The sequence below is a fragment of the Meles meles genome, chromosome X (genome assembly GCF_922984935.1).
Source record: "Meles meles chromosome X, mMelMel3.1 paternal haplotype, whole genome shotgun sequence".
NCBI lineage: Eukaryota > Metazoa > Chordata > Mammalia > Carnivora > Mustelidae > Meles > Meles meles.
In genome coordinates, this window is record NC_060087.1 from 42777984 (window position 1) to 42847110 (window position 69127).

At 51.3% G+C, this 69127-nt stretch overlaps 3 protein-coding genes across 7 annotated transcripts; 2 read left to right on the forward strand and 1 right to left on the reverse strand.

The window, feature by feature from the left end:
• Positions 1–1052: 1052 nt before the first annotated feature.
• Positions 1053–14923, reverse strand: SLC38A5 (solute carrier family 38 member 5). 2 transcript variants are annotated; one of them, XM_045994441.1, is made up of 16 exons: positions 14710–14923; positions 8764–8817; positions 8610–8685; positions 8097–8212; positions 7926–7999; positions 7237–7329; positions 7033–7111; positions 5109–5191; positions 4752–4810; positions 4516–4653; positions 4217–4296; positions 3493–3593; positions 3117–3232; positions 2167–2311; positions 1969–2072; positions 1053–1502 (listed from the first exon to the last, which is right to left on the reverse strand). In XM_045994441.1, exons 2-16 carry the CDS (start codon positions 8814–8816, stop codon positions 1401–1403), a joined length of 1419 nt encoding a protein of 472 aa, XP_045850397.1. In that variant the 5' UTR covers position 8817; positions 14710–14923; the 3' UTR covers positions 1053–1400. The 2 variants fall into 2 exon arrangements, with proteins under 2 accessions (XP_045850397.1, XP_045850396.1); XM_045994440.1 differs by lacking the exon at positions 14710–14923 and adding an exon at positions 10271–10355.
• A 1678-nt stretch (positions 14924–16601) lies between these two features.
• On the forward strand, positions 16602–26235 carry FTSJ1 (FtsJ RNA 2'-O-methyltransferase 1). Its single transcript, XM_045996176.1, is given in 14 exon segments — positions 16602–16870; positions 18447–18591; positions 18859–18928; positions 19028–19118; positions 19457–19535; positions 21185–21237; positions 21323–21376; positions 21463–21565; positions 21666–21749; positions 22405–22508; positions 22595–22762; positions 22764–22793; positions 23011–23052; positions 25699–26235. Coding segments are annotated over 13 exon segments (1152 nt in total). The 5' UTR covers positions 16602–16732; the 3' UTR covers positions 23044–23052; positions 25699–26235.
• A 31279-nt stretch (positions 26236–57514) lies between these two features.
• Positions 57515–68372, forward strand: PORCN (porcupine O-acyltransferase). 4 transcript variants are annotated; one of them, XM_045996447.1, is made up of 15 exons: positions 57515–57635; positions 58293–58465; positions 60069–60261; positions 60624–60667; positions 61091–61272; positions 61353–61483; positions 61599–61616; positions 62866–62880; positions 62979–63104; positions 63269–63369; positions 64482–64558; positions 64649–64712; positions 64821–64906; positions 65933–66043; positions 67944–68372. In XM_045996447.1, the coding sequence occupies exons 2-15, from the start codon at positions 58330–58332 to the stop codon at positions 68043–68045; spliced, it is 1386 nt and encodes a 461-aa protein (XP_045852403.1). In that variant the 5' UTR covers positions 57515–57635; positions 58293–58329; the 3' UTR covers positions 68046–68372. The 4 variants fall into 4 exon arrangements, with proteins under 4 accessions (XP_045852403.1, XP_045852406.1, XP_045852404.1 ...); XM_045996450.1 differs by lacking the exon at positions 65933–66043; XM_045996448.1 differs by lacking the exon at positions 62866–62880.
• The last annotated feature ends 755 nt before the right edge of the window (positions 68373–69127 follow it).

Sequence of the window (69127 nt, forward strand, 5' to 3'; positions counted from 1 at the left end):
CACTAAACATTACTTCTTTTCCCAACCGTGCATATCATTTTTTTAAAAGATTTTACTTTTAAGGGGCGCCTGGCTGGCTCAGTGGGTTAAGCCTCTGCCTTCGGCTCAGGTCATGATCTCAGGGTCCTGGGATCGAGCCCCGCATAGGGCTCTCTGCTCAGCAAAGAGCGTGCTTCCCCCTCTCTCTCTGCCTGCCTCTCTGCCTGCTTGTGATCTCTCTCTGTGTGTCAAATAAATAAATAAAATCTTAAAAAAAAAGATTTTACTTTTAAGTCATCTCTATACCCAAGAAGCTCAAGCTCACAACCCCAGGATTAAGAGTCCTGTGCTCCAGCTCCAACTGAGCCAGCCAGGAGCCCCTCATAGTGCTCATCTTTATTAGAAATGATTGATCTCTTTTCCTCTTTTCTGCTACATCAGAGATCAGCAAACTATTTTTCTGAAAAGGGCCAGATCATAAAGAGCTGAGGCTTGGTGGGCCACGTGGTCCCTGTTGCAATTCCTCAGCCCTGCTGTTCTAGCACAGAAGAACCATAAACAATATGTATATGTAAGTGAACAGGCATTACTGCATTCCCATAAAAGATCTGCAGATGCTACAAATTTAAATTTCGTCATTTTCAAGTGTCACAAATTATTCTTCTTCAGATTTTTTTCCCTAATCATTTAGAAGTGTGCAAGCTATTCTTGGCTCAGTGGCCCTACAAAGAGGCTGCTGCATTTGGCCTGGAGTCATGGTTTGCCTACTTTGGTGCTAGAACACCAACTACAGGGATTATGATCTGCTTGATGCACTATCGAAACCCCAGAACCCAAAACAATGCCTGGCACCTGGGGGCTCTCGGTAGAGGTTTCCAGATGAGAAAATGAACAAAAGTACGAGTTGGGTAGCAAGTTACCGAAGGAGTGGACAAGTGAGTGAATGTTCGAGAGCCAGTTCAATCCCACGCTCAGGGCTTGTTTACCCTCAGGGCTTGTCTGAACCAAGCCAGGGAACCAGGTGTCCCCAGGAAGACTTAGAAAGAGATCAGAAGGCGGAGGCGGAGTTGCAGTTCAGCATCTTTATTCTTCCCCTTTAGCTTGAGGGTGATCCTGACAAACAGCTTCTGCCAGGAGAGGCAGAAAGGACTGGGCAGGGTGGGGCAGGGATTCCCCCCAAGGACCCAGTCTCCTCCTCCCCCTGGGGTTGGGTTGGGCTTAGGGCCATGATCCAAGCTCAGCATCCCTGGGGAGGAAGGAAGCGGACCACTCTGCAACCTCCGTGGCCCCCACCACCTCCAAGAGCCTTGTTAATGGGAACCAGCCACCTCCATGAGCCAGACTTGAGGGACCCTGGAGAGCGGCCCCATCGTCCTCCACACACATGGGAGCATGCGCACAGGGGCCCAGGGTGGAGCAGGTCAGTGTCCAGACACATGGCTCTGGCCCGTGGCCCAGTTGGCAAACATAAAGCCTAGACTGATTGCCATGAAGAGGACCCCCAGGAGACCAAAACACAGAGCCTGTGAACGAGAGGGAGAGAAGATGGGGCTGCTTGGCCCTCCACACCAGAGCTCCTCCTGGAAATATTCCTCAAGCCCTCCATCCCCTCCAGAGTACCCCATTCATTCCTGACCCTCCTGCTTCCTCCCCTTCCTAACACCAGCCCCTTTCTAAGAATGCTCCATCTTTCCAGAACAACTTCAGAGAGCATTCTCCTTCATCTTCCCTGAAAGTGCTCCCAAACCTCTTCTAATGGCCCTCCTTCCATCCGTCTATGGAATGCCTCCCCTGTCTCGGCAGACCCTGCTGGTGCTCAGTCCGCTCAGCCCCTTCCCAAGACAACCTCCTTCCTTCTTCCAGACCATCTGCCCTCCTCTCCCCCAGCCCCCTCCTTTTGAAAATGTTCCTTTGCTCTCTGGCCATCCTGGGCAGCTCCCTCCTCAGAGTGCTCCCTCTTGCCCCCCGGCCCTCCGCTAGAATGGTCACCTGGATCTTGGGCCAGGAGCAGAGGGGCTCCACCTCAGATGGTACAATGCGGAGGTAGAAGATGCTAGGCAGGATGAAGATGAGGCTGGGGGCCGAGGTGGACCCTGGAGGCCAAGCAAGAGGAGCAGAAGTCAGTGGAGGTTTGGAGTATAAGGCCCATACGAGGTGGGGTCTGGGACTGGGGCTGCGGGTACTGACCAATAACCCCAAAGATATCCCGGATGGTCGGCACGCAAATGACAAGAACATTGACCAAGACAAGCAGGATCAGGGCTATGGCCACATGTCGCGGCCAGCTGAAGTCCCTGCTTGGGAAGAGCAGCTGCTGCAGGGCGCGGCGAATCTGCGGTCAGAGTGGGGGGGACATCAGTCAGGGCTCAAGTTCTGCTGCCCCCCTCCGTGGGGTCATCTGGATAGAACTCTACCCTCTGAGCATCTGTCTGTGCCTCCACCCTGTGTGAGGTCCCTGATCCCCCCTCCGTCTGACTATCTCCATGTCCACCTGGTCTGAGCATCCTTCCGATGGAGCATCCCGCCACCCTTCTGACAATCCATGCCTCTCCCTTCGGTCTGATCAGCCCTCGATGCCTGTACCCGCTCTCTAGAATCTCTGCCTCCCTCTGACCACCCTCCTGTCCTTCCACTCCATCTGAGATCCCTGCCTCTCTGTCCCTCTGACCACCTCTACCTCCTTCCTCTGTCTAGTCACCCCACCTTCCCATCTGAGAGCCTGGTTGCTCTCACCCCTTGCTACTTCTGCCTCTACCCTTCCTAAGGAATGCCGTCTATCCCTGTCTCTTTATTCTGACTGTCCATCTCTCTCTGCCTCTAGCCTGTCTGACCATTTCAGCCTCCCTCTTCTGTCTAGCTAGACATCTGGTGCCTCCTCCCTCTGACAGGCTACCCCTCCCCCACCCCTTGGTTCTCTCTGTCCTGCCACCAGTGTCCCCTCTCTGTCCGACCATCTATTTTTGCCTCCTCTGTCCATCCTACAACTCTGCCTTCCCTATCTGGCCACCCCTGTCTCCTCCATCCATCCATCCACTCCCATCTCCACCCCCCCCAAGCCAAACATCCATGCCTCCACCCTCCACCCAGCCACACACATAGCTCCGCTCCATGCACCCCTGCCCCTCGACCCCACGTACAGGGAACAGCACGACCGGCACAGTGAGAGTCACCGCAAGCAGTACCGCCAGGCGCACACAGAGGATGAGCAGGTCTTGCTGGCTGTACATGTGCAGCATCTCCGCCTCCACGCTATCTGGGCCATGGACATGGGGCACGGGATGCAGGATGTGGTGGGAGCACCAGGACCAGCGTCTCGGAAACACACACGCCCCCACACGCACACACGTCCCCATACGCACATGCACGGCAACGAAATCTACAATGTGTGACACGCACCCTCTCTTTGGAAACTGATGGGTTCAGGGCATGGACGCAAACCACCAGGGCTTCTGCCCCAGTGGTCTACCCAGTCCCTGCTCCAGCTCACCCCACCCTGGCCGCAGCCCCACTCACTGTAGAAGGTGAGGTATCCGAAGGTCGCCGTGAGCCCATACATGCAGAACATGGCCCCAATGGACACATTGGCCACCGCCTGCATTCTGTGCTTGGAGGGCCTGAGTCATAGAGGTTATGGAAGGGTCATGCCCAGACCCCTGGACTTGGTGGCCCTCAGAAGAAGCCCATACCCTCCAGAGTCCCCTTCTTCCAGAGCAGATGTTCGGCTGGTACACACTGGGAGGCCTGTCTCTACCTCGCCTGTGTGGCTAGCCAAGCCTCCCTCTGTCCATCCATCTCACCCCATGTGACCATCTTTGTCTATCCCCTCTGACCATCTCTGCCTCTCCCTCGTGTCTGACCTCCATGCTGTGCCCCCGCCATCTGATCATCCACACTTCCCTCCAACATATCCTCCCTGCCCCTCATTTTGTCCGCCCATACCCTACTCTCTCTGACGATCCCCACCTCCCCTTCCCCAACCACGCCTGCTACCCCCTTCATCAGAACATTTCTGCCTCCCCACTCTGCCCTTTCATGCTTGTACAGGATGTTAAAAGTAGAATCTTTAAGCCCTCATCAGTAGAAAGTCACTGCCCTGTACCACCCCCAAGGCCACCTCAAACGCTCCCCCCCGCCCCGCACAATCTAGCCCAATCAAGCTACAACACCAGGACTACCCTAGGGACTGTGGGACGTGAGGTCTACCGCACCACCTCTGCCCACTTGCCGGCCCACTCACCGGCAGAGCTCTGTGTAGATGGGGAGCACCTCGGGATGGCAGACGAAGGCAAAAGCCATGATGGGCACCGTGTAGAACATCTAGGGGAATGGCCCACACCAGAGATTAGAACCTCCAGGGGTCTCTCCCCCCCCACCCCCACCCCCACTCCCCTGGCCCCATCGTTGCCCGCTGTATCTGACACGTGGAAGCCCTGGATGGCCAATGCCTGGCCCCATTCTGAGCTGAGTGCACTGGAGGGCAGGACCAGAGCGCCTCGGTGTGTGGCGGAAGCTCCATACACAGGCCTGCGCCCCCACCTGGGAGTCAACAGTGAACATCTGGGCCTCACAGCTCCTGTTAAGACCCTGGATGGGAAGGCCTGGAGGGCTCTTGCTCTCCACTGCCGTGTCATTGAGACCTACAGCACAGCCAAGCTGGAACTTCTTGTAGATGACCTGGGGGAGGGTGGGGAAGCGAGGTCATGGGGAAGGCTGTGTCGCAACGTTCCAAATTCCTTCTTCACTTTTTGCGTGTCCTTCTCCCTTGGACTCACCGAAATGAGGAAAAACAGCATACAGGTCAAAGAGAGACCACTGGTATATCCCAGGTAGCCTGCAAGGGGTAACAAACGGAGCCTTAGAAATCAAGGGACACCCCCCCCACAGCAAATATCAAGCCCTAGCTTGGCCTTTCAGGCTATCTCCCCCTAATTAGGCCACCCTTTTGCACAAGCTTTTACTTCTATCTGGACCAGCCCGCCCTCCATAGCAAACTCCTAGTCATCTGTTAAAGCCCACCTCCCATAAGCTCTCCCCTGGTATTTCACAGCCCTGGAAAATGGGGATTTTTCTCCATCTGACTCCCCTTCTCTAACTCCGCCATCCAACGACCAACACAGAAAGCCTCTTACCCAAGTGTCTCATGAGGGCCAGTGGCAGGATGATTAACACACTGACAATGATGATGAGGAGGTTTCCCTTCAAGAACCAGCCCCTAGGGAGACAGGTGAACACAGTGACTAGTTGCCTGCCAAAGAAACTGTCAGGCAGACACTCATAGAAGATAGCCAAACAGACGGATTTCTGCCCGCAGTCAGGGGAGCTGAGCTGACACCTCAGCCGTGGGAAGTCATTCAGGCCGTCACGGTGACAAATGGTACAACGGGATCCACAGAAACAGGCAGACAGATAATCATACTCTTAGTCGAAACCTGTCAAAGGGACACAGCTAAGAACACACACGCACACACACACAGCCGGAAAAAACTGTGCCGCCGAGTGGACATAGAACCAGATGGGCAGACGGTACCCTAGACCAGCGAGACACCCGCAGTCCAACACACGGCACCACACACAGAGTGAGCTGTGACCCTGGTGCGTCTGATGGGTCGAACAACAGTCTGACGATCCGGCAATGGTGCAAAGTCAGACAAGAGGTCAGAAAGACACACAGGTGGTTGTTTGAACAGCTCGAGGTGTGTTGAGCCATAAGAGTTGCTGGGCCAACTTGACCACCCAGCCAAAGACCGAAATAGAGGCAAAACCAGCCAGATCTTGTTGGAACCAAGCTCAAAGAAAAAGTTGTGGGGGTGGCACCTGGGTGGCTCAGTCGTTAAGCCTCTGCCTTCAGTTCAGGTCATGATCTCAGAGTCCTGGGATCGAGCCCCACATCGGGCTCCCTGCTTCTCCCTCTCCCCACTCTCCCTGCTTGTATTCCCTCTCTCACTGTGTCTCTGTCAAATACATAAATGAAATCTTTAAAAAAAAAAAGAAAAAGAAAAAGTAGGATCTGTACAGATATTGGAGGGGGCTGCCTAGGCAAGACAGTTAATACAGAACTGGCTGAAAAACCACTCATTTGTTCACAAAGAATTGTACGAATTGCCTACTATGTTCCAGGCATTCACACACCATCTCATATACACAGTGACACAGAAATGAGCCGACAAAGCACCTCTGGCCATATAGCTGCTGGGAGCTAATTATAATAATCAGAAACACCTAGTCACACAGATTGTCAGCTACCTAAATGGTTTCAGAGTCAAACCGAAGATCTAAGAGGATACAGAGTCAGCCGTCATATACAAACAGCTCAACAGAGTCAGCCAGCAGATTGATCAAAAATCAAACATACCGTCAACTACATGAGTACTCAGAACAGTGGTCAAACACCCGTGGTTGGAACCATAATCCAGAGGACACACACACACACACACACACACACACAGAGCCAGAGGGAACTTGCCAGAAAAAAAAAAATGACTGCTAAATTAAACAGAGATGGGGCCTACTGGTGCATACAGTTGGAGTCAATCACATAGACAGAGTTGGCCCCATCGTACACCACATGCTCACACTTCCAGCCAGACAGATTTTGCCAGCCCGAGGGACCCGGGCACCAACAGAATCCACTGGACAGGGGAAAAGTCAGAGTAAGTGAATGTCAGACACCCGTGGTTGGAATCACAGCACACAGGACACAACTGTAGAGAATCTGCTGGTACAACAGTTCAGAACCAAACCCACAGAGCTTTGGTCTGCTTAATATGGATAGTCACATGGTCAGCCTTGGAGGCGACTGGACATACAGAGTTGGCTACCAGACAGAATCAGCCAGATCAACAGTCACCGAAATCCGCACCCCCACCCCGTTGTCCACTGGATGGTCAGAGCAATGGTCATGTGTGCTGTTGGCCTCACAAAATGGAAGAATCACACGGGCCTGCCCTGGGAGTCAGAAGCCTTGGGAGTCAGCTGGGCACAGAGGTGAAGACAGCAGCCAGACCACACAGGTAGGGTCAATGGCCTGCCGACCAAGGGGTGTTGCTCACTCACCCATCAGGGTCCATGTCCAAGAAGGTGCCAATAACCAGGGGGAGTTCGGATTTGATGATGAACAGGTAACTGGACATGGCTGGTGCAGGTGGGGGGAGGTATAAGCAGAAGGATTCCCCTCATCCCCCCCAGCCCAACCTGAGGAAGCCCACCCCACCCCACCCTCTTTCCCCGAGCTGATCCCCTACCTCCCAGAGTCCTCACCCCCAACATTGTGCAGACAGATGACCGCCGCTACCACTACCTTCCCCGCAGGCCCCAGCGCCCTCTGTCCCAGCTGCTCATAGGCTCGGATGCCTGGGGTAGGGAGGGAGACAGGAGGGAATGGGTTGTGGGTCCAGGAGGTGAGGCCAGGGTGAGGAGGTGTGGAGGGGGGTGGCCCGAGGCTCAGGGAGCTGAGGAGTTGGTGCTGGGGGTAATTGGGTCTGACTGATGGAAGCTGGAGTTGAGGGGTAAACAGTTTGGGGTGGGCTCTGTGACCAGGGAGAAGGTTGGGGGCTGGAGGTGGGTAGTAGGTAGTGGGTATCTTGGGGTCGTGGGGCTGGCTTCCACAGTTAGGGGGAGACTGGGGAGCGGGGCTTAGAAGCAAAGTGTAGTAATCTGGTTGTGGGGAGAGTCTGAGAAATGAGGTCTGGCGCCAGACTGAGGGGTAAGGATTGGGAGGTGGGAGATCTAGGAGCCCAGTTAAGTTCTGGGGGCTGACGTGCTGTTTGAGAGCTGGAGTCCAGGGAGTTGAGGATGGGGTCTGGGTTTCTGGGTCCAAGATCAGGGGTATGGTATGCTCAGTGGGGTATGTTCAAAATCTAGGGCTCAGGTTGAGGTCTAGGATCTCAGGTCAGAGGGGTAGGTCCAGAGTCTGGGGTCCAAGCCGCGGGTCGAGCTCCAGGCCTTACCTACAACACCAGCACAGGTCAGCAGGAGATGGATGGAGTATGAAGACAGAAGTGCGATGCATAACAGCAGGGCCCTATGACAGATAGCACAGCTCAGACTTGGCCCCCAGGCCTCCAGCTTGCCCCACACAGCACCCCTGCCCCGACCCCCACAGGCCGCCCAGGACTCACAAGAAGAAGAGGACCCCGGTGTGGGCCATGGCATAGGCCAGCCCCAGGATGCCACTGCCCATGATGGCGTTGCTGAGATTGAACACTGACATTCCAAACGAAGTCTTCCCCTCAAACTGTGGGGGAAGGGGCAAGGCCCAGGGGAACACGTGGGGAGGGAGACCGGGTAAGGAGACCAGGACTGGGGCCCAGGAAAGACCAGGGGAGAAGTGACTGGGGTGGGGAGAAGCCCAGGAAGGGCCACAGGACAGAGTCTAGGAAGGAAAAGGAGTTGAAGCCAGGGAGAAGCTGGAAAAGCAAGAGCTGGGAAGGAAGAGCTGGGAGAAACTTCGGAGGGGAGCAGCTGGAAGTGGAGAGGGGAGGGCAGAGCAGCCATCAGAGGCAAAACAGCTAGGGAGGGGAGCAGCTGGGGCAGGAAATTGCTAGGAAGGGAAGCCCAAGAAAAAGGGAACCGTAGGGGAAGAGATGAGTTGGGCAAGGTGAAGCTGGGGCAGATTGTGTGAGGTCACTCACATCCATGAACTCGACTGGCTTCCTCCCAGGAGCAGGAGGATGGCTGGGCAGGAAGCCTTCCCGTTCCTGCCTATAGCTGGACAGGGCAGAAATCGGGGCTGTTGAGAGGGTAATCCTGACCCCTGTCCTCGTCCCTCTTGGGCCCCGGACTCACCCCAGAGCATCCGCAGGGAGGGCTCCGTTCATCTTGGGATCCTGCAGTTCCATGCTGTGGGCAGAGAAAGGGGGGCGGGGATCAGAGATGGAGGGGGGCCTACAAAGTGGGGAGAGCTAGATGAAGAGGGTAGAGGATCAAAGAGAGACAGATGGAGAACCAGAGAAACGGAGATGAAGCACGGGGAACGGGAGCAGAGGGATGAAAGGGAGATAAATGGAGAGACGTGAAGACGACAGAGCGACAGAGGAAGAGATGGGAGGCAGAGAAGGGAATCGGAGGGGGAGAGATGCCAACAGTTACTCAGACAAGCAGAAAAAGAGGACAGCGAGAGACAAATAGAGGGGGAGGGGGGAGAGAGATTGAGAAAGAGAGAGAGAGAGAGAGAGAGAGACCCCACAGCAGAGGAGATGGCCATCTGAAGCTGGGATAGCCTCTCCTCCCAGACCCCACACTCACGCAGTCTCGTTGCCTCTTTCCTTGCTGCACCCCCCCCCCGCGCCCCCCCCCCCACTCCCTCCACCCTCACCGCTTGGCCAAGCCTCTCACTCCTTACAGGGACACGTGTCGGCTGGCTGCCCCACCCCTCCTAATGCCCCCTACCCCCCTCCTCCCAGCCCGGGCCCCCAGCCTGAGCCCGGAGCTGATGCAACCTGTTGAAGGAGCTGGAGGGGGGGCAGGGAGCCGGCTTGGAGACCCTAGCCGCACCCCCCCCCCCCAGGCTGCAAACTGCTCTCTGTCACAACTCTAAATATCCTCACTAGAGGCCAAAGACAATTCCCCAAATGGAGCCTCCTTCCAGGGATACAAGTGACCCAGGGATCCCCCATTTAATCCCCCGTTTATGAATTAGAGAAGTATTTTTCTGGGGCCCTCGTCAAGTCTCAAACACTCCTTCTCCTGGCAGAAGTAACTTAGAGACACTTGCAGACTGGAGACCCTTCCTGGTCTTGGGGTGTCTCAGGAAGCTGCCCTGAGCCCGAATTTCCCCTTCTGAGGATGTGCTGTCTCTGAGACCTTCATCAAAACCCCCTCCCAAAGCCGGATGCGTTTCTCGGGGGTGGGGGCGCTCCGCAATCCCCAAGCGAGCCTGGAGCCCCGTCTTCTGCATGGAGTGTCTCTGAGGAAACCCCCAGTCCAGAGCTCACTTCCTGGGAGTGCATTGTCTCAGAAACCCCCATGCAAGGTCCCCATCACAGCTAAAAGTTGCTCCGGGGAAAACCCCCTCCCCAAGCCCCGAATCCCCGTCCTGGGAAGGGGACGCCTCTCAAGGAGCCCCATCCTCAGTCGCGAGCACTCTCTGCAGACTCTCAACCACTTCTGAATTCACTTCCTGGGAGCAAGGCACCAAAAAGACCCCTGGCTTCCCATTCAATTCCCCGCTAGCGCTAAAAAGGTCTCCAGGGAACGCCTCCTCCCGGAGGTTCCCTCAGGAAACCTCTCCCGGGATCCCCTCTCGTGCCTCGGGGTCTCCGGAGCCCCACCCCGGCCAGAACCCCCTCCTCACCTCCCTGCTCCTCTCAGCTCCCGAAGCGGCAGTAACTCACTAGGACTCTGGGACCCCACGGCCGGCGCGGCTCCCCCGCCGCGGACCCTGCCCCCGCCCCGCCCTGCAGCCAATCAGCTCTGCCGCGCTTGCTAGGTGGCTAATCAGCGCAGCCCGAGCCGCATCTGGCCCGCGGATTATTTTTTTTTTTTCTGGGAAGAACTTTTAATTTTAATTCAGTTTCCCTCCCTCTGGCTCTGGGCGGAGGAAAGGGGGTGGGGGAGGCAAGCGCTTCTCTCCTTCACCTGGGCCCACGTGGAGAGAGACCCAGGTTTGGGGGGGGCGGCCTTGAGTGGGGGGAGAGGTGGACAGAAAAACTGACGGAATAGATCCACTCCTAGAGAGAAGGACAGGCAGGCAGAGGCCGCTGACGCAGAGATCGGACACCCAGCGGGGAGGGACAGATGGAGGGAAAAGATGCAGAGAGCGGAGACGGAGATCGGAAGAGAAAAAAAAATCACAAAATAGGGATAGGTGGGCAGGAGAAACAACACGAAGACAGACGACTGGAGGACTGAAAAGACAGCCGTGTGGCGCAGGAGCAGTAGAGAGGCAGAGGGGCAGTCGTAGGGAGAAAGAGAGGTACGAACAGACTCAGAGACAGGAGGTAGGTCCATGTAAGCATCTGGAGGAAGGCAACAGGCAGTCAGGCCCAGTAGTAAGCAGAAGAGACAACTGGCAGATAGGTGGACACAGCCAGACACATCCCCAGAGGCTGGGAACAGACACACCAGCCCGGAGAGACAAGGGGACAGAGGAAGAGGCTGAGGCAGGGAGACACCTAGAGGGACAGAGGACAATAGGCAGAGAGAGAGAGAGAGGAAGAGAGGCTGATTCAGGCAGAAGGATGGACAGGCCCAGGAGCAGCAGGGGACAGGTACAGGGATAGACACAACCAGGCCACTATAGACGGACCTCAGACAGATGGAAAGATAGCCTAGCCTAGCCAAAAAATGGACCCTAGATCTGGGGGGGGGGTCCCCAGAGAGCGGCAGGGGGGGCATCTGTGGTTGGGTGGGGAGTGTGTCGCAAACAGGGCACACCCTAAAGTCCTGGACCCCAGCCCAGGCATTGGGTGGGGCGTGTCCACACCCTAACTGAGGAGCCCCACTCTCTGTGTGTCTGCCTTATATGTGGGTCCGTCTGTTCACTCCCATCCAAGCATGTGACAGGCATGTCTGTCCGAGGCAAGCCATGTGTCTCCTGCAAAGTCAGGCGGACTGGACTTGAGGTCCAGGCCCAACTTCAACCAGGCTGCTGGAGGTCCTGGCGGACAAGAGGCCTCTCTGTCGGGGCCTCTTCACCCTCCTGCCCACCTCCCACAGCGAGCAGAGAATTCCCGGAAAGGCCAGGGGCTGGCTGGGGCTTCAAAGCTAGCCTAGATGCCCCCACCCTACCCGCAGTCTGTTGGAGGAGGGTAAGGGACGGGGCGTTAACTTCCCCACAGCAGGAGAGAGAGCCTCCCGCGCTCAGGGACCACAACCCCATCCAGGGCTCAGAATCCGGAGGCCTACTCACCGCCACCCACAGAAGTACGGACCTGCATCCAGACCCACCACATACTAGAGACTACGGCCGGACAGAGACTGCACCTGGAGGGCCCAGGCCTTGGTATATGTGGGTCCCCTACTCACAGCTGCACCAAATGACCTCCCACGACAAGGTATCATCGCCCACAGCCTGAGCCTTGCAGCCAGAGAACACAGACAGACGCAGGACAGGTCCACACCGATCTCCAGCCACTCCAGACTCACGGACTCAATGGCCCTACTCCGGGGAGCCAACAGGCACATCACGCACACGGAGCACACAGATAGGCTTTCATACAGCTGGCAACATCCGCGGGAGGAGTGGGGTGGCGGGGATGAGGGGCAGGGTCTCTCATACAGATGGTTCCCGCTTCAGACAATCCTGAAGACCATGTCCAGATTCAGGCTCCATAATGGTACCTCTGTTCCTGTGAACTCATGTGTGAACTTGTGACCCCAGGTGACCACATAGGGCTCTCCCGTCACAAAGAGGGACATTCACGGGCAGGCATGACTATCCAGAGAAGCTGCAGTCACAGACACACACGCCATCTCATCCATCCATGCAGCCACACGCAGCCGTGAATTCACAGAGCCATGGGCCAATCAAGTCAGAAGAAACGTGTAGGGAGCGTGTCCTAAACACACCAATAATGCAGGTGCATGGACAGGAAAAGCAGGCGTGCAGAGAGGACGTTTAACTATTGTGACAAAGAAAATATCCAGAAAATACATCTCAAAGGAACCATGATAGAACCATGCAGTGGCCCCAAGAGAAACACCCATACGCGCGCGCGCGCGCACACACACACACACACACACACACACACACACACACACACTTCCCTTGTCTATCCTGACCTGTTCTGATGTCTCTCTCCTCTCTGTAATGGCTCTGGGGGAGGAGGAATACCATCCCCCAGAGTCATTACACATCTGTGACCCAGGCCAGCCAGGGAAAGAGGCACCTGTCGCCTTGGCCTTCATGGCTATGGAATGTGGTTGGGCGGGGTGGCGAGGGGGAGAGGTGGCTAAGCAGGTGTCTAGATTTCAAGAAAAGTCAAAGCGTCCTGTCCAAAGATCTAGTGTACCTTGGACAAGAAAACAGATGCCCCCACCCACCCCATCCCAGCAGCAGCTTCCTGCTCCAATCATTGAGCTGCCTGCCCTCCCAGGGCCTTCTTAGGCCCTGCAACATTCCCCTTGGGCCAGGCCACCAGGCACACAGCAGGTGCTCAATAAATGCCCCTTATCCTGTGTCATATTATCATCATTTTTCTTTTTATTTCTGCCAAGTGACCTCTTTCAGGGGAGGGACGAACCTTCATCCAGCCCTGCGCCCCAGAGCTTCGCTAAGTTTCAGGGCAAATGGCAAGTGTTCAACAGACGCTGGTAAGAGGGAAAACAAAAGGAAAGTGAAATCTGGCGGCGGAGGGAGGGCAGCTTGCTTTAGAAGAACAGATGTCTTTAAGCTTGACCGAGGCCTTGAGTCTGTGCCAGGGATAAGAATGCTTTGTTAGTTCATCGAAGTAAGTTCTTTTGCGGGGTCATTTGAGGCTTTCGTGGGTTCGGTAAAGCAGACCCTTGTGTGACATTTGGGATTCCGATTGAGTCTATTGGAAGGCGGGTTGGGTTCCCGTCGGTTTTTAGAAGCAGATCCCTGCTTTTCATTAAAACAGGTCACTGCTCAGCCGCCTTCAGGGGAGGGAGCCACAGAGCAAAGCAGTTAACAGCATGAGCTTTCCCGGCTCTGCCACTTCCGAGCTGTGTGGCCTGGAGAAAGTTCTGAAACCTCGGGGTCTAAGCTTCCTCCGTGCCCTGCCCCGCCCCGGGGGCAGAATAACACCGAACTCTTAGGGCCCCTAGGAAGACTGAACGAAAGAATACAGGTAAAGCACTTAGAACAATGCCTGACCCACCGTAATTGCTCAATAACAGACTTGGGAAAGGAATTGATGGATTCTTCTCCGCCTGTGAAAGCAACCCCCCACTGGGCTGCATTTAGGATTCTAATCTCTCCTTTCATGCAGGCTCCCCACTGAGAGACTCTTCCGTCCCTCAAAGCAGCCCCTGGGCAGCAAGGCTTTTTGAGTCTGCGTCTGGTCCCCTGCACCTGGACCACCCCCGTCTTTCCCTCCCCCAGCAAGATGCCCTCCGCGGTACAGAGCTGGCTTGGCAGCTCCCCGCTCCTTGACCTCTTCAGGAGGCTGAGGGGAGGACACCTTTACACTCAGTGGGGTGCCGGGTGGGAGCTTCAGGCCGACACCCTACCTCGGGAAAAGCCTGGGGAGTTCAGAGCCTGGATCCTTTCCCCCAATTCCCCCAGCTCTGCTGGAGGAAGCAAGTTGCTTTGCAAAAAAATTAAACATCCTCTTTGTGAGAGGCAAGAAAACAGGACGTGGGAAGCATCCCACAGGGTGAACATGGGCCCCCCAATGGCTGGCACCCCCTCCTCACTGTGGAGCAGCGGCCAGGTGGCTTGAACCCTTGCTTTCTCACACTTGCTCACCTCCGCGGGGGAGCCGTGTTCCCACCGCCCCCACAAGGCCCTGGAGCGCTGCTGACTGGTTCTTGCTTCCTCCCAGCTCTAGGGGACTCCTCGGGAAAGTGCTTCTCTTCCTGTCTCTGCCCGTCTGTCTACACCATCCAGTACCCCCGCATGAATGCAGAATGCGCCACGGAGGAAAGAATAAAGGAATCAAGCAACAAAAGAGCAGGTTCAACAAAGGTCTGCTGAACGCCACCTGTGTGCCCGGCCCTCTTCTAGGGCCGGGAGGCAGCCGCGAACAAGACAGAACAAAATTCCTGCCTAGTGAAGCTCGGTATTTTCTCGGGAATGATGAAACAGTCCTTGGTTCTTTGAATACTCACCAAGCTTGTTCTCACTTCAGGGTCTTTGCCCCTGGTGTTGCCTGTGCCTGGAATGCTCTTCCTCCTCTCTACTCCTAGGGTGTGTTTCCCTTTAGGTCTCAGCTCAAATGCCACCTCCTCAGAAAAGTCTTCCCGGATTATATGCTGTCTAAAAGAGCAACTCAGGGGCACCTGCGTGGCTCAGTCGGTTAAACGTCTGCCTTCGGCTGGGGTCATGATCCCGGGGTCCTGGGATTGAGCCCCGCCTAGGGTTCCCTGGGGAAGTCTGCTTCTCCCACTCCCCTTTCCCCTCCCCCGCTCGTGTGCTGTGTGCTCTATCTCTCAAATAAATAAATAAAATCTTTTTAAAAATTTTAAAAAAATAAAAGAGCAACTCAATCCCTCTGTTACTCTCCATCCCTTTCACCCTACTTTATTAGTCTTCATAGCTTTTATCACCACCTGACATAACATTATATATTTACACATATAATGGTACATTTAATTTAGTACAGTTATTTTAATAAATGTGCATAGATATCAGTATATTTATATACATCAGTATATACATTTAAATATGTGCATAAAATGATATGTGTACTGTATACATACACTATACAAAATGCATAAATATATTTTTTCTTATATTATATTTATTTCATTTCTTACTAATATATCACCTATATACTAGTGAATATTATACATCACTATATTTCTCTATAATCACATACATATTAAGCAGCATACATGTTTATACACCTAACGTAATATATAGCCTCCCTGTATATCTATAAACTGGGGATAGTTGCAATAACTACTTCACATGGCTGTTATTAGGATTAAAATGAGTTCAAGGAAAGAATCCAGCAGTGCACTGGAGCCTCACACAGGTTTGCAGACTGCTTGTTCAATTTTCAGGAATTTTGCAAACCAGCTGTTAAAACTATTCATCAATAGTTTTAATGCTGTTTAATAGTTTTAATGTTTAGTTTTTAAACCAGCTATTATTTAAAATACAATAATATAAACTTACAATTAAATAAATTAGGTTATTTAAAAGGCGATACTCACATCTCCTCACTTCCTGATTATTTTACTACATTTCACTATTCTCTATGCTCCTGAGGTCATTTACCCCTCTTTGAACCGTAGGGTAGAAATATTGCATAATGGTGCACTACTGCATCTCTTTCTAACTCTGTGTTCCGTGACTACACGTTGGTAATTTAAAATCTGACAAGATGATGGTATAGAAACTACGGGAAATTGGCAAATGTGACAAATCAGGGCTTCCTACCCACACCCCCCGCCCAAAGAACCGGTTGTTGGCCGTTTACTAGAGCGCTTAGAACAGGTACTTCGTGCATGGTAAACGCTTTAATGAATGTTTCCATTATTGTATTTACTTGTGCACCGGGTCGCGATGCAGTCTATTTAGTGGGTCGAAGTTAAAAATGTTTGAATAACACAAAATTACAAAAGGACAGACACTGTGCTGAACTACACCTATTCAAATCCTTTCAGTAACTCCGTGAAGCTATACTACTTTTTATCCCCATTTTTCAGAGAGAGAAACTGAAGTTCTGAAAGGATACAACTCAAGCAGCGCTATCAGTTGGCTGAAGTGGATATGAATCTTGCCACAGACCGGCTTCCGTGCTCTAGCGCTCTTAATTAACGTACTTTCCGAACTCTCACGTTCGCGACCCTAGCTGTAATTTGACTTCGCGGCACGCCTAAAATGAATGGGTTCGGCTGTGCCCGTTGCGTCTTGGGAAATGTAGTCCCCAGTGAACACGCCGGCCATGGCCTTGGAACAAAAGAAGAGTGGTTTCTGACGCCTCGCGACGTTTCAGCCTCACAGGGCGCGACTTCGGCAGCTCTGGTCGGCCTCGTTGCATGCTGGGAACGGCAGTCCGCGAGAAGAGCTGCGTCGACACAAGATGACGGCGACTCACGTTGTACGTTCAGGTTGGGTCCGCGCGGTGCCGGAGACTTCGTGCTCCACAATGACAGGCTCACCACGCCGCGGGAGCCCGTAGGCATGCGCGACAGACTTTCGGACCGACTGAGAATACAAACTGAATCCTTACAGTTTCTGGCGGGTCTGCGTTCTCGCCGAGTCTCGGGCTGCTCACGGACCGGTCTCTTCGTGCCCCTTCTCCCCATTCCGAAAGCTGAGGTAGGCTCTGGGGCGCGGAGGACGCGGGTCCAGGCCGAGACGGTTGAGGCACGCCTTGCGCTGTCCCGCCGGCGAGGGAAGGAGGGAAGTTCATCTTCCGTGCTTCAGCCTCGCAGTCTGGGCGTCTGGTGCCGTTTGGGCTCCAGACCCAAGGTTTGTGTGGAAGGGAACCGCTGTGCGGGGTGGACTGGGTTGGGGGAGCGGTGCAGGGGTCCAGATATCGATGGAGCCTCCTTGAATGGTGTCTGGTGGTCCCAGTGGGGATAGGGGCTTTGAGGTAATGATGTGAGACCAGGAGCGTGGCTAGGGGGCTGTTAATGGGACAGGGGGTGGGTCGCATGAAAGTACTGGAGGTCTGATGGGCGTTCTATCCGGGAACGCCTGATATGCCCGATTACCGGGGCATGAGGGCTAATAGGAGTGTTTTAGTCAACATGTTCCTGGGGGGCGGGGGTGTGTTTATTGATGAATGAAGGGGTGGTAGAGTGGGCAACTAGAAAGAAGGTAATGAGAGGCGGGTGGGGGGGTATGATCCCTGGGGGCCTGCTGAGGTATGATATTAAACAAGTTAACGAAGAGCAGCGGACAACAGTAATTGAAAGGATGAACAGTAATTGAAAGGTGAAGCTATGAAGGGAGTAATCGAGGCCAGTGGGAGTCATAATCAAAGGAACTAAGGGGAGAAGTAATCAAAGAAGAGTGAATGAGAGGTAGGTGTGTTGTAGTCATAGGGTTTGGGGAATCATGGCATGATAATTGAGGAGTTAATGGGAACAGAGTGAGCAAAGAGAGGGTTATATAAGCTGCTGGGGTGTGATCATCAGGTGATTCTTGAGGGGGCAAGGTGGGCACTGAGGGAGAATGGGGAGCTGATGTGTGATCATCAGGGATTAACGTGTGGTAACAAAGGGGTTACAGGGGCTAATGGTGAGATCAGTAAGGGGTCAGTTGGAGGGCTGAGTTAATGGGAGCTGATAAATCACAGTAATTGAGAGCTTAATGGGGAGCTAATAAGTCATGATCCTCTACACATTGATGGGGGTTGGTAAGGATATAGTAAGAAAGGAGTTACTGGGGGCCTAATCATTTATTAATGGGGAACGGGGAGGGGAGAGATTAAGGGGGTGAGGAGTACCATGAGGTAGCATTAGGATAATGGGGGTTAGAGCAAGGCTGATAGGGGTGTATGAATTTAGGGGCTGTGAAGACAGCTGGGGAGATGGTCAGTGAGAGGTTAATGGGGGTGAGGTGGTTGGAGAAGCATTCAAAGTGAGTGTCATGGGGCTTTATGGGTGGCAGCAGTGGGAGATCCACAGGGGCAGTAATGAGTCTTCTGTAAGTGTTGGCATTGGGGATCTGTGGGGTGAGCAATGAAGACTCAGAGCTCAGTGATGGAGTCCTTCCAGCCTTGTGAGGTCGGTGGGGTCAGGAACTGGGCTCCACTTTCCCCATATGCTGAGTGAGCTGTCATGGGGGTCCTGGGGGGTTTGTGTGGTTCTCACCGCCCTGCAGTCGTAGGTGGTAGTCCCACTCACCCAGTTACTGATACACGGCAGCATCAGCTTCCTGTTGGCAGGTCCCTGGGCAAATAGTGTGTGAGATGGGACGGACATCAAAGGACAAGCGGGATGTCTACTACCGCCTGGCAAAGGAGAATGGCTGGCGTGCCCGCAGTGCCTTCAAGCTGCTGCAACTTGACGAGGAATTCCACCTTTTCCAAGGTCCCCACCTGGTGGGCGAGTCCTGGGGGCATGGGGTAGGCAAAGGGAAGAGACAAGTGGGCCATGTTGGCAGAGCTTCCTGTGGTAGGTGGGCCAACTTGGAGGGTCTGTGGGGCAGGGGCCAGACGGAAGAGGGGCAGGTAACTTGAAAGGAGTCAGACACAGATAGATGTGGGTGCTCCCCCGACGGGAGAGGGGTGAACTTTGCAGGGCTCGGGGTTGGGAGGTGGGTGCAACTGACCACTACACCTTCCTGTGTATGCTCAGGCGTGACACGGGCAGTTGACCTGTGTGCAGCCCCGGGCAGCTGGAGCCAGGTGCTGAGCCAAAAAATCGGGTGAGTGTGGGGTCCCACGTGGGGCAGCCAGGAGGGCAGCCCAGGTCAGGGATGAGCCAGGAGTGACAACTAGGCTGACATGGGCCATGTTGTCCACAGGGGCCAGGGTTCTGGCCATGTGGTGGCTGTGGACCTTCAGGCTATGGCTCCATTACCAGGTGTGTTACAGATCCAAGGGGACATCACACAGGTAAGAGCATGGCTGGGGGTATTGGGGTGTATCCTGGGCGAGAGCCCCTCCAGAGCTGGCAGCTACAGAGAGTGGAAGAGAAGAGACAGGGAGAAAGAGAGAGTAACCGAGAGAACCTGAGAGAGTGTGTAACAGTGGAGAAACAGAGCCAGCTAGTCGTCATCTCAGAGACAACCAGAAATGGTGGGACTGGGTCCCCAGAGATGGAGCCTGGTCTGAGAGCGGCAGAGCCTGAGGGTTTGGCTGACCCAGGGTTGCTGGCTAGGGCTGTGGGCAGGTGGGGTTAGAGGGCTGCAGACGGGGGGCCCGGGACCACTCGTCTTCCCTCTCTTCCGTAGTTGTCCACTGCCAAGGAGATCATCCAGCACTTTGAGGGCTGCCCAGCGGATCTAGTGGTGTGCGACGGGGCTCCTGATGGTAAACAGCAGGGGTCGGGAGGCGAGGCGGGAGCCCTCTGTGGCTCCCACATCTGTTGTCATCTTTCTTTCTTTCTTTTTAGAGAGGTGGGGGCAGAGGGAAAGGGAGAATCTTAAGCAGGCTCCACACCCAGCAGGGGACGTGGAGCCTGATCTCATAACCCTGAGATCATGACCTGAGCCGAAATCAAGAGTCGGCCACTGAACCGACTGCGCCACCCGGGCACCCTCTGTTGGCTTCTTTCACCACTTCAGCTACTCCCTGCCTCCCCTCTGTTCTCAGCTGTCCCCCACATCCAGCAATTTCTACCCCCGGGTCCTGGTCTCAGCCTCTGTCTCCTCCATCTCCATAGCCTACCATTTTGGTTTTGGCTCTTATCTGCCCTTCCCGATGCTCATCTCTCATCTGCAACTGTCCATTTCTGTGGTGCTGCTCATATTTTTCAGTTAGCTGTTCACTCGGAGCACATTTATTGAGCACCTGTTGTGTGTTGGGCACTGTTCTCCATGTTGGGAAAACATTTGTGAATAAAATTCTACTAATCTGACCTCATAGACCTGATGTTCTAGTAGAAGCAGAGGGAAAAGAAACAAACGATGGAGTCACATAGTATGTAAAGAGATGATAGGTACCATGAGGAAAATCAGTGGAAAGGAGAAGGAGACAGGGAGTACCTGTTGGAATTTTAAGTGAAGTGGATGGGAAGGCCCCCATGAGTTTAGCATAAAGACCTGAAAGAGGTGAGGGAGTAGGCCAGGGACATATCCGGAGAACAGAGTCCAGGTCAAGGGACTGGCCAGTGCAAAGGCCCTGAGGTGGGAGGGTGTTCGGCATGTGTGAGGAACCGCGAGGATATTGGTGTGGTTAGAGCAGAGTGAATGGGGGGAGAGTGGTAGAGGGGAGGTCAGAAAGTTGGCCGGAGGGGAGGGGGTGGTTCCGATCCTTGTATGGGTCCTTATGGGCCACAGTGAGCACTGTGGTTTTTTCCCTGAGATGAGAGCTCAGAGAAAACCATGAGAGGATTGTGAGCAGAGGCGGGCCATGCCTGACTCAGCTTGTGACTGGACCCCTCTGGCTGCTGTGAGCTATGTGAGGCATGGGGGGCAGGGAGAGGAGCCCATAGCAGTAGCCCGGGCAAGTGATGTCTGGGGCGGCAGTGGCGAAGATGAGGAGAGAGGATTGATCCAGGAGATCAAAGACAGAACTTAATAATGCTTGAAAGTGAATGTGAGGAGAGGATGGAGGGTGTCAACAGTACGAAGATTTTTGGCTGGAACAGCTGGAAGGATCAGATGGAATGGAGAAGATGGTGTAAGGAGAGAGGTTTGAGCAGGAGGGTCGGAGTCTGGTCTTGAACACGTTGAGTCTGAGATGTCAGGATCTGACCTGTGAGTCAGGTGCTCGGAGGAGCAGTCTGGGCTGGAGGTAAGAAATGATAATGATGCTTGTGTGTAAGGTTGTTTTGAAAATTAAACTGAGTGCCTGAGGATTAGGAGCCCAGAACATGCCTCCAGCTGGTGGATAGTAATTTGCACACAGAACCTTAGTAGTCAGAGAGTCCGGGAAATGTTTGGAGCATCCCAACCTGTCTGGTACAAGGAGATAGCCAGCCCCGGATGGCCCCCCTAACACTGTTCCTCTTGCTGCAGTAACTGGCCTCCATGATGTTGATGAGTATATGCAGGCCCAGCTCCTCCTAGCCGTGAGTAACCTTGGCTGACCCTGCCTCAGTTTGGACCCCTCATGCCTGTCTTCACCTCAGCCTTAGCCATTTGTCCTGCCCACAGGCTCTCAACATTGCTACACACGTCTTGAAACCAGGAGGCTGCTTTGTAGCCAAGGTAAGCCTTGGAAAGCCTGGCAAGGGTTAAAGAGGGGTCCTCCAGGGCCACTCGCCTGCTTTCATCTATGTCTTCTCGCCCTACAGATCTTCCGGGGCCGGGATGTCACCCTGATCTATAGCCAGCTGCGTGTCTTCTTCTCCAGCGTGCTCTGTGCCAAGCCCAGGAGCAGCCGCAACTCCAGCATAGGTCAGTGGGGCGGGAGGGCCAGGCAGGCGAGTGTGAATCTCGCGGACGCATCCTGTGTCAGGCAGAGATAGTCGCCCCTCACTCCACCTTCCCCCCACAGAGGCCTTTGCTGTCTGTCAGGGTTATGACCCCCCTGCCGGCTTCCTTCCGGACCTGACCAAACCCCTGCTGGACCACTCTTACGGTGAGAGCCAGGGCCCTGAGCCCCTCCCTTGGGAGGCTTTGCACCCTTCTGGAATGTATGTCTCCAGAGGGCCCTCGGCCCCACCCCTTGGTAGAAACTTACCCTTTATGGAACTTCTCTTCCCAAAATGATCCTCAGCCCCGCCCTCTTGTGGAGATTCTGGCCCGAATGGATGTTTCCTCCCAGAAGAGCTTCATCCTGGTCCATTAGGTCCTCTAATGGTTACTCTCAAATCCTGAGTCCTGCCCCTGGGGAGATTCCACCGAAGATTCTAGCCTAGGAAGACTCAGTCATGCCTCCAGGTGGATACTCCACCCCTGCGTGGGAATTTTGCCTGGAGAGAGTCTTTAGCCTTGTCCCTGGTGGGAAAAGGCACAGAGCCTGCTCTTAAGGTGAGCACGCTTGAGTGAGACAGGGTTCAGGCTGTCATGACAGGTGAACATAAGGCGCCGTGTGAGAAAAGCAGGGGAGTGGAATGTTCTAGAACAGATGGTTGTGGAGGACCTCCCTCAGGAGATGACCTGCACCAAATGAAGGATTTCAGTGGAGGAGCTGGTAGATACATAGGGAAGACTCCGTACCCTTGCTGTAGAAGGAGTCCTGACTGGTCCCAGGCCTCCCACCCTGTCCTGTCTAATTTCTCCCTGCTGGTCAGATCCAGATTTCAACCAATTGGATGGTCCCACTCGCATCATTGTGCCATTTGTGACCTGTGGGGACCTGAGCGCCTATGATTCAGACCGCAGTTACCCACTGGACGTGAGTGCCAAGCCAACAATAGGTAGATGGGGGGGCTGTTCTGGGTTCCCAGGTCTTCACTGTCACCCCATCATGTGTCCCTGCAGCTAGAGGACGGCTCAGAGTACAAGTATACTCCACCCACGCAGCCCCCCATCTCGCCACCATACCAGGAGGCCTGCACGTTGAAGAAGAAAGGGCGGCTGGCCAAGGAGATCCGTCCCCAGGACTGCCCCATCAGCACAGTGGACACGTTGTCCCAGCCCCTGCCTCTTCCCACAGCGCCACACCGTGCTGGCCTCTGAGGTCTGGAAACGTGTGGCCCAGGGCCCTTGGTGCCCTCTCTCGGAGCCCACCTGAACCCCCTCAGTGCACCTCTTTCTGCCCCCAAATCACAAGGTTTCTGGGGCCCAGACATTCCTCTCTGCCTCCCAGTAACTATAAAAATCAATGGGTAAGACCAAGTATAATGAATGGAAAAACTTCAGCAACTATCTGAGTCATTTTTCTTTTTCTTGGGTAGGTGGAAGACAATGAAATGAATTGTTCACCTTAATACGTTCAGGTAAATTGCCTTTTTATCTAACAGTTTGAGTAAAGAGCACCTTTAAGGAAAAGCTCAGAAAAATTCCACCTTTGAAATTTTTACATCAATTGATAGGTTTTCAGTAGCCAACCAATACTAAGTACCTGATGTCATGTGCCGGGACCTGCTTGAAGCATTTTACGTATTGAGGCACTCAGTAAACATTTATTTTTTTTTAAGATTTTATTTATTTATTTATTTATTTGACAATGAGCGATCACAAGTAAGCAGAGAGGCAGGCAGAGAGAGAGAGGAGGAAGCAGGCTCCCCGCTGAGCAGAGAGCCCGATGCGGGGCTCGATCCCAGGACCCTGGGATCATGACCTGAGCCAAAGGCAGAGGTTTTAACCCACTGAGCCACCCAGGCGCCCCTCAGTAAACATTTATTAAGCACGTACTGTGTGCTGGGCATTGTTCTAGGTTGGGAGATAGAGCAGGGAACAAAGCAGGCAAATATCCTGGCCCTTTCTAAGCTGAGAAAGAGGTAAGAAACAAACAGCTTGTGAATGCAGGAGTTTCTACACACAGCATCCACAGATAGACCACACACATATATATATACATTTATAGCTTGCATTTCACCATGTATAGCTTGGATTATAACACATTGTGTGTATATACAGATATAGATATATATATGTGTGTGTATATATATATATACACACACACATACATACACGTGTATCTATATATATATAAAGGTAATAAGGGATATGAACATTTTTTTAATAAAATAGGGTAAACAGAGGGACGCCTGGGTGGCTCAGTTGGTTAAGCCGCTGCCTTTGGCTCAAGTCATGATCCCAGGGTCCTGGGATCAAGTCCCACATCGGGCTCCTTGCTCAGCTGGGAGCCTGCTTCTCTCTCTCCCTCTGCCTGCTGCTCCCCCTGCTGTGCGCTCTCTCGCTCTCGCTCTCTGTCAAATAAATAAATAAATAATAAAATCTTTTTAAAAAATAGGGTAAAGAGAATCAGGAATTCCAGAGGCGGCAGGTTGCAGTTTTCAAAAGGGTTCTCAAGGAAGGGCTTACTGAGGGAATGTTTGAGCGAAGACTTGAAGGAGATGAGGGAGGACATGCGTGTGTTCATCTAAGGGAAGAACATTCCATGCAGAGGGAATAGCAAATGCAAAGCCCCTGAGGCAGAACCGTGCCTGGTGTGTGAGGGGGCCGCAAGGGGCCAGTTTGCCTAGAGCAGAGCGGGCTCAGCCTGTCTGTGCTGAAGGACTTTTTATCCTTAGGAAGTCACGTCAGAGAAGGTGGTCCCTTTCTGACAATGGCTTACCAGGGTTTTTAAACCAAGTCCTCCTTTTAAAAAAAAAAGTAAAAACGATACCTCTTTAAAAAATGAAATGGCGAGGGGCGCCTGGGTGGCTCAGTGGTTAAAGCCTCTGCCTTCGGCTCAGGTTATGATCCCAGGGTCCTGGGATCGAGCCCCGCATCGGGCTCTCTGCTCAGCGGGGAGCCTGCTTCCTCCTCTCTCTCTGCCTGCCTCTCTGCCTACTTGTGATCTGTCAAATAAATAAATAAAATCTTTAAAAAAAAAAAAAAAAAAAAAAAAAATGAAATGGCGAATCACGGTGGAAAAAAGATTATTTGCAGTCCCTATATATAGTATCCTTGATATTAAAAAGCTCCTATAAATCAGTAGGGAAAAGAAAATAATGGCTACCAGGCACATGAAAAGCTGCTTCTCAGGGAAATGTAGGCTGACACTAAGATGATGGGCAGTGTACATGTCCGGAAGGGTGTACAGCAGTAGGAACCCTACTATACACTGATGGCTGCAGAAACTGGTGTGGCCACTGTGGGAGATTGGTAGGCATTGTGTAAAGCTGCACGCATGCCAGTTCCGTTCCTAAGAAATATGTACTAGAATTCCTCCTCGGCACTGTTTGTACCCCAGACTGGATACAGCCCACACATCAGTTCACTGCAGAATGGATCATTAAATCCTGGTATATTCGCAGTGGAGAATGACACAGCAACAAGAATGAACATCCTACAGTTGTTAAAAAATAACACCTTGTCACTCTTTAAACTGAACATAAATAAAACATGTAAGTGTTGTGTGTTTGTATGTTACAGTTCACAATAGAAGTAGGGGAGAAAAGTAAAAAAAGTGTCAGTACTGGAGCACGTGCTCAGTCGGTTAAGCGCCTGCCTTCGGCTCTGGTCATGATCCCAGGGTCCTGGGATGGAGCCCCACATCAGGCTCCCTGCTCAGTGGGGAGCCTGCTTCTTTCTCTGCCTCTGCTACTCCCCCTGGTTGTGCGCTCGCTCGCTCTCTCTCAGAAATAAATAAAATATTTTTTTAAAAATGTCAGTACCTGAGTGAACAGTGATCACAATAGAAGAAAGTCGGAAAAAAATTTTTTAAAAAGATTTCCTGGGGCACCTGGGTGGCTCAGTGGGTTAAAGCCTCTGCCTTTGGCCCAGGTCATGATCTCAGGGTCCTGGGATTGAACTCCACATTGGGTTCTCTGCTCAGCAGGGAGCCTGCTTCTCCCCCTCTCTCTCTGCCTGCCCCTCTGCCTACTTGTGATCTCTGTCTGTCAAATAAAATCTTTTAGAAATTTTTTAAAAATAAAATAAGAATAAAAAACCTTCCTTGTCCTTGATTTTAGGTAGCTGGCAGTCATATATCTCAGAAGCTGTTTGCTGTCAGGAAGATGAGAACCTGTGTTGGTGAACTGGTTTTCAGCTGTCTCATCAGTGGGTCCTGAACACCCATCCCGAGTGGTGCAGCAACCATCAGGAGCACGGCAAGGAAAGCAACAGCACAGAATGCCTGTCTACACTGCAAGAGGGGATTCTTGAGTGAGGCCTTGCCTCCTCTCTGTCTTTCCAGACGTGTCCTGATTATGTCCAGAGTTTACCCCAAAACAGGGGTTCTTAACCTGGATAGAAATCAGGGGCATCTGTGAACCTGATGGAGGGAAATATTACATCTTTATTTTCACTAAGAGAACTGAAATTTCACTGGTAGAACTGAAATTTAGCGTTACCCCCCAATACAAATGCTAGCAACAAACCTCAGTAGTAAAAGAAGTGCCCGTTAGCCTCCCACCGATCTTGAAATGCTGTTCACATTTGTCACTACTTTGAATTATGGAAGACCTTATAATTGGATGTACTAATAAAGAAGTCCATATATTACTGTATTCCAGTGTTGGTTCACTTTAATATATAGTAATATTTGTCACTAACATAAGACCTTTAACTTTATATAAATTTTAAAGTATATGACCTAATTCAATATATACCTATTGCAGAATGATTATAGTAAGTTTACTTAACGTACGTCACCTCAGTTACAACTTTTTTCTTGTTATGGGAACTTTTAAGATCTATTCTCTTTATTTTAAGATTTTATCCATTTGAGAGAGAGCAAAAGTAGGGGGGTAGGGGTGTGGGGAGGGGCAGAGGAAGAAGCAGACTCCCTGCTGAGCTGGGAGCCCGATGCAGGGCTCAATCCTGAGACCAGGAGACTGTGACCCAAGCCGAAGACAGACACCCAACTAGGCGCCCTAAGGTCTACTCTCTTAGAACCTTTTAAATATACAATATTGATCATCATAGTCACTATGCCGATACATTACAGCCCTGAACTTATTTATAACTCGACATTTGTACCTTTTTTTTTTTAAAGATTTTTTTTTATTTATTTGACAGACAGAGATCACAAGTAGGCAGAGAGACAGGCAGAGAGAGAGGGAAGCAGGCTCCCCGCTGAGCAGAGAGCCCGATGTGGGGCTCGATCTCAGGACCCTGAGAGCATGACCTGAGCCGAAGGCAGAGGCTTAACCCTCTGAGCCACCCAGGTGCCCCTGTACCTTTTTTTAATTAAAGATTTTATTTATTCACTTTGAGAGAGAGCACAAGCGGGGGGAGCGGCAGGCGGAGAAGCAGGCTCCATGCTGGGCAGGGAGCCCAACGCAGGGCTCGATCCCAAGACCCTGGGATCATGACCTGAGCCAAAGGCAGACAGACACTTAACCGACTGAGCCACCCAGGCGTCCCTCCTGTATCGTTAGAGACACATTCTCTGTCTACACCTCCATTCAGTGACCTCAGGACCACTGGTCCCAGCTGGTGACCCTAGATGTTTCTGCATCTAACCCTGTGAGCCTAGAATTGTCCATACTGAGTCTATGATGCCCGATGCTGGGGGTTGCACACTACAGAACATTAAACCAGGAGTCTTCTCGCCCAAACAACGCAACCTCAGAAATGTATGATGAGAGGATCCCCACAAAGGCCTATGTGACCACGAAGGTAGCCACACCCATCACCATGTGAATTCAAGCTGTCCACAGTACCGTCTGAGGCCCTAGGAATAGCCATCTAATTTTCCAGGAGTATAAACACACCAGGCTTTGGGACCCAGCAAGAATCCGCATCTCAGGCTTCATGTCCCTAACTGCCCACCCCCATCAGTAGGGTGTGTATGATACCCGACATACACACAAGTCCCTGTGAGGGGAGCAGGTAGGTGCCCAATCCCCAGACCATGTGACCCAGTGATGTCCACACCCCCAAATGTGTGCCCCAGGAAGGACCAGCCTAACCCAGGCTCAGTCTCCAATGTCGGGAGCACCCTGTCTGGCCCCGAGCGTGCATACCCTAGTCTTGCAACTCCAGGAGCATCCATACCCCTCTAGCTGACCCCAGAATTTTCCACGCCAAAGTCAGTGTGTCCACAGAAGCATGCGTACCCCAAACCATGTGTCCCCAGCCAAGCATTTACCTTAGTCTGAGCACTTCCACACCAGTGTGTGATGGTAGTTTATTTTCCAGGCTGTGACCCTAGGCTTTTCCATAACCCGGACTGTGCTGTCCCCAGAGCATACACGCCCCTTTCAATTTGACCACTGGTTTGTCAGTTCCTTAGACTGCGTGACAACAATGGGTGTCCCTTCACCAGTCTGGGTGATCTCAGTGGTTACCACACCTCAGTCCTGGTCACCCCAGGGGGTGTCTACAACACAGTTCACGTCACCACAGGAGTATACGCACTCCAGTCTGTGTGACACCTGGAGTGTTCAAAAACAGTCTCTGTGAGCCCCTAAGTGTCTAGACCGCAAAGCTTGTCACCACAGAGTCGTGAAAACTCTAGTCTGTTTGACCACAGGAAGTGCCCACCACGGAGAATGTTAGCCTGAGGCAGTGCCCACACTCCGGCGGCCTCACCAATGGCCACGTGTCAGCCTTTGTCACCACAGGAGTGTCCCCCCACTCTGTGTGACCCCAGGAATCTCCAGACTCCCTGTGTCTGTCCTCGGGAGCACATCCCTCATCTTTGTTAGTGCAGAATTGTTCATGCCCCAGTCTGTCACCATTGGCTTTCCACCTCCCCCAGTCAGTGTCCCCTAGGAGTGATCATTCCTCAGACCTTGAAATGCCGGAAGTGTCCACACCCCAGTCTGTGTAACCCCAGGAGGGCCCACAGCCAGCCTGTTTCTCCAGAAGTCTCCACACAATAGCCCGTTTGTGCAATCCCAGGATGATCAACTTTCTGTGTGACCACAAGAGAAGCCACCACCCAGTCTTCATGTCCCCAGGGTGGCATGCCCTTAGCTGTGTGATTCCCAGGGTTTTTACACCCTAGGCTGTACGAGCAAAGAAGTCTCCATGCCCTGAGCTCTGACCACTGGGGAGTCACTGCCCGGTCTGCAACTCTCAAGGAGTCACACCTCAGTCTCTGTGGCCTCACGTTTATTCACTCTATTGCCTGCGTGGCCATTGGAGGGTCCATTTCCCAGTCCGTGTGACCCTAGGGGTAGCCAAACTCCTGTCTGTAGGATTCCGGGAGTGTCTACACCCCCGACAATGTGAGCAAGGGAGTGTCTACACTCCAGTACAAACACATTCTCTTCCTTGTCTCTAGGCCGCAGATGAGTCCTGGCTGCGTCCACATCCCAGTGTCTGACTACAGGAAACCTCCACGGCCCAGCCCACGGGACCCCAGGAGCATCTCCACAGTCAGCGTGAGTCCGCAAGTGACAACGGCTCAGTCTGTGTGACCAAAGAAACCTCCACACCCCAGTATCTGCGGCCACAGGGGAGACGAGCTCCCATTCGGTGTGACCAGAGGAGGGTGAACACGGGGCCGCCCACCCCCCACATCTCTGTGTCTCGAGAGGCATCTCTGCTCTGGTTGGTGTGATCCCAGCAGAGTCCACACCACAAGCTGGTCGACCATGCGGGTGTCCATGGGGGGGCCCGTGATGATCCAGGAGTATCCGGGCAACAACCATTTAACCAGCATCTACTTCCCTGTGCATCTTCAGCGATGGTCTTGACCTATTTTGTGACCCCAGGCAGGTCCAGACCCCAGAATTTTTGACTGAGGCTATCCAAAGTGGAGCCTGTGCAAAACCAGAAGGTACCAGGTCACAGTCCGTGGGGCCCCAGGAGTGTCCATATCCCAGACGAGGTGATCCAAGAAGTGTCCAAGCTCCAGTCTGTGTGACCCCAGTGTTGTCTATACACCAGCCTGTATGACACCAAAAGTGTCCACATACCATCCATAGGACTCTAAGAGAACACATGTCAGTCCACGATACTTCAGACTGGCCACATCTCCTTCCATGTGACCTCAACCATGTCCACACCCCAGTCTGCATGAGCCCTAAAAACTCCACATCCTACTGTGTGACCCCAGAGGTGTCCCAAACTCATCTCTGGGATCCTCGAAGGCCCACCCCCAATCAGTAAGTCCTCGGGATTATTTCCACCCAAATCTAATGACTTCTTGAGTGTCTATACCCCCAACTGTTTGATCCCAGGAGGGTCCACACCCCAGACTGTGTGACCCTGGGAGGATCCATACACGAATCAGTGTGACCCCAGAAGGAGTTATGGCTGGAGGAAGAGTGATCCAGACAAAGGGAAAAGCCAGTGCAAAGGCCCTGAGGTGGGACAGTGAGACCAGTGTGGTGGGAGCAGAATGATCGAGGGGGCCTTTGGCAGGAGGTGATGTTGGAGAGGTGACAAGGGCCTGGTCAGGTAAGGCTTTGCTGGCCACAAGAAGGACTTCGGCTTTTTCTCTGAGAGATGGAACCATAGCAGAGATCGGAGCAGAGGAAGGGTGAGGGCTGACTTGGATTGTGACAGAATCCTCTGGCTGCTGCTGTGAGAACAGACTGAGGCCCTTGAATCCGATTAGAGATGGGGCTGATCTGTGGGGGGCAGTGGCCCCAGGGGTCAATATCATAATCACTTGACAGGTTTCCCCAAAAGACTGTGCTCTCTCTCTGGGGTACATAGTGGGGTTAGGAAACCATGGGAATTGAGTGAAGATGCCCTCAGTGTGGGACTTTAGGCCAGCTCTGCCTTTCTGTGGGTCCCGGGTTTCCCCCTTTGGCCAATGAGTATGATAATCCCTGCCCTGCCTCTCTTTCCAGGGTCTCTACTCGCCAATTCTCTCCAGCCACACCAGCCACCTCGACGTTCCTCAAATACACCAAGCATTATTCCACCTCAGGACCTTTGCATCTGTTGTTGCCGCCGCCCCTGCTTGAACAGTCTTTCCAAGATAAATATGAAGTTCATGGTTACATAGCTGCCCTCTTCACTTTATTTTTTCTCTGCTTCACCATCATCTCAAGGAGCCTTCCCTGACTACCCAAAACACCACCCCTCCCTCCTCCCTCTCTACCCCTGCATCCTGCCTTGTTTCCTTCGTAGCATTTTGCACTTCCTAATAATACGTTTCTTTGTTGAGTCAGCCCTGAGCGGGGCTGCCAGGCGGGCAAGGTACACAGGGCACACGCGGGTGGAATTTTGAAGAGACCTTAATGAAGGGACCGTTACAGAGACACAGGGAGGGTTCAGTAAAGCGAGAACACTTCTGAGCTACCCCAGGACTAGCATCAGGGGGTGGAGTTGCTGTCCCCATTCCTAGGCTTGAAAGGGCAGGAAAGGAAACAGGGTTCCTGAAACCCAGGGGAAGCTGGAGCCCAGCCCTGGCCATTAAACACCTGGCGTTCTCTGTCCTCACACTGCCCAGGTGTCTCGAAGGGCTTCTTGTAGGCCAGCTCGGCCGGAAGCCAGATGTGGCCGAGTCCAGCTGATGACCTTCACAGAGTCAACCTTCTGGACACAGAGCCGGTCAGGGAGGAGGGCGAATGGACTTCAGGACACATGGAATATCCGACATGTGAATTTAGTGTTTTCCACTGTCTATTGAACAATACCGAGTGTGAGAGGTCCCTGGAAGCAGGTGTCTGTGTCCGTTGTGTTTCCTCCCGTGTTTTTAGTACCCAGAGCGGTTCCTGGCACATAGGAGGTTCTTAGTAAATATTTAATGAAAGAATAAATGACATAAAATAATAGATATAAAAGTGTAATGCAAAAGTGAAAGGATAGGGGTGCCTGGGTGGCTCAGTCAGTTAAGCATCTGACTCTTGTGTTTTGTTTTGTTTTTTTAAGATTTTATTTATTTATTTGACAGAGTGAGAGAGAGCAAAAGCAGGGGGAGCAGAAGGCAGAGGGAGAGGGAGAAGCAGGGCTCCTGCTAAGTAAGGAGCCCAATGCAGAGCTCAATCCCAGGACCCTGAGACCAGGACCCAAGTCAAAGGCATACACTTAACAGACTTGAGCCACCCAGGCACCTCATGTCTGACTCTTGATTTCAGCTTAGGTCATGATCTCAGGGTTGTGAGAGGAGCCCTGTGTTGGGGGTCCACACTCAGCAGAGTCTGCTTCTCTCCCTCTGCCCCTCCCCCGATAGTTCTCTCTCTCTCTCTCTCTCTCTCTCTAATAAATAAATAAATCTTTTTTTAAAAAAGTGAAAGGAGGGGTGCCTGAATGGCTCAGTTGGCTGGGTGTCTGCCTTCGGCTCAGGTCATGATCCCAGAGTCCTGGGATCAAGCCCCACATTGAGCAGGGAGCCTGCTTCTCCCTCTCCTCCCCATCTCCCTCTGCTACTCCCTCTGATTGTACATGCACTTTTCTCAAATAAATAAATAAAATCTTCAAAAAAAGGTGAAAGGATAAACTACAGATGGGGAGAATTTCAAAATGCATTATTTGGGGGCGCCTGGGTGGCTCAGTGGGTTAAAGCCTCTGCCTACAGTTCGGGTCATGATCCCAAGATCCTGGGATTGAGCCCGAGTCGGGCTCTCTGCTCAGCGGGGAGCCTGCTTCCCTTCCTCTCTCTCTCTCTGTCTGCCTCTATGCCTGCTTGTAATCTCTGTCTGTCAAATAAATAAATAAAATCTTTAAAAAATGCATTATTTGACAAAGGATCAGTATCCAGAATATATAAAGAATTCCCACAATTCTGTAAATCAGTGCAACCTCTGTGGAAAACAGTATGGAGTTTCCTCAGAAAATTAAAGCTAGAGGGCGCCTGGATGGCTCAGTTCGTTTTAAGTATCTGCCTTCGGCTCAGGTCATGATCCCAGAGTCTTAGGATCGAGTCCCGCATTAGGCTCCCAGCTCCATGGGGAGTCTGCTTCTCTTTCTGACCTTCTCCCCTCTCGTGCTCTCTCTCTCTCTCTCAAATAAATAAATAAAATTTAAAAAAAGAAATTAAAGCTAGAGAGGCACCTGGGTGGCTCAGTCATTAAGCACCAGCCTTCAGCTCAGGTCATGATCCAGCGTCCTTGGACCCAGCCCCACGTTGGGCTCCCTGCTCAGCGAGAAGCCTGCTTCTCCCTCTCCCACTCCTCCTGCTTGTATTCCCTCTCTTGCTGTCTCTTTCTCTCTGTCAAATAAATAAATGAAATCTTTAAAAAAATTAAAACTAGAAATACCATACACTCTAGTGATTCCCCAAAGAAAATGAAAACCCAACTTTGAAAAGATATATGCACTCCCTATGTTTACCGCAGCATTATTTACAATAGCCAAGACAGGGAAGCAAGCCACATGTCCCTCCATAGATGAATGGATAAAGATGTAGTACATATGGAGTATTGGGCAGCCAAGAGAAGAATGAGAGCTTGCTATCTGTAACAATATGGTTGGACCTAGGGGGTATTGTGCTAAGTGAAATAAGTCAGACAGAGAAAGACAAATACCGGGGCGCCTGGGTGGCTCAGTGGGTTAAAGCCTCTGCCTTCGGCTCAGGTTATGATCTCAGGGTCCTGGGATGGAGCCTCGCATTGGGCTGTCTGCTCGGCAGAGAGACTGCTTCCCTTCCTCTCTCTCTGCCTGCCTCTCTGCCTACTTGTGATCTCTGTCTGTCAAATAAATAAATAAAATCTTAAAAAAAAAGACAAATACCACATGATTTCACTTACATATGGAAACTTAAAACAAATGAGCAAACAAACAGAAAGCAGAAGCAGAAAACAAACCGGTTGGTTGCCCCAAGGGTAGCAATGGGAGGATGGGCAAAATGGGTGAAGGGGAATGGGAGGTACAGGCTTCCAGTTATAGAATGAATAAGTTACAGGGATGAGAGACACAGCATTGGGAATATAGACAATGGTATTATAATAGCAGCGTATGGTGATGGACGGTAGCTCACTGTTGGTGAGCACGGGATAACACTATCACTACGCTGTCCACCTGAAATTAATGTCTCACTGTGTGTCAACATTCTACTTCAATTTAAAAAATATATAATAAGAAAAGGAATTCCCACCACTCAATAAGAAAACCAACAACCCAATTTTTCAAATGTCCAAAGATTTGACCAGACCCTGAAACCAAAGAGGAAATACAAATGGTATTAACATGTGAAAAGATGCCCTACATCATTAGCCATTAGGGAAATGTGAAATAAAACCACAATGAGGGGCACCTAGGTGGCTCAGTGGGTTAAGCGTCTGCATTCAGCTCAGGTCATGAGCCCAGAGTCCTGGGATCGAGCCCCACGTTGAGCTCCCTGCTCAGCAGGGAGCCTTCTTCTCCCTCTCCCCCCTGCTTGTGCTCTCTCTCTTCTCTCTCTCTCTCTCTCAAATAAATAAAATCTTTTAAAAAATAAAAGTTAGGTCTTTGCTCCTCCCTGCGGCAGGAGGCAGGAGGCGAGAAAGAGAGAAGAGAGTACAAGCAGGGGGAGCAGCAGAGGGAGAGGGAGAAGCAAGCTCCCCACTGAGCAAGAAGCCCTTTGTGGGACTTGATCCCAGGACCCCAGGATCATGACCTGAGCTGAAGGTGGAAACTGAACCGACTGAGCAACTCTGGCACCTAAGGTAATGAAAATGTTCTGGAATTAGTGATGGTTGCACACCCTTATGAATATACTAAAAACTATAGAAATGTACCCTTTAATATTTTATGGAGCCCAGCATGGAGTCCAGCCCATAGCCTGAACTCATGACGCCTAGATCAAGACGCTGAGATCAAGACCTGAGCTGAGATCAAGAGTCAGACACTTAACTCAGCCACCCAGATGCCCCCAAATATTCTCTTAACAGTCAAAGGAAGGAAGGTTTCCTCATCTCTCTGTCCATCATCATCATCATCATCATCGTCATCATCATCCATTTTAACTGTAACATATAGAAAGTAACATACTTGTGATCCACACAGCACCGCAAATTAACAGATGTTAATCTTTTGCCACCCATGTTTCGGGACTTTTGTTTCTTTTTTGTTTCAGCTGAAGCTCTAGATCTTTACTATCTCTTTCCATTTTATCCCCAGAGATAACCACTATCTTGAGGTTATCATTCCTATTCATATTTTAAACTTTCATTACAGGTGTTCACATCCAGATTCAATGCGGCATTATTCTGGGTCTGTGTGTGTACTTGATGGTATCCCACTGTTCCTAACCATTTATAACATTGTTTAGATTTAACATTGTTTTGAGATTGATCCACATCCGTACATACAGATCTAGTTCATTCATTTTAATATCTGCCTGGCTTTAAGGTATGGTGGGCTGCCCGGGTGGCTCAGTCAGTTGAGCATCTGCCTTTGACTCGGGTCAGGGTCCCAGGTCCTGGGATCAAGACCCTTGTCGGTCTCCTTGCTCAGCGGGGAGTCTGCTTCTCTCTCCTCCTCCCCACTGCTCATGCTTGAGCATGTGCTCTCTCTCTCTCAAATAAATAAATAAATATTGTTTAAATTTTTAAAACAAATAAATAATAAAATATGGTAAAAAAAATAAAAATAAAAAGTTAAAAAACAATAACATAGTGAGATACCGTCGTACACTTATTTGACTAAACTGAAAAAGATTGACCATACTAAGTGTTAGGGAAGGACGGAAGTCTTCTAACAATGCTGCTGCGAATGTTCAATGGTAGAGTCGCTTGGCAAAACAGCTTGGCAGTTTCTCAAAAGGCGAAACATATATTTGCCACATGATCCAGCAATCCCACTCTTAGATGTCATTTATCCAAGAGAAATGAAAACGTATGACCATACAAAAGACCATACACTAATATTTATAGGAGCTTTAGCTGTAATCACTCAAACTGAAAACAACTCAAATAGCTTTCTTTCTTTATAAAAAAAAAAAAAGAAAAGATTTTATTTGGGTGCCTGGGTGGCTCAGTCCGTTAAGTGTCTGACTCTAGATTTTGGCTCCCGTCATAATCTAAGGTCCTGGGATTGAGCCCTGTGTTGGACTCCCGACTATCTCCATCTCCCTCTGCTCGCTCTCCCTCTCTCTCTCTCTCTCAAGTAAATAAATAAATCTTAAAAAAAATAAAATAAAAACTTTTTCAAAAAAGGAAGGCAGTGATCGTTCCTCTTGTTATGCCTCCTCTCCATGTGGTTTCTGCACAGACCTGTGTCAGGAATGTGCTCGAAGAAAAGGAGGGGCCATGGTCAGACTAGGTAGTGTTTTGTTGACTATTAGGACCTGAATTGTGTCCCCTCTATCAAAAAAAAATCGTATGTTGAGACCCAAATAAAAGAGATAAGCCCTTTAAAGTGGTAATAAAGATTAAATGAGGTCATCAGGGTAGGACCTCATCTTATAGGACAGGTGTCCCTATGAAGGAAGTGGGAGAGATACCAGGGCATTCTTGCTGCCCATGAGTGGGCAGGGGAAAGGCCAAGGTGGCCCACAGCAAGAAGGTGCCCATCTGTGAGCCACGAAGAGAACTTTATCAGACACCAACCCCTATGGTACCTTGACCTTGGACTTTCAGCCTCCAGACTGTGAGGTTATAAACGTCTGTTGTGATGGCAGCCCAAGGAAACCAACGCATTGCTTGTCAGTTTCAGATCCGACTTCAGGAGACTCATCTTGGCCACAGGTGAAGGCAGCAGGGGGCCAGCGAAAGAAGAAAAATTTGGCGCATCCTCCTTGCCCAGGTGAAGGTGCGCTGCAGCTCAGAGAGGGGCCGCACAGCCCTGGGGAACCCCACCCCCCACCCCCGTGGTGCAGTCCACCACACTCCCAGCAGTCAGCTTCCGGGAGCTGTGTCCACACCACAATATGAGTAAGAATTGTTTGGGAGATTTCAGAACTGCCCCAAGTCTGCCTTGAAAGCCCCACCCACGCCTGGTTCATGCCAGACTGTTCCCCCACGGAACACATATGCTGTTTTCAGGCCGTCAATGCTTTGCTTCAGGGGAGGAGCTGTAATGGTGTAATCCCAAGCCTGGTGGCAGCCCTGCGGAAAGAACGGATGTCTGTGTCTCTCTAGATGATGACAGAGGCTGGGGAAAGCTGGAGTGACTCATGGGTCACAGCCCACATCTCGTGTGAAACTTCTGCCAGATGCAGGATCTGGGAGCAATTACCAGCCAGGCAGGGGTGGTGGATGAGAGGCTCAAAGGGTAATTGGGTGTGTGCATGCCTGCGTGGCCACGGTGTGCATGCGTGTGCATCTCAGTTTGTGCAAAGTTATGTGCTGTGCTTTTGCCTGCATGTGCACATTTACAATGCATTCTTACGTGCATGCATATGTGGTACGTGTGCATGGTCCAGCTTTGCTAGGCTGGATGCGGAGGTGTACGTGTGCTACGCAAGTCCAAGTGTGCATTCTCCTGGAGATGCTCGGGTACAGGGGAGCCCAGCAGGTGCAAAGGGGCCTGCACCCCAGAGAGGGTGTTTGTGAAAAGTAATCATGCAGACTCATGAGGGTGTGCTCATGCGTGAGATTCCAGTTCAGACCCCGGTGGCCGCAGTCACAAGTCTGAGTGTTTGTGTCTGGGTGTGTACGCGTGCAGCCCAGGGTGCCTGTGCACGGCTGTGTGTGAGCACACAGGTGTGGGAGAGCCCACTGGCCCAGGCTTATGTGTCGAGGTTCTGTGCACGTATACACCCCAGGTGCGCAAGCATGTGCAAGTGTGAGTGAACAGATGCACACACTGGGATGGGAGTGGAGGTCTATACACACGGACCCCTGGAAGCCTGTGCATCGGTATGTGCGTGGTGCCACCGCATGTGTTTTTGTTGGCCCGGGTCTGGGTGTTCGTGCTCATGTATCCTTTGGTGCTCATCAGTGCACACATATGTGCAAGGATACCATAAGTGTCTAGGAGCCTGGACCATGATGTCTGTGCACGTGTGCCTCTGGGCACCTGTGAATAGGTGCGTGCACGAGTGCAGGTGTGTCCATGAGCTCAGGCCTGGGCATCTATGTATGTGTACCCCTGGGTGCCCATAAACACATGTGTGCATGGGTGTGTATTTGTCCACGGGTCTGCACCTGGGGTGTTGTGCACACGGACCCTGTATAAATGTGCATGTGTGTGTGTGTGTGTGTGTGTGTGTGTGCAAGGTTCCAGGTGCAGCCATAGGCTTGGCTGGGGGCATGTGTGTATGTGGACCCCTAGGGGCCCGAGTATGGGTACGCTCACGTGTTCAGATGTGCCTATGGCTTGGAGGGCGCTATCTGTGGGCCCGCGTATGCCGTCTGTGCATCCACACGTGACCATGGGGGGAGGGTGGGTCAGCAGCTTCACTTCTGCCTACACCTGGAGGGGATTATAAGGGAAACCAAGGAATGTGCTTTCTATGAGAATCCAGTTTTTGGTGGAGCCAGGGGAGTGAACTCCAGCATCATTTTGCTTTTCCTAAACCTGGTCACTTGGGGGCGCCTGGGTGGCTCAGTCTGTTAATCATCTGCCTTTGGCTCAGGTCAAGAGCCCAGGGTCCTGGGATGGAGGCCACGTGGTCGGGAGCCTGCTTCTCCCTCTTCCTCTGCCTGTGTCTCCCCTGCTTGTGCGCACACACTCGCTCTCTCTCACTCTCTCTCTCTGTCAAATAAAGAAAATTTTTAAAAAACAAATACAAAAAAACTCGGAGCTTAGAAAATGCCCCTTCTTTCATTCCGCCCCATGCTCCCAAGTCGAGCACTATGCTGGGCTCTGTGGCAACCCAGAGACAAGGTGGCCAGACTCCAGACTCCGGGAAAGATGGGCAATGCTTATAAGCCACCAAGTAGGAAAGAGAAGCACCAGGAAGCCGCTCAGAGCCGGGAAAAGAGACTCAGATAAGGCTTCCTAGAGGGTGGGGTAGGAAAGTGCAGGAAAGGCGGGGCCTGTGGCAATGGGGAGGGCCTGGATGCTCAGGGTTGGGAGTAGGGAGAGAGAAGTCAAAGCACGGGAACAGTCAGGCAACGGCCTGGGAGTGGAATGGCATTATTTGTTTGGTCGGGAAGCTGCTCCTGGCTCTCGGGTGGCTTCGAAACCAAGTGCCCGGGCCTAGGAGGGGCCCAGGGATGAAGGAGGATTGGCGGGTGGGGGGAGCTGTCTTTCAGTCCCTGGAAGAAGCAGCTTACGGTTAGGGAGCAGGTAAGGGTTCCACGGCCCCTGGAGCCTAGTGTAAGCCACCTGCCCTTTCTGAACCTCAGTATTCTTCACGGCAGAATAGCTTGCCTGTCTGCAGCCCAGGCCCAGGGAAGAATTTAGCCTGAAAGAGTAGCCCGTGGACAGTGAGCAGGCAGGTGCTCCCCAGGACTGGACTACCATCCTACCCCTCGGTCCTCTCTGAGTCCTTACGCTCTGCCCCCAAGGTCAAGGCTGGGGAAGCAGCAGGGAGGCCAGGCCGGGAGGTGCTGCACGCCTGGGCTAGGAAGGCGTCCCCGCCTAAGCCACTAGTGCTTGTTCCCCACCAGCCCACCCGAATCTATCAGGGGAGGCCTACGTACCCCCACACTTTCCCTTTCCGCCTTTCCAGTGTCAGCCCCCCAGCCCTGCCAGCTTCCCCTATGAAAAGCTCCTTGGGCGTGGTGTCAGGACCGTCCTTTGCTCCCATCTCAACCCCAAGCCCACGGCTTTCTTCTAGACCCTCCAGGGGGTCATCACAAAGGACCGGGGAATGTCAGATGGCAGCAGGGCAAAAGACACCTGGCCAAGGAGGAAAGTGGGGACAGAAACGCAGCCTGGGCTCCTCTTGCATCCCTGGGTCCCGGCTTGGGCCTGGGTCCATCCAGAGGTAGGAGCGTCCTTGTCTGAGGTTCACAAAGGCACTAGGTGAGATAGTGGCACCCCTCAGTGTCCAGGGCTTTAAAGGTAGTGTCCCAAATGGGGACACCACTCTGCCCCCCGGGGCTGGAAAGGCCTTCGCCCCGGGATGCCTCTGAGCTGGAAAGCATCTCAGCCTTTGTCTGGTCCAGCCCCTTAGGTTGTCAGGAAAAACCTCTAAAGGCTTTTCAATGGACAGAACTATTCCCAGGCGTCCTTTCAGCGGAAAGCTGGTGTCAGCAAGCAGACCTTTGTGGTTTATCTGATCTGCGGGGGGCAGCAACCTTGTCTCTGACTGGACCATTGCGAAACTCTATAAAGACAGGAGTTGACATGTGCCGGCTGATGGTATCTGCTCGTAAACATGCAAATGGGTTTTGTCCTGCCGAATCACCACTGACAGCAGCCCTCAAGAAAAGATGAGTCCCAGTATAACGACAGGTTCTATACCAAAAGCATCTCTTGACAAATTTCACCTATGCCACCAGCCCTGGTTCCCCCACCCCACCCCACCCTAACCCATCAGAGGGAAGCATAGGGGCGGCAAACTCGCTCCCGTGTCTCCAGTAGCCTATATATGTCTGTTTCACAGACTGTCCTTTGAGCTGGGGGTAACTTCTCCCCAGCTGTCGCCTTCACGGAAGACCCGCCTAAAATCTTTGACATGGGTTGAATTTATATTTGCGTGAGTCACAATATTACCATTTTGGAAACTCTCCTTTCATTGCATCTACCAGCTCTTAGCACAGATGAGGTCACCGGTGGGGGTGGGGGTGGGGGTGGGGGTGGGGGAGGCACTTGCCTGAAGTGACCCTTGAGGGGGTGAGGGGGTGGGGGCTGGGAGACAGAGCTGGATCCAAGCCTTTCTGAGCTCCTGAGCTCTGCCCTGCTCCCTGAGTGGGGGTGGGGTAGGGGTGGGGCGTGCTTCCCCTAGGGTGTGGAATGGGACTGTGACACATCCCTTGCTGTGGGGACATGGAATGACCCTCTGGGGTGAGGTCCTCCCCCCGCCCCCACCCCATTGCTTCCCACCCTCTGTGTTGGGCCCTGATGCGGATCTAAGACCAAGCCAGCTCCCCGACCCCAGGCCGTTTGGGTGGGTTTATTGAGGACACAGGTGCTAAAATGCTCCCCCCTTGCCACTCTGGGCCATCGTGCTGGTGATAACCCCCAGGAGGGGAATGCTTTATTCTTGGGTGGGTTATTTAGACTAAGGGGCTTCAGCTTCCTTATCGATAAAATGCAGGTAATTATGGTTCCTGCCTTCTAGCGGTGTGGAGATTAAGTGAGCTTCAGAATTGTCTGATCAGAGTCAGTGCTGGGTAAGTAAGTCTCCGTATCAGGCATTCGGTCTGTCGTGGGCTTGGCACAACTTCCAGGGGTAGACATTTTCTAAAAGATGCTTTGAGATGGCCTCCCAGATTCTGGCCTAGCAGGACCTCGCTCCCCCATCCTTGGCTCAGATCCCCAGTAAGGGCTCCCTGGGTGGGTGGATCAGTGAGTCAGAGCCCTGGCCAGCAAGGACACGCCCGGCTGGCTCTCACTGGCGCCCCCATGCCACCGCCCAGGAGATCCCAGGACCCGGAGGACACAGAGGGGAAGAGAGCAAGGAAAGGGGAATACCTGCCAGGTAACTGTGGGGTGCCCTGGGGCAAGTCACCTTGGTTTCTCCATCTGTGCAGTGGGCACGTTGGAGCTGGGCCTCGCTGAAGACCTAGGCACCCACCGCTGAGAGAGAAACGGAAGGTCTCCAAGAGCACAATAGCAAGAAGCCGAGGCTCTCCCAGGCTGGGACTTGCTTTCCAGTTGACAAAGCAGAGCAGACAAGAAAGGGAGAGGCCCTCCCACGCAGGCCACAGGAAGTCGCCCAGCAGGTTGACTGGGAGAGTTGGCTGCGAGCCCAGGTGGCCAAGTTTCTTGGCTGCTGAGGAGGAAAATTTGGTTCAGGCCACTCCCGAGGCCTACCAGGGGAACTTAAACAGAGGCCAGGGGACAGACTCAATGGCCTGAGGGGGTCCAAGGTGGAGGTATTCTTCAGGGATCTGGGTTGTGTCAGAGACACAAGCCAAATCAGCCAAAGGCAAAGGGACTTACTCGAGTGAAGAGACCTGGAGGAGGGGGTGGGGCGCGGGGCCTGCACCCTGCCTCTCCCTCCTGGGGGAGTGGGTGGGTTCTGTGTTTGCTAGCTTCGTCCTCAGTGGGCTCCCCTCTTGTGGTGGTCACCGGGCCTCCACCTGAGCAGGACCGAGAGACTTCGTTCCCTGAAGTCCCAGCTTTAGTCATGGTCCGTCAGGGGTCATACGCCCCTCCCTGACCCTGCAGTGGGGAGGGGAGGACAGATTGCTCTGACGGGCCAGGCTAATCACGGGTCTACTCTGGGAGCTTTGGGCAGGGCGGGGCCGGGGGAATTAACCCCATTAAGAACCACACGGCTGGGGGTGGGGTGAGGGGTACTGTCGAAAGACATGATGGGCGAACTATTTAGTGGAAGAGTGAAGTAGTGCTGAGTTTGACCAAAGAATGCCTGCCCCGCACCTGGGTGGCTCAGATGGTTAGGCATCTATCTGCCTTCGGCTCAGGTCATGATCCCAGCGTTCTGGGATCGAGTCCAGCATCGGGCTCCCTGCTCAGCGGGGAGTTTGCTTCTCACCCCACTCTGCTTGTGTTCTCTTACTCTGTCAAATAAATAAATAAAAATAAAATCTTTTAAAAAAAAAAAAAGAATGCCTGCCTACGGCCACAGGCCACCACCAAAACCTTAAATGGGATCCCTGGAGGCCTTGGTCCCTCTCTGCCCAGCTTTTTAGATCCTTGGGTCTATGCAGGAAAGCCACCTCATCTCACCAGAAATTCTGTGTCCTGTGACAGATGAAAAGGTCGTTTATAGCCAAATGTCAACATCTTCCACAGTGTTTTGTGGCAGAGCCTGTCGAAAGCACAGGAAAGGAGTCAGTCTTATGGTAGAATTTAGGGCAGTGTAGTAGCCAAAGAACAGGAGAGATATCTTGGGGGGGACGATCTCCAAGGATGCAGGGGACAAAGTCACATTAAGGTGGCCCAGGAGAAAAGAGAAACCTCCTTCCCATCTTAGGTCTCCATCCAAGATGGATGGCACTACCAGGCAGTTCAGAGTTCTGGGCTCTTCTGCTCCCTTCCTTTGAAGGAGCTGTTAGATAGGTGTGTTTCATCAGGCATCAATTTCTAACATGGAGGAAGGAGCTTTCTCAAAAGGGAGAAGGTCTGTTCTGGATGATTCTGGATGATGAGGGCCAGAGCAGGAGGTTCCAAGAAGCAGGTAGGACGGGTTAGAACATTAAAACAGTCACGGTCTACTCTTCCGTCCATCCACCCCCTCACCCGTCCCCCAGCCACTCATCTAGCCTTGCGCCCAGGTAGCCACCCACCAGTGACCCACCTACCCATTCTTCTTTCCGTTCATCTGCCCATCCACCCACCCACCCATAACACCTACCCAACCGTCCACGCGTCTGTCCACCCGCATAATAACCAGTGACAGCTGTGGCTCCGTCTTGGGCCATGTATTGGGAACACGGAGATGAATCATGTCCTCTCCCCCTCCTTTTAAGCCTCCCAGTGTAGCTGGAGAGACATCCTTAGGCATATCTCACTTCTGAAGTCTCCGATCAATGCTGTGGAAACCCCGAGGAGCATTTAAATCGTGACAATGCCATTTTAGCTGAATGTTGATGGAGACGTGGGTGTTCAGAGAGAGAGAGAGAGAGGAGGAGGAAAGGCATTCTGAGAAGTGGGAAGAACACGGGTGGATTCTGGGAGGTATAAGAGAGCTGAGTGTGTTTGAAACATAGGGTGGATGGAGGGCTGAGAGACAGAAGCTGACATGGGAGAGCTGAGCAGGGACCTTTAATTCCCGGCCCCCGGGGGAAGCCAGGGGCAACATCCATGCCAAAGAGCCAGCCTGCAGAGAATGTGGCCAGAGACCTGGGAGTGGCTGGCCCGCTCTTGCTCCAGATCTCGATGAGACATGCCTACCAACCCACAATTCAAAGAAACAGAAGACTCCAAACCTCAGGAAGGAGGCCGTTAAGGGAACGGTCCCTGGAATGGCCTGACAGAAGGACAGAGAGATGCACAGATGGCTGTTTGGTCTGCAGATGCTATTAAGAACTCTGATCCCGGGAAGCCTGGGTGGCTCCGTGGTTTAAATGTCTGCCTTCAGTTTCGGTAATGAGCCCAGGGTGCGGGGATCTAGCTCCGCACTAGGCTCCTTGCTCAGTGGGGACGCGCTTCTCCCTCTGCCTGCTGCTCCCCCTGCTTGTGCTCCCCCTCTCTCTTTCACTGACAAGTAAATAAATACAATCTTTAAAAAAAAAAAAAAAAGAACTCTGGTCCATGCCACATGCTCTGGGTTCATGCTCCAGGGACCCAGTACGGTCTGAGGCATTAGGCATGAGCCTCCCAGTGGACCCCAAGCTCCGCAGAGCTGGGGGACTCGCAAGAGACATGGGGACGCAGAGGGGTCGGAAAGCAGTGGCCAGGGTAGCCGTGCTGCTGAGCGTACCTAACCAGAGATAGAGGCCTCCCCCAGCTGGGGCTCGAAGAATTTCCTTGAGGGAAGCAGCTCCTGGTTTTTCCCCCAGGATAGCTGAAGTTTTATCTAAAAGACCCGTCCTAGGCCTCTCAGGAGCCCCAGGCATCACAGCTTCTGCTGGATGGCACTGTCCTCCACAGGGAGCACCTGCCAGGACAGGGGAGGATGTGTCCCCGGGATGACACCCTTGGCAGGGAACGAGGCCCCAGGGCTGAGCAAAACCCCGTGCAGCAGATAGACTTCCAGGGGTCAGGCCCAGCCAGGAAAGGCCCACAGCTTTAACAGCTTGATGTGAGGTTGGTGCGGTCTGATCTTGGGGTGCCAGAGGGACCTGGGGTAGGGGACATGCGCTGCAGAGAGGCCTTAGCTGGCTCTGGAAGGAAGCTTGCAGGTGGTGGGGTGCAAGAAGGTGAGGGCAATAGGCTGTAGGGTGGGGAGGAGGGTCAGTGACTCCCCCAATCCAGAGATGGATTTGGGGGCCCCATCCAGAGTACTCACAGACTGCCAGCAGCAATCACCCCTCCCTCACTTAACCTACTTAAATGAAGTTCTGGAGTCAGCACTTGCTGGACGTGGCCCGGAAGCCCAGCCTGGCTTCCCAGCCCAGGTGCTAGGGTCCCAGACTGGACAGAGGGGTGGGTCCTGCCTCGTGAGAGAATAAACAGGCACTTCTGCGTGATGAGGCTTTTGAAGAGAGGGTCTGTCTGGGGGTGGGAGTCACAGAGGCAGGAGTGGGGAAAGCCAGCAGCCCCCACCTCAGAGGTAATACTGAGCTGGATCTTTTTTTTTTAAATATTTTATTTATTTGAGAGAGCAAGAGTGAGAGAGAGCAAGAGAGAGACAGAGCGTAGGAGCAAGGGGCGTGGCAGAGGCAGAGGGAGAAGCAAGCTTCCTGCTGGACAGGGAGCCCGATGTGGGACTCGATCCCAGGATCCCGGGATCATGACCTGAGATGCTTAACGGACTGAGCCACCCAGGCACCCCACCGAGCTGGATCTTGAAGGGAAATTGCCAGGGCTCAAGGATGAGAAGCGGAGGGCACCCCGAGCAGGGACATGGCGTGGACAAAGGTGGGAAGGTGTATGCAACGGGAAACAGAGATGGGAATTAGGTGCGCTCCTGATGACAGGTTCTGTGAGGGACCCAACACTGGGACACAGAAGATGGAGCCTCTTTGGGCTGAGGCCTCACTGCCTGAACCCCTTGAGGGCAACTCAGGTGTGGCGGTTCCCTTATCCCTCGCCTCAACCTGGAATCTTACTGCTCTACAGAAAGAAAACAAGGCAGGGGCGCCTGGGTGGCTCAGTGGATTAAGCCGCTGCCTTCGGCTCAGGTCATGATCCCAGGGTTCCGGGATCAAGCCCCGCATTGGACTCTCCACTCAGTGGGGAGCCTGCGTCCCCCTCTCTCTGCCTGCCTCTCTGCCTACTTGGGATCTCTGTTTGTCAAATAAATAAATAAAATCTTTTAAAAAAAAAAAAGGAAAGAAAACAAGGCAAAGAGGAAAAGAAGCCATGCTTCAGAGATGAGCACGTGTGTGTCCTGCCGAGAGCTCTGCGGCCCAGGCACAGGGGACCACATGTTGGAGCTCGGCTATGCCAGAATGGGCTCGGGGATAGGCGCCGAGTCTGCTGGACAGACCTCACCCTGGGATCAGCCATCATGGCTGTCAGTTTCCACCCAGCTACTGGACCAAGGTGGGGCTTTGAGGAAGTCACTCTCTGTCTAGACCTCAATTTTTCCATCTATTAAATGGCATTACTGATGCTCTAGACTCAAGTCCACTTAATTAGGAGTCTGTGCACTAGAGTTTCCCAAGAGGTCTTGAACTTGCAGCAAACTCCGTAACTGCCACAAAAGCCCACCAACCAAAGACCCCCCAGGAATATATCTGTGGTTCAACAAGTTGGATTGCTTGCTTGTTACAACAAGAGACAGAGCACACTGTGGGCAACGAGGGGATGTCTCAGTCTCTGGTGTTAGAGAGGATTCTTCTAGGATTTGGGCTGGTGTTAGGTGATTTGGTGGCGAGATTGAGGAAGCAGTGCTTTGCTCTGGATTTGCTCATAGAAGGGCGTTCTATGTTGGATAATCTTTTTTTTTTTTTTTTTAAGATTTTATTTACTTACGAGAAAGAGAGTACAGAGGAAGAAGCAGGCTCCCCACTGAGCAGGGACCCTGATATAGGACTCAATCCCAGGATACTGGTATCATGACCTGAGCTGACAGCAGACAGATGCTTAATCGACTGAGCCACATAGGCATCCTTTTGATTGGGAATCTTCATAAATCTTATCTAGAAAGAGAGAAGACTAGAGTGAGGCTAAAGTTGAAACAGGTAAAGGGGAGCCTGAGTGGCCCAGTCGGTTTAGCATCCAACTCTTGGTTTCAGCTCAGGTCATGATTTCAGGGTTGACAGATCAAGCCCCCAGTGCAGGCTTTGGGAGTCTGCTTGAGTTTCTCTATCCCTCTGCCCCTCACCGCCCCCCCCCCCCCGCCCCAGCCTGCACTCACGTGCACATGCACTCTCTCGCTCTCTCAAATACATAAATAAATATTTTTTAAATAAATTGGTAAAGAAGCAGCCTATTAACCAGGTGAGGGGAACTATCCGGTCACTTCTGTGGCTTGGACAGTGCTCCTGTTCTGTCTGTGTTCAGACGTGATTATGGAGTGGTCTCGTTTTTTTTGTCTTGATTGATTGCGGTTGCGGAGTGGCCTTCTCTGAGGCCAGCGTTCTGGGAAATTGTTCGTGTTCAACAGGAGGACACCAGAGGCTGGCTGTGAGTGCGAGGTCAGCTCCTGCATGTGGGTTGTTTTTCCCTCTTCCTGGGTGTGTTTGTAAGGTGAGAGCTTTGATCAGATTTTTCTGGGACTCCCAAAGAAACAAATGCTTAATCTCTAAAATCACCTATAGCCCAGACAGACTTTGAATCAAAGATACCTGTTCACTGATGGCCCCTCACGTGGCTTACCACATGTGACCTCAGTGGTTGCCTCTGTGAAATGGGTGGCTTCTATGACAGCATCACACTGTGTGGGGAAGGGTGTAGCCACCCACAGAGGCTTCAACAATGCTGGTGAAATTAAATCACTCCGGAAAAGCCACTTTTTTGTGAAGTTAAATCCCTCAGTCTTAAAACCAACATAGACTATTGAATGGTAGCAAGAAAGTCTGTTTGGTTTCTCTTGTGAATAGTAGCTTTTCTTCTCTGTGTTTTTTTTTTTTAAGATTTTATTTATTTATTTGAGAGAGAAAGTGAGTCAGCAGGGGGAGGGGTAGAGGGGAAGGGAATGAGAATCTGAAGACGACTCCACACGGAGCCAGAGCCTAATTTGGGTCCCCAATCCCACGACCATGAGATCATGTCCTGAGATGATACCAAGAGTTGGACGCTTAACTGGCTGAGCCACCCAGGTGCCCCTCTTCTCTGTGCTTTTTTGAAGACTTGTATTTTTATTTGTCAGAGAGTGAGAGAGCTAGGCAAATGGAGAAGCACGCTCCCCACTGAGCAGGGAGCCCGACGTGGGGCTCGATCCCAGGATCCAAGGATCATGACCTGAGCCAAAGGCAGATGCTTAACCAACTGAGCCACCCAGGGGTCCATTCTCTGTGCTTTTTAAAATGTCCTTTTTACAACCCAAATGGAGGGGAATACATACTTGTTTCTCTTTTGCCCCAACAACCCCACTTCCCAAAATTTGCCCCAAAAATACATCTCCAACACTGTGAAAATATATAGACACTGAAGCATGATTAAGAACCGCAAAATACTGGCAACAATATCAGTTCCTATACATAGGCAGTGTAGTTGAAGAGACTGTGGCACATTCATTCATTCATTCACTCAGCAGAGTCCTGCACAGCTCTAGAAAGATCAATGCTATGAACTGATGAGGAGTGATTCCAGGACATATGTTAAGTGAAAATAGGAAAGTGCACAGAAGCATCTGGACCTAGAGGGTATCATGCTAAGTGAAATACGTCCCACAGAAAAAGACAAATACTATATGATTTCACTTATACATGGAATCTGAAAAACAGAGTAAACAAACAAACACAGAAATAGACTCATAAATACAAAGAACAAAGTAGTGGTTGCCCGAGGGGATGGGGGTGGGAGATGGGTGAAATAGGTGAAAAGGATGAAGAGGTACAAACTTCCAGTTATAAAATAAAGAAGTCACAAGGATGAAAAGTGCAGTGTAGGGAACATAGTCAATAATATTATACTAACTTTGCACGGTGACAGATGGTGTGTTCACTCATCGTGGTGAGCATTGCACAATGTATAGAATTGTCAGGTATGGGGACGCCTGGGTGGCTCAGTGGGTTAAGCCTCCGCCTTCGGCTCCTCCCCCCACCCCGCGCTGCCTGCCTCTCTGCCTACTTGTGATCTCTGTCTGTCAAATAAATAAATAAATAATCTTAAAAAAAAGAATTGTCAGGTGTGTTGTACATCTGAAACTAATATAAAACTGCATGTCAACGATGCTTCAGTTAAAAAAAAGAGAAAAGTAAAAGAAAGAAAAGTGGGGCGTGTGGCTGGTTCAGTCTGTAGAACGTGAGATCCTTTTTTTTTTTTAAGATTTTATTTATTCTTTGACACACAGAGAGAGAGAGCACAAGTAGTCAGATGGGCAGGCAGAAGGAGAGGGAGAAGCAGGCTCTCTGCTGAGCAGGGAGCACAACACGGGGCTCGATCCCAGGACCCTGGGATGATGACCTGAGCCGAAGGCAGCTGCTTAAACAACTGAGCCAACCAGGCGTCCCAGAACATGGGATTCTTGATCTCGGGGTCATGAATTCAAAGCCTCACATTGGGTATAGAGCTTACTTATATATAAATAAATAAATAATTTTTTTAAAAAAGGGAAAAGTATCTACAGCAATCTAAGCAACCCTTCATTGCAAGAAACTAGAGTCTTTAAGGAAACACGTATATTTGCATATCTTTACAGAAAGAAACATAGGAGGGATAAACTGTTAAAGTTGGTTGCCTAGAGGGGCTAGGAGGGACCTGGTGAGAAAGAATAGAATGAAGGAGGCATACCTCTCTGAGTATACTTGTAGGTATAGTTCTGACTTTGGAAACCACATTAATGTTTTACATACTTAAAAAATAAATAAAATTAGAGGTGCCTGGGTGACTCAGTTGTTAAGCAACTGCCTTCGGCTCAGGTCATGATCCCAGGGTCCCGGAATCAAGCCCCGCATCAGGCTCCCTTACCAGTGGGAAGCCTGCTTTTCCCTCTCCCACTCCCCCTACTTGTGTTCCCTCTCTTTCTCTGTCAAATAAATAAATAACATCTTTAAATAAATAAATAAATAAATTAGGGGCGCCTGGGTGGCACATTGGTTAAGCATCCGACTCTTGGTTTTGGCTCAGGGTCACGAGACTGAACCCCATGGTGGGTCCGCCCTCAGCCCAGAGTCTGCTTGAGACTCTCTCTCCCTCTGCCCCTCCTTCCCCTAAATAAATAAATAATTCTTTTTAAAAATTAAAATAAATAAATAATTAAAATGAACAGGGATGGGGAGGACCCTAAAGAAGGAATACAAACAGAAACAAATAACCTTGACTGTATTACAAACACAGCCTCACAGAAGGAGAGCAGGAAGAACTACCCCGGGTAACTTTTTTTTTTTAAGATTTTATTTATTTATTTGACAGAGAGAGATCACAAGTAGACAGAGAAGCAGGCAGAGAGAGAGAGAGGGAAGCAGGCTCGCTGCTGAGCAGAGAGCCCGATGTGGGACTCGATCCCAGGACCCTGAGATTCATGACCTGAGCCGAAGGCAGCGGCTTAACCCACTGAGCCACCCAGGTGCCCCTTCCCTGGGTAACTTTTAAACATGGTATCCATCAGGCTAAAGACAAAAGGGACTGTGACAAGTATTGACCCCTAGTTGGTAGACTTGTTTTCCACAGTAATATCAGTTAGTGAATCTGAAACTACTGAATGTGTATCTTGGGATTGAGATAAGTAAATTCTTGTGGATAAGGAGAATCAGGATTCTCACTGCTGGGAAAGGGAGTTAAAAATACAGAAAAGGAAAAGTCTAGGATGAACATTGTGGTGTTGGATTGGTGTTGTAGATGTCAGTAGGAACTCATAGATTTTAATCTATAAGCAGAAAGATAGATGCGTGTGTGGACTTACATATGTGTATATGCATCTATATTTATATCTTACCTTTGTGCTTTGAGGGGGCCTAGAATCAGCAGCACTGTTAGAAGCAATGACCGCTTCTAGTGCCCAGATCTTGGTTTCCTAAATGCCATTCTCCATTAAAAGGAGAAACAAGGCTTCTTGGGGGGAAATGGCTGACCCCAGGGCCATGACTGTGAACATACAAGATGAGCCTGAAACATCCTGATGTGATCTAAAGGAAAGATGTACTAAAAAATGATGGAGATGGGACACCTGTATGGCCCAGTCAGTTAAGCATCAGCCATTGGTTTAGGTCACAATCCCAGGGTCCTGAGATCTAGTCCCACATTGGGCTCCTTGCTCAGTGGGAAGCCTGCTTCTCCCTCTGCCTGCTGCTCCCCCTGCTTGTGTTCTCTCTCTCATAAATAAATATAATCTTTTTTAAAATGATGGAGATATGTCAAAAGGACACAGGAACCAAGTGGAGGAGACTCTCAGTGGCCAAATCAAGAACAGTTTGAGCATTAAAATAAATAATGAGAGTTCTTTTCAACAAATGGTGCTGGACAAACTGGATACCTACATGCAAAAAAATGAAGGTGGAATCGCACCTCACACCATATACAAAAATTAACTCAAAATTGATATAAAGACCTTCTTAGAAGAAAACATGACATTGGGCTTGGTAATGATTTCTTGGATGTGATACCAAAAACACAGGCAATGAAAGATAAAATAAGCAAGTTGGCTACGTCAACATTAAAAACTTCTAGGGCGCCTGGGTGGCACAGTCCGTTGAGCATCCAGCTCTTGGTTTGGGCTCAGGTCAGGATCTCTGGGTTGCGGGATTGAGCCCCACATCAGGCTCCATGTGGGCACAAAATTTCTTTTTAGGATGACTGAAATGTCCTAAAAAATAGGATGTGGTGATCTTTACACAAGTCTCTAAATATAGTAACTACCATTGCATTGTACAACTAACATGGATGAGTTTTATAGTCTGTAAATTATATCTGAATTAAGCTACTTTTATAAATAAAGATAGGAACAGACTTTAATCTTTAAATTAAAAGAAGAACCCGTGGGTCCCATACTAATACAAATAAACAAATGAATAACTAAAGACATGGGGAGGAAGAGAAAACTCCTCCTTACCATAAAATCCCAGCTATACATGTAAGAGAAAATCATCATTTGGCCATCATCATAGTGTTAATTGTTTCAGGTAAGAATCACCAAGGGATGCTAAATTAGTTCGTGGAGGGATGCCTGGGTGGCTCAATCCTTAAGTGTCTGCCTTTGGCTCAGGTCATGATCCCAGAGTCCTGGAATCGAGTCCCCCATCAGGTTCCCCACTCAGAGGGAAGCCTGCTTCTCCTTTTCCCACTCCCCTGGTTGTGTTCCCTCTCTCACTGTGTCTCTCGCTGTCAAATAAATAAAATCTTAAAAAATAAAAAATAAATTAATAAGTGAAAATTTGAGGAATGGTAGAAGAGTTACCTAATCTCAAAGTATGTCCCTACAAAATACTCATTTTTTAATGTTCTTCATTATTTTTTTAAAGATTTTATTTATTTATTTGATAGACAGAGATGACAAGCAGGCAGAGAGGCAGGCAGAGAGAGAGGGGGTAAGCAGGCTCCCTGCTGAGCAGAGAGCCCGATATGGGGCTCGATCCCAGGACCCTGGGATCATGACCCGAGCCGAAGGCAGAGGCTTTAACCCACTGAGCCACCCAGGCGCCCCTCTTCATTATTTTTTTAAAGATTTTATTTATTTATTTGACAGAGATCACAAGTAGGCAGAGAGAGAGAGAGACAGAGACAGAGGAGGAAGCAGGCTCCCTGCCGAGCAGAAAGCCCAATGCGGGGCTCGATCCCAGGACTCTGGGATCATGACCTGAGCTGAAGGCAGAGGCTTTAACCCACCAAGCCACCCAGGTGCCCCCTTCATTATTTTTTTAATTTTTAAGTTAACATGTAGTGTATTATTCATTTCAGAAATAGAGTTCAGTGATTCATCAATCTTATATAACACCCAGTGTTCATTACATCCCATGCCCTCCTTAATGTCCATCGCACAGTTACCTCATCCCCCCCAAACCTCCTCCCTTCCAGCAACCCTCTTTGTTTCCTAGAGTTGAGTCTCTTAAAGTTTGTCTCCCTCTCTGATTTCATCTTGTTTTATTTTTCCCTTCCTTCCCCTATGATCCTCTGTTTTGTTTCCTTTTTTAAGATTGTATTTATTCGGAAGAGAAAGAGTACAAGTTGGGGATAAAGGCAGAGAGAGGAGGAGAAGCAGTCAGTCTCCCACTGAGCAGGGAGCCTGATGTGGGGCTTGATCCCAGGACCCCGGGATCATGACCTGAGCCAAAGGCAGACACTTAACCGACTAAGTCACCCAGGTACCCCTTTCTATTTGGTTTCATAAATTCCACATATGAGTGAAATCATATGATACTTGTCTTTCTCTGACTAACTTATTTCATTTAGCATAATCCCCTCTAGTCCCATCCATGTTGTTGCAAATGGCAAGAATTCATTTTTTGATGGCTGAGTAATATTCTGTGTGTGTGTGTATCACATTTTTTTTAATCTTTTTTTTTCTTTTTTTAAAGATTTTATTTATTTATTTGACAGACACAGATCACAAGTAGGCAGAGAGGCAGGCAGAGAGAGAGAGGGAAGCAGGCTCCCTGCTGAGCAGAGAGCCCGATGCGGGACTCGATCCCAGGACCCTGAGATCATGACCTGAGCCGAAGGCAGCGGCCCAACCCACTGAGCCACCCAGGCGCCCCACATCTTTTTTTTTTAAGATTTTATTTATTTGTTTTAGAGAGTAAGAGCACAAAGCTGGGGGAGAGGGAGAAGGAGAAGCAGACTCCCCCTGAGCAGGGAGCCTGACACGGGGCTGGATCCCAGGACCCTGAGATCATGACCTGAACCAAAGACAGCTGCTTAACTGTCTGAGCCACCCAGGCATCCCCACATCTTTTTTATCCATTCACCTGTCAATGGACATCTGGGCTCTTTTCATAGTTTGGCTATTGTGGACATTGCTGCTATAAACACTGGGGTGCAGGTGCCTCTTCAAATCACTGTGTTTGTATCTTTGGGGTAAATACCTAGCTCTATTTTTAAGTTTTTGAGGAATCTCCATACTGTTTTCCACAGTGAGTGCCAACAGTGTAAGAGGGTTCCCCTTTTTCTGCATCCTCGCCATCATCTGTTGTTTCCTGAGTTGTTAATTTTAGCCATTCTGACTGGGGTGAGGTGGTATCTTATTGTGGTTTCGATTTGTATTTCCCTGATACCAGGTGATGTGGAGCACTTTTTCATGTGTCTGCTGGCTGTTTGTGTGTCGTCTTTGGAGAAAAGTCTGTTCCCGCCTTCCGCCCATTTCTTGATTGGATTATTTGTTCTTTGGGTGTTGAGTTTGATAAGTTCTTTATAGATTTTGGATAGGAGCCCTTTATCTGATAAGACATTTGCAAATATATTCTCCCATTCTGTTGGTGGTCTTTTGGTTTTGTTGACTGCTTCCTTTGCAAAGCCTTTTAATCTTGATGAAGTCCCAGTAGTTCATTTATGCCTTTGTTTCCCTGGCTTTTGGAGTCGCCTTTAGCCGGAAGTTGCGGCAGTCGAGGTCACAGACGTTGCTGCCTCTGGTCTCCTCTTGGATTTTGATGGATTCCTGTCTCACATTTAGGTCTTTCATAGAAGATACTCATTTATTTATTTTAAGATTTTATTTATTTATTTGAGAGACGGAGAGGGTGAGTGAGAGAGTACAAGCAGGGGGAGCAGCAGAGCGAGAGGGAGAAGCCGACCTCCCACTGAGAAGGGAACCCAATTCGGGACTCGATCCCAGGATTCTGGGATCACAACCTGAGCTGAAGACAGCCGCTTAACCGACTGAGCCACCCAGGCACCCCACAAAATACTCATTTAATTACAAAGGGGAAATAGTACCTTTACAGTGGAGAAACCTGGAAGGCACCACCTTAATCAAATGATCAAAGCTAACACCAACCATTTTGCCATTAACCAATACTTTGAGCTTCCGGATACACTGAGAAGAACAGTCACTTCTGTGGAATTCCTGCCAAAAATGCATAATGCAAATCAAATCCTGAGGAAACATCAGATAAACCCAAATTGAAGGACATTCTTCCAAGTAACTGCCCTATGCTCTGCAAAAACATTAAGATCATGCAAGTTAAGAGAAGACCGAGACATTGTTCCAGATTGAAAGAGATTAAAAAGACCAGATAACAGAATGTATCTTGTGACCTGGGATTTCCTTTAACTATAAAAGGACACAGGTGAAATAGGTGAAGGGGATGAAGAGGTACAAACTTCCAGTTATAAAATAAATAAGTCACAGGGATGAAAGGTATGGTATAGGGGATATAGTCAATAGTAATGTAATAACACTGCATGGTGACAGATGATAACTACACTTAAAGAAGAGTCCAATCATTGTGTGTACACCTGAGATTAACTGTAACATTGTATGTCAACTATACTTCATTAAAAAAAAAACAGGGGACAGTACTGGGGCTCCTGAGTGGCTCAGTCGGTTAATGTCTGCCTTGGGCTCTGGTCCGAGCCCGCATGGGGCTCCATGCTCAGTGGAAAGCCTACTTCTCCCTCTGTGCGCTCCCTCCCTCATCTCTCTCTCACTCTCTCTCTCTCTCTCTCTCTCAAATAAGTAAATAAAATCTTTTTAAAAAAGAAATATGGGACACTGTTAAGAACAACCACAGAGGGCGCCTGGGTGGCTCAGTGGTTTAAGCCGCTGCCTTCGGCTCAGGTCATGATCTCAGGGTCCTGGGATCGAGTCCCGCATCGGGCTCTCTGCTCGGCAGGGAGCCTGCTTCCCTCTCACTCTCTCTGCCTGCCTCTCTGCCTACTTGTGATCTCTCTCTGTCAAATAAATAAATAAAATCTTTAAAAAAAAAAAAAAAAAAAAGAACAACCACAGAGATGGGGCGTCTGGGTGGCTCAGTGGGTTAAGCCTCTGCCTTCAGCTCAGGTCATGATCTCAACGTCCTGGGATCTGGGATCGAGCCCCACAAAGGGCTCTCTGCTCAGCGGGGAGGCTGCTTCCCACCCCGCCCCACCGCCTGCCTCTGTCTACTTGTGATGTCAGTCTGTCAAATAACTAAAATCTTTTTTAAAAAAAAGAACATTATTGACACACTGCCTATGACAACTATAATCAAAAAGTCAAATAACAAAGTGTTGGTAAGGATGTGGATAAACTGGAACATTCAGACTCTACTGGTAGGAATAGAAGAAAATGTCCTTGTTCTTAGTAAATTCATATTATTCAGTTGAAAGGGTATCAAAACTGCAACTAGTATCAAATAGTTTAGAAAAGGGATGCCTGGGTGGTTTGATCAGTTATATGTCTGCCTTTGGCTCAGGTCATGAACCCAAGGGTGCTGGGATCGAATTCCACATGGGCCTCCTTGCTCAGTGGGCAGCCTGCTTCTCCCTCAGCCTGCTGCTCCCCCTGCTTGTGCGCTCGTTCTCTCTCCCTCTCTCTCCCTGACAAATAAATGAAATCTTAAAATATATATATATAAGTTTAGAAAAAATATAGAGATTAAAAAGAGATAGAGGCAGAGACAGAAAGAGATGAATATGTTGCTATTATTATTATGAAACTAAGCATTTTTTGCCAATCTAATAAGTGAAAAATGCGATCTCATTGCCTTAATTTGCATCTCTTTAATTACAGGGAGACTATTTAGAAACCATAATCTGGAGTGACCACAAAGGCTAAAACTTTTGACAGATACCCCCACCCTCTACAAAGCTCCAGTGATAAAAATATGAACCACATCTAGTAGATGTGAAATGGTATCTAATTGTCGTTCTAATTTTTTTAAAGATCTTATTTACTTATTTGACAGACAGACAGACAGCACAAGCAGGGGGAGTGGGAGAGGGAGAAGTAGGCTCCCTGATGCAGGGCTGGATTCCAGGACCCCGGGATTCTGACTTGAGCTGAAGGCAGACGCTTAACCAACTGAGCCACCCAGGCGGCCCCACCTTAACATTTTTTTTAAGATTTTATTTATTTATTTATTTATTTGTCAGAGAGAGAGAGAGCGCGCGCACACAAGCAGCCAGAGTGGCAGGCAGAAGCAGAGGGAGAAGCAAGCTCCCTGAGGAGCAAGGAGCCCAATGCGGGACTCGATCCAGCACCCTGGGATCATGACCTACACCAAAGGCAGCGGCTTAACAACTGAGCCACCAGGCATCCCCGTTAACATTTTTTAAAGAGATGAAGCATCCATTTCTCTTCAACTGCCGCCGAGATTTCCAAGGAAAGAACAGGTAATCCCACTTTTTTGTTTGAAGCTCAGTGTGTTTCATCAATCTGATTAGACCCTGTTTTCCTTAATTCTTCGGGTCACGGTAGGATCCAGCTTGACCTGGGGTTCCTTCTCTCTTCCAACTTCTGCTAAACCGCAGTACGCGCCCAGAAAATGCCCCCTTTGTCATAATAAACCCCTCATCAGCCTAGGGACAGAGTGGAGAGTCCAGACACTGCAGGGTTAGGGAGGTAGACACCAGGTGCTGCCTAACTCCTCCATGTTGGTGCAGATGGAACCCAAAAGAAATCATTGTTGGGGGCACCGTAAGCGCTTTTTAAACATGCTCCGGGATTGATGCTCTGTACTAGCCTCCTAGTGCACAGGGAACCCTCACTACTAGTTGCTGGGGTCACCCTCAGGGCAGGAGTGAGTCCAGTAGGGAGTTATGCGGGCATATCAGTCTCAACGACAAGCCAAGTGCTCACGAGGAATCCCTAGGGGAAGCACAGGCGCCTAATTCGTGCTCCTAGGTGACACAGTAATTATGCTTCTGACCCGTCTCTGCGGGTGGGTAGGGCTGCAAATTCCTTTAGTTCCCTCACCGGTTTGGGAAGGAGAGATCTCTATTTATTCTCCCATCTGTGAAACGGGGGGGAGAGGGGGGACAAAAGTGGCCAGAAGACTTGCGCGGGTGGGCAGTTGGGCCAGGTCGCGGGAGCGGGCTTGCCTTCTCCCTCCCCCATCCCTCCGCGTCTCGGCTTCTTGAAGGGTTAGGAATTTGACGATTGGAAAGTTTGTTTCCGGGCCGTCAGAAGACCTCCCGACGCGAACCTTCAAGGGGCTGAAACAGCCCCAAGAGGCCGGATAGGTGCGGGCGCAAACGTTCCGCGCGCCGACGTCCTCCAGCGCCCCGCTCCTCTCAACCTCCCGCTCCTCCTTCCTTCGCTCCTCCGGCTCCCCTCCTCCTCCGTCTCCGCCCCTCTCCTGTCCTCTCATTGGCCGAGCTGGCCGGCCGGGCCTCCCCGGGATTTAAAGGGCCCGCTCTCCGCGCCGCCCAGGGAGCCGCAGCTGGTCCCGGCCTTGCGGCCTGCGGGGGAGGCTGCCCGGAGGAGGCGGCGAAGGTGGCGGCGGTGGTGCGTCCCCGGCCCCCAGGACCGCAGCTTCCTTCCTGCCAGGTAAGTCGCCAGCAGTGAGCGTGCGGCTGCCCTGCTCCCATCCTGAGCCGGCCTCTCCGCGCGGGTCTGCAGCGCGTGTCCTGGGGCCCCCTCTCCATCACCTTTCCCACTGCTCCAATTGCTACATCCCCGACTGCCAACTTCACCTCCCTGCAGCTCCCGGGCCTGGGCAGAGCTTTGTTGGCGGCTACAAGAGGCCAGGTGGGGGTGAGATGGGGCGCGCGGGGGATACAGGACACCCCCCACATCCATAGAAGAAGAGATGCACACGGCCCCCAAGTGTCACAGGATCTCCCTCTTTGCCCTCCACACAGAGTGACTCTACCTTGGAAACCCGGGGGGCCCCCCCATTTGATATGTGGGCCTAGAATATACACCATTCAATTACATCGGACCTGGACTGTTCACAGCATACAAGAGACCGGGTCCTTCATTCACTACAGGTCATGGGCTGTGTGTGTTCACCCCGGACGCCCATTCACACACACAGTTGGTGGCTCTGTCGGATGTACCTGACATTCACACCCTCCCCCAGCCCCCCAGGACCATGTCTCCCGACGGACAGCCCCAAACTGAAATCTGAGTGTTCAAGTCCATCCCTTGAGCATGGCCTGCCCCACGGACATCCTGGCTCCCTGTGTGTCCCCACTTTGACAGGTCTATCCATCTGTCCATCCATCCGTGGGGGTTCGCAATGGCCACCTTCAGTCGCCAGGAATTTTTCCAGCAACTGCTGCAGGGCTGTCTCCTGCCTACTGCCCAGCAGGGCCTTGATCAGATCTGGCTGCTCCTTGCCATCTGCCTCGCCTGCCGGCTGCTCTGGAGGCTTGGTAAGTGCTTGCCGCACCAGGTGCCACCACCGAGGCCATATCACACATACCACATTTATTCATCCCAAGCCACGTTTTAACCCGCTACATCTTGCCATGCCAAACCGGACGCCAACGAGTCTAGCCCACCACATGCCAGCAGCCCAAGTACCATTCCTTACACCACGTCCCGCTATGCCCAGCCACTCCATGCCTCACCACACCAAGCCACATCCTGCCATGACAAGCCACATCCTTCAGTATGCCTGGGTTTCTGGGATTCTAGAAAGCTGAGCTTCTTGGATCTTGGGATCCTGAAATGTCTCCATCCCAAGGTTACAAGCTTCTGGGATACCGATGTCAGCTATGGAATCCCTAAGTACCACGTTACAGAGTTTGGGCATTCTGACAAATAGAAATTCTCACAGTGTAGCCTTCCAAAATGCTGGCATTCTGGATTTCGAGAGTCCGGGCATGATGAGATTTCTGGATTGTGGGATTTTGGAATTCTTCCACAATCGTGGCAAGCCTGTATCCAAATGATACGATTCCAAGTTCCCAACTTTCTTATAGGATGCTGAGAATTTTGGAAATCTGAGATTCAAAGCTTCTACACTTTCTTTTCCTTTTCTTTAAAGTTTATTTATTGATTTTTTTTGTAATCTACACCCAACGTGGGGCTTGAACTCATGACCCAAGATCAAGAGTTGCACTCTCCACCAACTGAGCCAGCCAGATGCTCCCTTTTTTTTCTTTTGTTTTAAATGGATGCCCCCCCCCAAGGTTCATCATTTTGAAATATTTCGAACTTACCAAAAAGTTAAGCTGAAAGGATAATGTCTGAACACCTATATATGCATTATCAGATTCTCCAATTGTCAACATCTTTTTTTAAAAGATTTTATTTATTTATTTGACAGACAGAGATCACAAGTAGGCAGAGAGGCAGGCAGAGAGAGAGAGGAGGAAAGCAGGTTCCCTGCTGAGCAGGGAGCCCGATGCAGGGTTCGATGCGGGGCTCGATGCGGGATTCGATGCGGGGCTCGATGCGGGATTCAATGCGGGGCTTGATGCGGGGCTCGATGTGGGGCTCGATGCGGGGCTCGATCCCAGGACCCTGGGATCATGACCTGAGCAGAAGCCAGAGGCTTAACCCACTGAGCCACCCAGGCACCCCCCCCAACTGTCAACATCTTAACACGTTAACACGTTAGCTCTATCTATCTACCTGTCCATCATCTTCCTGAATCCTGTGAAGAATGTGCTGACACTTCACCCCAAAGCCTTCAGTGTGTGCCTCCCCAAGAATAAGGACATCCTCCCCCAACAAGCACACCCTCCCGCCTCCCCCCTCAAGAAATGTAATCTGGGTGCGATAATAATTATCCAACATAAATCAATATTCATATTTTACCCAGGGTTCCCAGAAATGTCCTTTACAAATGTTTCTTCTCAGCTCCCCTCTCAAGCTCACAGGCTTCGGCCCCCTCCCCCCTCCCCACCCCTGCAATCTCACCACATTGCCACCTCTTATTCTGCCCTCTGCCCGGTGGCCCTCCCTTCCTCCTGGCCCAGCCAACTTCCCGTTCTTGTTCTCTTTGTTCTCTCCCCCCTCCACCCGAAGGGTTGCCGTCCTACCTGAAGCATGCGAGCACTGTGGCAGGGGGGTTCTTCAGCCTCTACCACTTCTTCCAGCTGCACATGGTTTGGGTCGTGCTGCTCAGCCTCTTGTGCTACCTCGTGCTGTTCCTCTGCCGACATTCCTCCCATCGCGGAGTCTTCCTCTCGGTCACCATCCTCATCTACCTGCTCATGGGGTATGGGTGCGAGTCCTCCTCCCCGCGTTGTGGGCCAAGGGGCGGGGGCGGGGGCGGCGGGGGGCCCAGGCCACTCCTTGTGAGGCTGTCCAGGACGAGGAGGGCATAGGGGATTCCCAGAGTGGGGGGGCAAAGGAGACTGGGAGACTAGTTCTTTCTGAAGGCTGTACCGGACAGGCTGGGCTTGGGCTCCCCCTGGAGGAGGGAGTCCTGGGTCCTGGAGAATTATTCCTCCAGGAGATTGTGCAGGATGGGGATGTGCGGGGAGGGGGGCTGTAACTGTCTCTGCGCCTGGGTTTCCCCCACTTTGTGGTCTCTGAGACCATGGGAGTCATGGAGCCAAGACCACCTTTTTTCCATAGTGAGATGCACATGGTGGACACCGTGACATGGCACAAGATGCGAGGTAGGTGGTCCCGGCCCTCTCACCTACCCCCTCCCGCCCCTGTCTTCCCACCCTGCCCCATGGCTCCTAACTCCCCCAGCCCCGTCTGTCCTTCCCTGCTTTTCTCCCCCATCTGCCCGCTCTGGTGGACACGCGGGCCTCAGATTCCCCTTACATCTGTGTCTCTCTCTCCCATGCCTTCCCCTCAACTGCCCCGCCCCCCCGCGCCATCTGTCTATCCTATCTCATGTGCGCAAGCGCCTGACACTTGACTCAAGGCGTCTGCTGGTCCGGAGCCCCCTCTGCTCACCTGCCTGTCTGACACCGTGCCCACCTATCCACACCTGACCTCCTCATCTCCCACCACCTCTCACCTGGTGCTCCCCATTCCCCCACGCGGACCTGCTCTTTGCCTGTCCACTTGACCATGGGCGCCACACATAGGGGCCCAGATGATCGTGGCCATGAAGGCGGTGTCTCTGGGCTTCGACCTGGACCGGGGCGAGGTGGGTGCAGTGCCCTCGCCCATGGAGTTCATGGGCTACCTCTACTTCGTGGGCACCATCGTCTTTGGGCCCTGGATATCCTTCCACAGCTACCTACAGGCTGTCCAAGGCCGCCCGCTGGTGAGGTCATGGGTGGACAGGTGGGCAGGGACTGTGGGAGCCATGGTGGGGCAGTGTTCATGGAGCCTTGATCCCCACAGAGCCGCCGATGGCTGCAGAAGGTGGCCCGGAGCCTGGCGTTGGCCTTCCTGTGCCTTGTGCTGTCCACCTGTGTGGGCCCCTACCTCTTCCCGTACTTCATCCCCCTTGATGGTGACCGCCTCCTTCGCAAGTGAGCACAGCCTTCGAGGCCTCTGCCCAACAGGGAGGGGGTTGGGGAGGGACCTGGGGTCTCCCCAGCTCTGAGCTTGTCTCTTAATTCTTCTGTCTGTCTTCTGTTACTACAGCAAGAAACGCAAAGCCAGGTAAATGAGGGCAGGTGCTAAGGGCAAGTGGGACTGACTAGGGGTTGGGGTGGGGGGCGCAGTCTGTGGCTGGTTTGTTCTATAGGTCCGAGACTGTTGGACCATCTATCCCATGACTAGACAGAGGCTGAGTGTCTATGGCTGTTGTTTGACCACAGTTAGCTCTGTGACTCCATGTGACCGACACTCTAACTGTGCCTGGCTGTCCATCTAGTTTACGGCTAGGAACAAATTATGGGACGACAATGGGGACTGACCAGTAAATATTGGTGGGTGACGCCGACCTGCCTGTGACACTGGTGTATGTGGGTCGTTCACCTGTCAGCTACTCACCCTCTGTGTGGGACTGGTGTTCCAGCTGTCTCGCTGTGCCTTTGTCAGTGATGGGATGTGTGCCTGTCACTGGAAAAGATAAAGCTGGGTCGTCTGTGACTCTGGCTGGGAATGGGTCTGACCGTGTGTAGCCTGTTGTATGCCTGTCTGTGACGGATTCTGCCTGTGAGTCTGCCTTGTCTGGCCGCCTGGTGTTGTCTGGCTGTGGCTCATGACCGACCATGTGTCCATGCCTATCTGTGGGACTGACCATCCACCTTCTAGTGTGACTGTAGGATTTCATCCAGCTGTTTGATTGTATGACCCAGTGCCCCCACTCACTGGCCGCTGATGGTGTCTGATGCTGAATGAGGCTCCCAAAGGGTGGAGAGATTTAACGAGTGTCACCCAGCTAAGCCTCTGGGCGTTATTCCCAGGCCCGATTCCAGAACCTACACTTTCTCCGGGCCGCGGTCTGTTTTTCACCATGTCTGACTGTACAGCTGTACAGACTGGGTTAAGCATAGTATCACAAACGTGTGCAAAGCAGGGTGCCTGGGGGTGTCTGTGCCTAAGTAAAGGACTCTGGTGTATCTTACCGTCACTGGGTCAGACTGGAGGGCTGTGAGGCTGGGAGTCTGATAGCATTTGTGTCTATCTCGTGGCTGTGTCGCTGTGTCGCACGGTGAGGTCAGGCCTCTGACAGTGGCTGGGTCTGGATGTCTGGCCGTGTGAGGCTGTAGGACCAGGTCATACCGTAGGGCGGCTCACACTTCCACTTGAGCATGAAACTGACAGCGTACGCGTGCATGTGACTATCTTTTGCTGCCATGTTTCTGTCTTGTCTTGTCTACAAACAACTCCGGCCAGCCTCCAGGTCCTCTCTGACTCTCTTTCCTTTCTTCTCTGCTGCCTTCCTGACCCCTGGGGGCCCTAGGGGCACCATGGTAAGGTGAGTCTGCAGAGTGGGGCTGGGGACCTGACATGTGGTGGGGTGTCATGCCAGGCCTGGGAGTGATCCCTCTCTCCCCCCAACCACTTTCTCCCCAGGTGGCTGCGAGCCTACGAGAGTGCTGTCTCCTTCCACTTCAGCAACTATTTTGTGGGCTTTCTGTCTGAGGCCACGGCCACGTTGGCAGGGGCTGGCTTCACCGAGGAGAAGGATCACCTGGAATGGTGGGGAGGGCTGGGGGCTGCCCCTCTCCCTTAGGGTGCTGCCTAGAGGAGCTGCAGGGAGGTGGGAGGGAGTCCCAGGGGAGGGAACAGCCAAGATAAAAGTATGGAGGTTAGATGGTTGGCTTGAGACCCCAGATGAATTTGCAGGTCTCTTTTGCCTACAGGGACCTGACAGTATCCAAGCCACTGAATGTGGAGCTGCCCCGGTCCATGGTGGAAGTTGTCACGAGCTGGAACCTGCCCATGTCTTATTGGCTAAATAACTGTGAGTAACCAAGTCACCGCTCCAAAAGAGTTGGGAGTCCTCAACCCAGGCCTTTCATTCATGTAACATTTATTGAGATCCTATTGTATACTAGGCACTGAAGATACTGCAGGAACCAGGGGGGAGAAAGTCCCTGGTCCCTGTGGAGCTGACATTTTTGTGGGGAGAGCAGACAGTAAGAGAAAAAAAAATACATAATAGTGCAATTGGTGACAGGTGCTATGGTAAAAAAAAAAAAATGAAGCAGGTAAAGATGATCTGGGAGTGTTGGCAGGAGTGAGTGTGGGGAGAGTGTTGCAATTTTAAATAAATTAGCCAGAGCAAGTCCCACCGAGGAGGTGACATTTGAGCAAAGACCTGAGCAAGATGAAAGAACAAGCAATACCGATGTGTGGGGGGAAGAGGGTAAACAGATGGAGGGAACAGCCAGTGCAAAGGCCCTGAGGCAGCATACTGTGCATGTATCTGAGGAACAGGGAGGAGACCAGTGCCGGGAGAGCAGAGTGAATGGGGACCAACAGCAGGAGGTGAGGGCAGAGAGGTGACGGGGCTGGAGGGCTTCACTGGCCACAGGGAGGACTGGGGCTTTTTCTCTGAGAAGTGGCACCACAGCAGGGGTGTGAGCAGAAGAGGACTGAGGGCTGACTTGGGTTGTAACAGGCCCCTCCAGCTGCTGTGAGAGCAGACGGGTGGAAGCAGGGAGGAGGTCATGGCAATAGTCCAAGCAAGCTATGGTGGTGGTGGCAGTGGGTGTGAAGAGAGGGCAGATTCTGGATACATTCTGGAGGTGGAACTGACAGGATTTGCTGAGAGTTTGGTTGTGGAAATGGGGGAGAGGGTAAAAGAGGGCAGAGCGAGGGTGATTTTAGGTTTTTGCTCTGAGGAACTAGAAGAGTAGAGTTGACATTGGCTGAATTTGGGCGTGCTATGGGAGGAGCAGCTTGGGAGGGAAGATCAGGAGCTAAGTTTCGGACCTGGGACATTTGGGACCATTATAAAGATTTTATCCTGGGGGCTCCAATAGGCTGTGGGCTCCTCGTCTTGCCCTCTGGCCCCCTGGGGAGGGCAGAGGGGATCCCAGGAGACTCTTGACCTGCATCTCCCCCTTCCAGATGTTTTCAAGAATGCTCTCCGCCTGGGGACCTTCTCAGCCGTGCTGGTTACCTATGCAGCCAGTGCCCTCCTGCACGTGAGCAGGGCAGAGCGGGATGTGGGGTGGGGAGAGCTGGGGGGGGCAGGGCCTCTCCTTACTCACCTCCTTGCCCCCTGGGCCCTCCAGGGCTTCAGCTTCCATTTGGCTGCGGTGCTGCTGTCCCTGGCATTTATCACTTACGTGGAACACGGTGAGTGCTGAGCCCAGCCCAGCAGATGGGATAGGAGGTGGGGGCAGGGCTAGAACCACTGTCTCCTGAGGCTAACCTGACCCCCTTACTTCCTGGCATCCGCCCCAGTCCTCCGGAAGCGCCTGGCTCGGATCCTCAGTGCCTGCGTCTTGTCGAAACGGTGCCCACCAAACTGTTCGCACCGGCACCGCCTGGTGAGGGTTCAGCCCGGGCAACCTCATGCCCAGCACTTCCCCTCAAGAACGTTACTTCCGTCTCCATCTTCTGTCCGTCTCAGGGTGTCCAGCTTCCTCTCCTGGTGCCTGAGCCATCCCCAGAACCTCACTTCTAGTCCCTGGCATCCATTTCTCTCACAAACATTATCAAGCCTCTGCTGTATACACACCTGGCATCCGTTCCCCCCCCTTCGCCCTGTGAATATTTATTGAGCACCTGCTGGTATCAGGCACTGTTCTAGGCCCTGGGGACACAGTGGTGAACAAAAGAGACTAAAGTCCCAGCTGTATGGGACAAGCCTTTTAACAGACAAGACAGTAAATTTTTAAAAAGTCACAAAAGTATAATAGTTTCTTAGATTGGGATCAATGCCAAGGAGAAAAGACGTGAGGGAAAGGGGAAGGGAAGTATGGGGCGGGGGTGTGAATGGTTTCAATTTTAAATAGGGAAGTGACTTTTGAGTTCTTGAACTGGAGGAGATGAGGAAGAGAAGCATTCCAGGCAGGGAGAGAACAACCTGTGTAAGAGCTCTGAGATGGGAGAGTCTGGAATATTTGAGGAACAACAAGGAGGCCAGTGTGGCTTGAGCAGAGCGAGCGAGGGCAGTGGGGAAAGGTGGGTCTCGTAGGTCGTGGTGGGGATTTGTTTCTGTTCGTTTTTTCATTGTTTGCAATAAGAAATATGGACCACCTCAGATTTGCCTCCCACCTGGCAACCAACATTTATCACCATAAGCCCCCAGCTGAAACCCCTCCGTTCTTCCTCCTCTGCCTCGACACTCGCCTCTCCCCCCGGATGCCCCAAGGCTAACAGTAGCCTCATCCCTGGATACCTCTAGGGCTCCCGTAGGAAGATCCAAACCCCAGGGGGTGCCCTGTGCCCTAGACATCCTCCTTCCTGGGACCCACTGGGCCTTGTGCATCTCCCTGGGCTCCTCTGGCCGGGTGGGGCTGGGGGACAGTGAGTAGATCCAGCTGCCAAGCATATCCATCTGTCCCCCACAGGGCCTGGGGGTGCGAGTCTTAAACCTGCTCTTTGGGGCCCTGGCCATCTTCCACCTGGCCTACCTGGGCTCCCTGTTTGATGTCGATGTGGATGACACCACAGAGGAGCAGGTGAGGTGGGGCCCTGGGCTGGAGGTTACTTAGGGACGTGCTACCCGCTCATGGGAACCATGAGAGCAAAGGTGAAGAGGCTGAGGCATTGAGGACCTCGTGTCATGTGTCTGTGTAGCACTTGCGAAGCTAGTGCTCCTGGATCCTTCTTTCTCAGGGTCCTTCTGCTGGATTCATCCTGTTGGGGCTCTTATTAGGGCAAGGCTTGCAAACTATGTTTAGTTTACTTATAAAATTTATTTTATAGAGATGAAGAGCAAAATCCCAGTTTTCTTTTTTTTAACATTTTGTTTATTTATTTGTGTGTGTGTGTGTGTGTGTGTGTGTGTGTGAGAGAGAGAGAGAGAGAGAGAAACAGGAGCAGAGGAGGGAGGGCAGAGGGAGAGGGAGAAGCAGGCTCCCTGGCAAGCAAGGAGCCCAACGTAGGGGGCTCAATCCCAGGACCCCATGATCATGACCTGAGCTGAAGGCAGCCTCTTAACCGACTGAGCCACCCAGGCACCCCCAGGTTTTACTCTTCAAAAAATTAATCATTTCATCATATTTTTGTTTCAATAGAATACACAAGGTTTCTTTCTTATTTAATTAAGAAGTATTTTTACTCAGGTTGAATGTGCAAACTCTGGATTCTGCTTTAAAAATGTACATTAAAATGTATGTGCTATTTTTATTCATGTGGAGTATACACATTCCAGATTTTACTCCCTTTTTAAATGAAAGATGATTTTAAAAATACTGTTTCTTCACATGGCTCTTGCAGGATCCAGGTTTTGCTTCTCTTTTAGTTGCATTTTTTTATTTTTAATTGAAAATAAAACTTTTATTTTCTATTTTGTCATTAAAAACAATTTTTAATCTTTGTTCAGGTTGAGTGTGCAAAATCGGGGTTTTAATTTTTACTAAAACTAAAATGTAAAAATAGTTAATGCATAAATCATAAGGTTCAAAAACAAAACAGTATTCAAGATGTTCAGGGAAAAGTCTTACTCCTACTGTCTCCTTCCTCCCCTCTTAGAGGTAACTATTTTTATTCACTTCATTAAAATGTCCCGCTAAAATATAAGCACAACAGTTGATTTATATTTTGATTCCCTCCCCCACCCCAGGTTTTACCCTAAAAGAACTCATGAATGATACCATTCTGCATGTCACTGTTTTCACGTAATCGTTCTTGACAATCTTCCGCATAAGTACATGGAATGTCCTCATTCATTTGTTTTCCATTGCGAGGGTATGACGATATGACACAGTGCAGTTTGTCCCTCATCAGTGAACACCTAGGTGATTTCCAGCCCTTTCCTATTGCAAATGGTGCTACAGCAAGTACTAATACCCTCGTACCCATATGGATTCACACAGGTGCAGATGGAATTATAGGATCTAGCCTCGAGAGTTACAATGAAGAAGTTACTTTTTTGCCTCCCCCCAGCAGTGTGTGACCATACCTGTTGCCCTACCAACAGAGTGCCTCTCAGACTTCCTGGATAGGTATGCCGGTTTGAGAGGAGGAAGATTATGAGTGAGGCTGAGTATCTTTCCATATATTTAAGAGCCACTGGGATTTTTCCTTTGTGAGAATGGCATACTCCCTTCCTTTACCAGGTTTTTTTTTTCTTTTTGAAAAATTGATTTCTAGGAGCTCCTTCTGTATTAGGGAGAGTACAAGTCAGAGGACGGAATTGCCTTGTTTTGTTTTTAAAATAATATTTAAAGACGAAAACATGAAAAAAAAAAACCCCACCTGACTCTGCTTACCTTTTACATGTACCCAGTCTCTTCTCTGGGGCCTTGCCTAGGGTTAGCATGGAGTCACAGAAATGTCCTTGAACAAAGGATGGGTTTTCCTGAGACCTTTTTTTGTTCTTGCCGAGTGGGACTGTCACCTCTTTCTCTCCCACAGGGCTACGGCATGGCATACACTGTCCACAAGTGGTCAGAGCTCAGCTGGGCCAGTCACTGGGTCACTTTTGGATGTTGGATCTTCTATCGTCTCATAGGCTGAGGCCCATCTGTGGACCCTCATAGCTCCCTCAAGACCCCTCCTCAGGGTGCCAGCTCTGATACGGGATGAGGGAAGGCCCTATCTCTAATTCTTGACCCCTCTCCATCCTTGACCCCCCCTGACACCCGTACACACACACACACACATACAGACACACACACAATTTCCATGCCTGTTGATCCCCACTCCACCACAAGGCGGGAAGGGGGTGGTCCCTGCTGGGGCCTAGGGGCAGAGGATGCTTGGGGAAACAGAGAGGGGGAGATCCAGGGCCTCCCCCCGCCTTCCTTCTCCCTTTTTATATACAGTTTGTTATTGTCAAATAAAAGTAGGAAAGATACAAAAGGCTCTTTCTTCACTGCTCAGTGGGGAATAGAATTGAGTGAGGAATGGGCACAGCATGGATTAAAGGTTTGGAAGCTGGAAATCATGAAGAGGGAACAGGTTGTGGTTGGTTCATGGTTAATTTATCGTTCAGGGTTGGATGATGAGCTCGAGGACTGCACAACTTGATTTGAGTGGAGCCAGGACAAACTGGATAGTTGGATGTGTGTGTGGTGGCGGGGGGGGGGGGGGGGGGCTGATACTAGCTGGCTGGAAAACTGGTTTTCTGATCCGTTATTTTGACTAGGGCAGAGACGGGGGAAAGCAAGACAGATGAAGAGTTCATGCTTACTGGTCTTAGAACTGAAGCTTGTGGGTTCTAATTGGATAGGAAGGTGTGTGATAGGTCGGGGTTCTGATTGATTACGAGGCCTGGGGTGCCTGCTGACTTAGAGTCACGGAGTTTGGGTTGCCCTTTTCGAGCTGGCACAGGGAGAGGAAGGGTCTCCATGCCAGTTGGCCAGCAGCTCTGGGAGCCCGGGTTTTGACTAGTTCTGACTTTAAGTCGGGAGAAGTGGAGATGAGCGTTGAGGAGTTCTGAGCGCCCAGGGAGAGGGCAGAGGCACAACGTACGAGATGTGGTCTGCCTGTCGTATTAAGTTTCCTCGCCGGTTCGGGCATTAGGACTGGGAACTCATTGATTGATGTCCCTAAAAAACGAGGGCAAAGGTGAGCGAACACAGAGCAATGCTGACTCA

What these genes read in the sequence shown, in the direction of transcription:
- SLC38A5 (XM_045994441.1), bottom strand. Translation starts at nt 8,816, where the DNA reads ATGGAACTGCAGGATCCCAAGATGAACGGAGCCCTCCCTGCGGATGCT. An exon ending in CGGATACCTCACCTTCTACA is followed by an intron (nt 3,233 to 3,492) that starts GTGAGTGGGGCT and finishes TCCATGGCCCAG; the next exon opens with ATAGCGTGGAGGCGGAGATG. An exon ending in GCTCCTGGCCCAAGATCCAG is followed by an intron (nt 1,503 to 1,968) that starts GTGACCATTCTA and finishes TCTCGTTCACAG; the next exon opens with GCTCTGTGTTTTGGTCTCCT.
- PORCN (XM_045996447.1), top strand. Translation starts at nt 58,330, where the DNA reads ATGGCCACCTTCAGTCGCCAGGAATTTTTCCAGCAACTGCTGCAGGGC. An exon ending in CTCATCTACCTGCTCATGGG is followed by an intron (nt 60,262 to 60,623) that starts GTATGGGTGCGA and finishes TTTTTTCCATAG; the next exon opens with TGAGATGCACATGGTGGACA. An exon ending in ATGACACCACAGAGGAGCAG is followed by an intron (nt 66,044 to 67,943) that starts GTGAGGTGGGGC and finishes TCTCTCCCACAG; the next exon opens with GGCTACGGCATGGCATACAC.